The sequence below is a fragment of the Colius striatus genome, chromosome Z, assembly GCF_028858725.1.
Source record: "Colius striatus isolate bColStr4 chromosome Z, bColStr4.1.hap1, whole genome shotgun sequence".
Taxonomy (NCBI): Eukaryota; Metazoa; Chordata; class Aves; order Coliiformes; family Coliidae; genus Colius; species Colius striatus.
The window spans coordinates 53,084,736-53,145,683 of record NC_084790.1 but is presented as its reverse complement, the minus strand read 5'-3'; the positions used below and the strand labels follow the sequence as shown (position 1 = coordinate 53,145,683).

Genomic DNA, 60,948 nt, shown 5'->3' with positions numbered 1-60,948 from the left:
ATCAAAATCAAATTCATGCCTCTACTACACCAACTGCATTACAGGTAAACTAGAAAATGCCTTGTCATAGGATGTGTCTGCTAGCAAAATACCTTAATATCTATGAATAGTGTACCACAGTTAAGCTTTTATATACTTTTCCAATTAAAGAAATATTAATTTAAATTCCTGACAGTCTGGGTGGACTTTTATAAAAAAGTGGTCAGGTAGCTAATCCATTCTAGACAAAGTTCATTGTGATGTGAGAAAGAACTCTCCTTGTTTACCACTGCCAGATCCTGTATGTTGAAATTCACTAAGCAGGATTTTAACTAGAGTTGCTCTTTAAAAACCATGAGGCCCTGCAGATGCACCATTCCAACTCTGAAATTTGAACCTAGTTCTGTGTACAGCACATCACATTCTGAGGTGTTTTTTGTAATCAGCAATTCATGTAGCTGGCAAATGGAATATCTGCAGAAGGAATACTGGTTGATCTGTTGTGGCCTTGGATGCCAAAGAAGAAGATAAACAATAACATTTAAAGGAATACATTGTTGCACCACTAAAATTAAATTTGGCACAGACCTCTAAGTACAAAATACCTGCTTTTAGCAAGAGATACCGAAGACAATGTTTATGCTGTTAGTGAAGAGCTAGTTGGTAGCATTAATTTGATAATTAGAACTATTGCTGCCTTTTTGGATAGCCAAAGACAAAACTGGATTAAAAAAATGTTCTCCAGTTACTTCAACAGACCAATTTTGAAACAAAAATGGTGCGTTTTACACAATAAAGCATTCATAGTGAAGTAGCAGCTTCAGGTGAGTAATGTCTTTAATAGTGTTTCCAGTCAAATTTTGGTGGAATTCACCATATAAGGGGTATAGTAGCACATGGTTTGAGCAATAACTCATGAAGCTATTTCCCTAGGTTCTTGAGTAATAGCATAGTTTTAAGAGACCAATGGAAATCTAGATAGGAAAATGAGAAGAACGTACAAAAGCAGAACATAACTTATATAGATAGTTCATTGAAAGTGGTTTTTGTTTGCTGATCATAACCATTGAGGAAGTGCTAGAAGACTTAGTCAAAATTCCCTGCTTTCTGTAGTCCCAGCTCACACTTGTTATTCAAGTTTTAGGAATAGAGGGTTTTTTTCAGATACATTTTCCTATTGTTGGACTTGATAATTAAAATTACTTCATGCCTTTAGAAAATTTATTTGCCCTATATACGTTTGGCAAAGGGCTGTAGAACAGAAATTCTCTCAGACCTTCCCCCCTCCCCCCAAAAAGGGCACAAAAATTTCATTCAGGAAGCAACCTTGCTACATCACCCTCACTGTTTCAGCTATCAACTACTCCACTGGAGCTACAGACACTTAGCTGTTCAAAGGTTTTTTAGTGGTGATGCCTAAAGCTAAAAAGGATGGAAAGCTGCAAGTTGAAACAAAGGTCGTAAAAGCAACAGTCACTTTTGCCTGAAGTGGACAGGCCTCTTCTCCACCTTCAGCCATCCAGTGAGGATACTGGTATAAAAAAAAAATACTCTTCTGACTCCTTCTCATACATGTGAAGAACAAACGCAAACTACTCTTACCACCTTCTTTTTATCAGTGTTGTGAGCAACAGCAAACATCCTGCCTATTGCTCCATTTTGTTACTGGTATTTCATCAAGCTCTCTCATATAAGAAAGGCAGAATCTATCTGCATGACACTTTTCTGCTTATGCACTGGACTTCTACAACCGTTAGTCTGCCATTTGCCCTACTTTACAGCTACCTATACATATTTCCTTCTGAGCTCAAAAAAATGCAGTCTTGCTTTGCTTTGCTTGTATTTATTCATCCTTTGACTGCAATGATGAATTTGACAGCCCAGAAATTCCCATTCTTTGGCCTAGAGGTTATTTAAGTAGCTGTAGAGTTGACTTTGGGTATAAGCAATCCAGCTGAGTGCCGATACACTTACTGTGTGCAGTAAGCTATGCACAAAAGCTGATGGCATATGCAAACTGCCTTGTTCCTCTTTTATACAGGAGTAAATAAAATCACATCAAATTGAGGTGATACCTCATTTTCCTTCTCAGAAGAAGAAATTAAATCCAGGCAGAGAAACTGGGCTATTGCAGTGACGGAATTTTATTTATAAGACAAACCATCCCAGTCATTAGCACAAATACAGGTTTTTCAACATTTGTGCTACTTCAATACATTCCGTGGCTGAAGTGGATCACAGGAAGAAGTCTCTGTGTAGCTGGGAGATCCCCTCTTTGTATAAGTAGGCAGTCTTTTAAATGCAGTCGAGGTGAGTACATTCACTCCTTCTCCATCCAGACAGACAGGTGAACCCAAGTCACTGTTGCACTGTCACTTTTGCGACAGCAGCATCTGGAAACTCAATGAACAGAGGCTTGTTTACACTTTTATGCAGTACTTCTAAACTCTTCTGAGCACTTCTAGGGTGGACTTGATTTAGCAGGGTGGACTGGACTAGATGATCTTTAGAGGTCCCTTTCAACCATTACAATTCTGTGTGATTCTCAAATAGTCATTAATTAACCTTCACAGTGTCTCCAATACAGAGGTATACAAACAAAAGTAACCCACGGATGTGGTGGGTTTGGGGTTTTTTTTAGCAGACAGAATCCCCAAATGGTGGAGTTTGGGAGATAGGGCTTGGATGAAATCATCCAGTCGAGCCCTATGCTAAAGCAGGTCCACCTCAAGCAGGGGGTACAAGAATGCACCCAGGCAATTCTGAAAACCTCCAGAGAAGGAGACTCCACAGCCTCTGTGGGCGACCTGTGCCAGGGCTCCCCCACCCTCGCAGGAAGTTTATCCTCGTGCTCAAGTGGAGCCTCCTGTGCTCCAGCCAGTGCCCGTTACTTACCTCTTGTCCTGCGAGTGGGTGCTGTACAAAAAGCACTCGCCCCATCCTTACACCCACCCTTTAGGTATTTTTAAGTGTTGATAGGGCCCTCTCTCAGTGACTCACACACTCGAGCAAACCGAACCACCAGATGAAACTTTTATAGCAAAATAACGACACCTATTGTTTAATAGTACGGCTACACCCTTACGGTCTTTGGAAATTAGGCTTTATAAAACAAAGCTGAGGAGGAAAGACTGGAGAGAGAAAAGCCAAATTACCTCGGGTTTAGTGAACATTCTCCTTTTAATCCACTGTTACAAACGCCTAGTCCCGCAGCCCTCGGGAGCTGCACCCGAGCGGCCGGCGCGGCCTGAGCCTGCCTGCGTGCCGGGCAGCGGCAGCGGCCGGGACCAGGGGCCGGGACCAGGGGCCGGGACCAGGGGCCGGGACCAGGGGCCGGGACCAGGGGCCGGGACCAGGGGCCGGGACCAGGGGCCGGGACCAGGGGCCGGGACCAGGGGCCGGGACCAGGGGCCGGGACCAGGGGCAGGCCCGCGCGCGCGGCAGCGCCGCCCCGCCGCGGCCGGCAGGTGTCGCTGCCCGCCGGCGCCGCCGTCCCGCGCAGGGGGGCCGCGCGCGCTTCCAGCGGCTTGAGCAGCCGGGCGGAGGCAGGGCTGAGGTTGCTGGGTGGGTGTCCCGGGAGCCCGCTCAACTCCCACCCAGCAGTCTGTCGGCGAAGCCTTCTCAGTGCGTCTCCGTCCGCCGCCGGTGCAGTGTGAAGCTGCTCCTCGGAGCTGCCAGCGGTGCTGCAGCTCACCAGCCCCAGCCAAAAAGCCCTGCGGCTGGAGGTGCGGCTGGGAGAGGACGCGGACGTGACTGTGACAGACGGGTAAGTACCGAGCCTCGTGCGGCCGCTGGCCACCCCTCTCGGCTCCCTCCTCGGGAGGCGACACTGACCGTTCCCCCCACCAGGGCCTGGGGGGCGAGCGCTTGTCCTTGGCGGCTCGTGGGGTGGAGGAGGCCCCGTGGCCGGCCGGGCTGTCAGCGCCGAAAGCAGCCCCGGCCAGGTACCGGTAGGGGATGTGAAGGGGCCTGGTGTGTGTCAGGGGCAGGCGGCTGCTTTGGGTGCTTCCTTTGGGCTTGCAGACCTCAGAGGTGGAGGCTAGAATGCAACAGCAACAAACTGACGGTGAGGAGCCAGCGTGAGCTCCAGGCGAGACCCACGCACGCAGCTAGCGGGAGTGAGTGTCGTCGTCCCGGCACTGCAAAGCGCTGCCCCTTGTTCAGCTTTCTCTGCCGCTGATGGAAGGTTTGTCGGTGGTAAACTGCCTCTCGGCAGTAGGAAGTTACTTTATGGGGAAAAGTACAAACTGGCATGTCAGGGTCGTGTTTCTTCTCCGCTCTTGATTGCTGCCACGTTTGTAGTTTTAGACACGGATGTTCAGAAGAGATCTATTCACCCTCATCTGAAGGACGGGGTCTTGATTTCTGCCCCCGGAGCACAGCGAAAGAGACAAAATAACAGAACTAGAAAGGGAAGGAGAGAAAGAAGCCACTCTACGGTTGTATGACCTGAAATATCTTTCCTGCTGTCAGTCGGCTAGCTGTGCTGAAAGGGTAGTAGAGCACAGCAGAGTCCGGAATGCACTTTAGTTACCAAAGACTTGTTAAACTTTGGAATGAGGTTGCATCACTGGGCATCAGTGTGTTGTTTGCTAAGGGAAGGGAACTTGCAAACCTCTTCCAAGGTTCAAGCTGCTGTCTTTCACCTTTCCTTCCATATGAAGATGTTCAGACTGTGCTCTATCAGATCGTATGCATAACAGGAATCTTTTTAGTGGCTCTGAGAGTTCAGTAACTTGATGCTTGAATACTTTGTGTCTTAGGCGAGATAAAATCTCTGCAAATATCATGTAGTAGTGCTGGCAATGTAGTGTGTTTTTCTATCATTAATACTGGGTCATTAGAATGATCTTGGTATTATTTATGTTCTCTCACCTAGGATGTACTGCTTTCTTACAAATCTTAAATAGAATTAATCATAGTGTTGTGTCTTCTGTTCTTGGTGGTGAAAGTATGGGTTATTTAAGCAGTAAGAGAATCTGGCGTTATTTGAACTGTTGACTTTTTTTTAATCCGTACTCAACATTGAAGCGATGAAAATTACTTTCTTTTCAAACTTTCTATCTGAATACATCTCCTGAAGCTATGTGTTTGGCATATTTGGAAAATAAATGAAAGTTAGGTTGTACTTAGTGTGATTCTTTAGACAACTTGAAGGGGGTTGCTGTTTCTTTTCTCATTGTTAAAAAAAGAAAACAAAATAAAACACAAAAAACACCCACTAAACCAAAACAATAAAGCAGTTTCATCTGTGGGATAGGAGAAAGCAAGACTGTCCTCCACACAGTATTAGTGTATGTGGCATAGGAAGAAACACTGGACTTCAAGTACAGGTGCCAAAGGCAGCAGGTGAATATACTTCTGAGGGTTGTGCAGTGGGGCCAGTGCTGAGCTGGCACTACGGCCATTTGAGAGAAGTCTCCATCAGGGAGACAGTGATTTCTGGTGAACTGGGAACCCAAGGAAAGCTGAAGACTGATTCCTTTTGTGGAGCAAAAGTGTTGTCAAGAAACTAAACGATCCACCTAGTCCTATTGATTTTTTTTGTGACAGTTCTTCACCCCTGATTAAGAAATGAAGCTGTAGTTTGCAAAACTATTCTTGAAAGGTAGCCTGCTGCTGCTGAGAGAACTCTCAGCTTGGGTCAAAGTATGTTTGACGGTGCTGAACAGAAGAAGAAATCCTGTTGAGTAACACAGTACATTGGTTTGAGAGGATGGGAAATGTAGTTTATGGAATGATCATAACAGAATTGAAGAAGTGAAAACTTCTGGGAAGTAAGTATAAAACTTGTGTCCACGAAGTGTTCTGAGGAGCTGCAACCTACTGGGATCAAAGGAAGCTTGAGAGCAAATGACCAGGTGTCATGAGATGCAAATGTAGCAGTGTGGTGGCTTCTTCAGAGCTGAGAGACCTTTTAGATTCCCTTTCCTGGGATAATTGGTATGTAAACAGGTGGTGATCTTAAACTGAGGCCACTAAAATTCTAATTGAAGGCTTAAATATTTGGCAATGGCTGGAGGTTTCTAGCTACAGCAGCTCTACTTGAATTCCATTACATTCTTGTTTAGTTGCTCTGACACATTAGCCGCAATGCCTCTGAAGTATTTTTTCCCATTTAATCTAACAGCTCTTTAGACAAATAAAACAAGCTTCTTTGAGTACTTATTTTTTTTAAAATTGTTTTTGGTTCTGTTGATGTATTGCTGTACTTTTTTGTCCCTTTCAAGTATCAAGAATATAAACACATACAGGATTTAAGCTTCTAAAGAACAAAACACATCCAACTCTCATTTTACCGAACAGGAGTAAACAGCATTGTGCTCAGTCATGGTACTTTTAATGTGAAACAAGATTTAGAGTTATTGAAGCTGAGAACAGGAACCTGGCAGCTGCAGCATCTGTGTATTTAAGTGCAGATTTTATAGAAGTGCCTGTTATACCAGCTCACTGCTCATTAATTGGATTTGCCTGAGGTTACCAGGAACAACAAAATCCCCAATATCTTTGCTAAAAAAGTGCTATTGGCTGCACCTGATAGTTTGGAGTAAGTTTGGAGAGAGCAAATAGGGTGTTTTTGGTTGTTTTTTTATTCAACAGATACTTAGTCAAAATTCAACAGCAGCCTAACAAATACATAATTTTTCTTTCTAGTTATATAAAAATTAAACTCAGTGATATCTAAGTACGCTGCTCTGCAAAACTAACTTTTTATTCAGAGGACCTGATAGGAGTTAGACAATACTGAAAGAGAGGGCTTTTTTTTGTTGTATTAATCTTTTTTTAAATTCTAGGTGTGGGGGTTTTTTTTGTTTTTTTTCACTTACCTTCCGTGTTCCAGTGTCTGCAATAAGTTCGTTTGTTGTAAATGACGGGCATAAAAGCTGTGAGACAGCAAGTTATTTTCTTTTTATCCCTTTACAACTGAAAGAAGATTAGAAATCTGCAGTAAGTTTGTGTTGTGTTCTTTATATGTGTTAGGTGAAGTAAAAAAAAGAAAGAAGAAAAAGTTGGGAATTGCATATCTTCAGATATGCTTAGGAGTTTTTTTAATACTGTTTAATTATTGCTAATCAGAAAGTATGAGCGTCTATGGATGGCCATGAATTTTAGAGGAATTAGTACAAATAAGTAAAATCTCCAAGGAAAATCTATTCTATTTTAACACATTTTTACATCATTACTTAAATTTAAGATCCTTCACGTCTTCTTTAATAGTTGCTGTTCTGAGTTCCAACTTTTGAACTTTAGGAGCAATTATATCCAATTTTTAGCTGAGTTATTACTCTTTAAAAACTTTTGTTGTTGTTGTTTTTAAAAAAGATGTTACCTACTCTTTAGGAAGTAGTTCTGTGTCCCCAGAAGCAGATGGGAAATTCATATTGACTTAAATATGCTGATTGTTTCCCAGCTGTGGCAGAAGACAAACTGCAGACAAGCTGAATAGGAGTGTTCACTCTCACAGGATATGATAGCTGTAGAGAAGCCTGCTGCCTTTTGTCTTAAGTACTGATATTAAAGGTCATATATTGAGATTTTTAAAAACTAGGTGGATGCAAAACTAGACATGAGCTGGCAATGTGTGCTGGCAGCCCACAAAGCCAGCCATATCCTGGGACCCATCAAAAAACATGTGACCAACAGGTTGAGGGAGGTCATTCTCCTCTGTTCAGCTTTCATGAGAACCCACTTGGAGTGCTAGTCCAGCTCTGGGGTCCTCAGTGCCAGAGAGAGATGTTGCTGTTGGAGTCTGGAGTAGGACCACTAAAATGATCAGAGAGCTGGAGCACCTCCCACCTAAGGACAGGCTGAGATATTTGGGATTGCTCAGCCTGGAGAAGGGAAAGCTCCAGAGAGATCTTACTTAAAGAAATCAGTACAGAAGTTCTACTTGTGAGGAGTGCAACCGTTTGAGAAACTATTTACTAGGGGTGGAGAAAACTGTCCCTGGGGGAAGTGCTACAGAGGCCTGGGGCTTCTGCTTTGCTTTTTTGCAAAGGAGCAGTGTGAAAGACATATCTAAAGCAGGTGTCTTTGAAAGGATGTTGGTATTTTTGATCCCAGGAATCAGTTTTAGTTGGGCTTCATTCAGTTTCTAAACTACTCCATTTTTAGACTATCAGTGCAGTAACACTAAGATATCTCTGGCAAGTTATCAAACTGTAGAATTGATTACCATGAGTTTAATGTTTAGCAGTGAATGTTAGCACAGGTACTTAGCTAGTGAAAACTTTACAGACAAATGCCTCAGTTCTTCGACAAGATGGAGCCAAATGCCTCACTTCTTCAACATGATACATAACATAAAAGTTTTCAAATTAATTTCTGGTTTCAGATCTTAACTGGGAAAAAAAAGGGGAGGGAATGAGAAATAAAATCCTACCAAGCTTGTCTTGTTGTCATTAGACAAGTTTTGTATGCATTTGAACTAAAAATGACATCAGAAAAACAAGTAATTTTATATATATATATATATATATATATATATATATATATATAAAATCACTTTAAAATACAGGTCATTATGACAGTCCAAAAACTGTAATAGTTACTCCCCCCTTCAGTACCTTGCTGTTTCCTTACACTGAAAAGTAGAGCATTCAAAAGGAATTCTGAATATTATTGCCACCTTTTGTTTACTTCCATGTCAGTCTGGTCTACCTGTTGGATATTGTTTTTTCACTACACAGATAATGGTTTCTGGCTGCCATTTATGTGTCCAAGTCTTGCCTGATATCTTTTTTTTACCATTTAATAAACTTAAACTGAGGAGTGGGAAACAGTGAACTTTGCCATGACTGCATCAGTTTTTATTCTATTATGTGACTCCATGTTTTGTATGTACAACTGCTGGCTTAGTTATTGGTAGAGAAACAAATTTGAAACAGATCTTGCCTACCAAACTGGTTTGTAATTGGGAGGAAATTGACACGGGAATTTATTAAAGTCTCTGATGTGCACTAGGGTGGTCTTGCAAAGGTTCTGTCTCATGCAGCATAATGTTTGCCCTGTAATCTTTAGGTGATACTTGTGTGCAACTTAATGTCTTAAGTACACTAAAAAAAAAAAGATTGTAATTATGTGGTAAGTTGTCTGCTGTCTCATCTGTTGTCATATGCTGTGTAGTAGGGTTTACAGTATGGTGATAATGCACACTAAACACTAAAGGAGTGTATATTCAAACCAGATAAAGGAAGGCCCTTTTTATAATGAGTGTGATGAAGCACTGGAACAAGTTGCCCTGAGGAGTGGTGGATGTCCCATCTCTGGAAACATTCTAGGTCAGGTTGGACCAAGCTCTGAGCAACCTGATCTATTTGGAGATGTCCTTGCTCACTGCAGGGTGGTTGGACTAGATAACCTAACCGAAAACTTGTTACAGCCTTTCCATGCTTAAAAGGGGGCTTATAAAAAGATGGAAACTTTTTATCAGAGTTTGAAGTGACTGAAAAAAGAGCAATGGTTTTAAACTGAAACAACATAAGATTAGGTTGAACTTAAGGAAGAACTTTTTACTATTAGAATGGCGAGACACTGAAACAGGTGGCCCAGAGTTATGGATGCCCCATCCCTGGAACTGTTCAAGGTACAGTTGGATGGGACTTTGAGTACCGTGATCTAGTGGAAGATACTCATGCCCATGGTGGGGACTGTTGACTGGATGACCTTTAAAGGTCTCTTGCAACCCAAACCATTCTATTACTCCCTGTATTCTTTGGAACTAGTGTAGAATAAACATCTCATTAATACACTCTTAGTTTACCTCTACTTAAAAGTCTTGGCAGGTTAGATGTGGACTAAGCTTTATATTTTACATTCTTGTGTAATTACTCTTGAAAGTTCCTGTAAGGCAAGGTCAGATCAGGGATAAATGGAACTGCTGCTGAGATGCAAAATTTGAACAGGTGGAGTCATATAAATCTTCCTGATAGACTAACTATACTACTTTGACTTACTTTTGCAGCTGAGTAACTGTACTCTTATCTGTGACAGCTGACAATTACAGCCAATTAAAGACTGTCACATTTTTGTTCAGGAGCTTATGTGGGCCAACTGTTAGTCTTGCTGTTTACTTTTGAAAAATGCACAGAGAATGTGTATGTCAACTTAATTTTGTGTTTCTCTGTGGGTTTTTTGAAGTGTTGCATAAAAGCATGTTGTTTAGCCACATACATATATGGTTGCATATATGAGAGTCCCCTGAATGCGAGTCCCCTGAATCTTCTATGTAGTGTGAAGAAGTTATTCTGTTTTCTGTATCCCCTAGTGTTCAATATGTAAATAAGTTTAATTACAGGAGAATTCTGAAACACACAGTTCTTACGTATCTAGTTGTGTGGCTGCATACTTTTTAGACAGAAAACCATTGGACTATTTCTATTTCAGTATTAAGGATGCTGTCATGCTGTTTATTGTTTCAGCAGTGTTCATGTAGCAGTGCTTGCATAGATTACATTTTATGTGAAATAATTTGATCTGTTTGCCAACTTTTAGATGAGGAAAGATGTAAGTTTCTACTTAAATTGAATATTACAGAAATTAGTTTTGATCCTTTTTTTTTTTTTTTTTCCAAATGAACCTTTACTATTTTACCAACAACTTTTGTGTATTTAATATTCATGAATGCTTGGGGAGGGGAGGGATATGGAAATAAAGGAAAAGATAGCCAGAACACCAGCATGGCCACATTTGGTGCAAATAATTTGCAATTAATTTGAAGTGACTGTATATACGTGATACAAATTTACCTGTCTATATTTTCTTTTAAGGTATCAATTTTATTCCCCATTACTGTAATCTTTCCCTGCTTTCAAAGTCTTACTAAATCCAGGAGAATCACAAGAGAGCATGGTCTGTTGAAAGCAGCTTTCACACTCCTTTCAGTCATTGACAAAACGATAAAATACTGGATGTAATTTTTTTTTTTTTCCTGGATGTTTTTTTCCTTCACTAAACCTAGGAAATATTTCAACTGCTCACTGCTTTTGTTCAAACACATTGTGCTGAACATAACTTAGTGATTGCAGGAATTTAAGAAATACTGAGTGGGAGGTGAAAACATTGTTGACATTCCCACTTAGCTATACTTCCTTTCCTTTTTGCCACAGACTTACCACTGATTCCCAAAGGCACTGAGTCAGAAAGCTCTACTGCCATTACCATTATCTGCTTGTTTTTCATGTCCTAATATGACCTTTTTTTAAAAGACAAAAAATGCTAATATCTAAAAAAGAAACTTCAGTTGAGGTTAGTAAAACCAGCAAGCTGTCAAGATAAAGATATGGGTTAAATTATTTCTTCATCTCTTATTCTGAAACTCTTAAGGCGTATCTTTTAAATGACATGGCCAATATTCCTGCCTGATCAATAAAGTTGTATTAGTGATGGCAGAAATAACTTTCTGTGTTTAAAACCCTCAGTTCATGAATGTGCTGAAGAGGGTGAATTAACCCTGTCAAATAGTAGGTCAGTTCAAACAAGGTGGAGGTAGTTGGGACAAATAGTTGGCAGCTGTTAGCTTAAAGCAATGTATTTATTTGTTTTTACATCTCAGGTTTGGACTAATATTGCCTGGAAGTGGAAGTTAACAGTAATTTTGTGTCTATTTCTTATAATACACTGGTGTTCTGTATCTGTCATAAATTATTTATATTACTTCTGTAGAATCTTCCTTTTGTACAAAAGAGATGGATGGAATTTGTGGGCAACTGTAGCTTTCAAATATTTAATGTCAATTAACAGATTTTTTACTTCACGTGATGAGTGAGTAATAAGAATTTGTCAATGCATGGTAAATTTCAGTTTTATAAAGATTGTCTGTGTGCTTAATTTTTTTTTAAAAGTCGAATGTTTAAAACTTCCAAACTAGCTTTTCAAATCCAGCTAGATATGAACTCTTGATTTACTCTAAGTAAACATCTGGAGTAAAAAATGCCACAATAAGACAACTGATCTTTTCCCTGATATAAATCAACAGCTTAACCTACTTTCTCTCAGATACGCATGTAGAAGTACTGTCTTAAACTGGCATTCATTGACTTCCTGACAGTCTCAGTACATAGATTTTGGCAAATGCAGAATTGCCTTGGTTCTTCAGAACACTCTCAGCACATATTAGTGAGACACTGTTAAGAGAGGTTTCTGTTCCCAGTCTCTGTGTCCAAAACCTGACATCACCAAAATTTCTTTTAAAAAATAAAGTTTCTAATTGTGTTAAGCTCCAGAAGGCCAAAAGCACGGGGAACTTTAGCTTTCTCAAGTCACAGATACACTGAATTTTCTTTGTTTTCTCTGTATCTAAGGGCAAAAAAGCAAACAAACATTGATTTTTTTTTTTTTAAGTTATGTAATAGTAATAATATAGAATATCCGTGAAAAAACCTTTCTGTTTCTCTCTGTAAGAAACAAAACAAGTTTTCTTGTGAAAGACTCAGGTCAGACTGCAGTGGAGCACTTTAATTAAGTGTTCTTGCAAGAGCGGATGACCTAGCTAGTAGGCACACCTGATAGGTACCATATTCGGCTTTTTACTCCTTATGCCAGCTACAAGGTCCCTCCCTTGTTTCCCCCTTGATTAGGTACTCCAAGATTTACAACATCCTGAGGCGCCTACAATCCCCTCAGGGGTTGCCTGGTTCTTGTATTGTATCACCCATACCCCCACATGCAGCGCTCAAATATTTAATGTTAATTAAATGTCAATTAAGATTTAAGACTCCTCAGTCATCTGGTTAACACTAAAAGAAACAGATAACAGTAAAAATTCTTTTTCTTAATTTCTTTGTCTCCATTCCTGCAAAAACGACATCAACATTTCCTACATATCCATGCTACTGTTTCCAGTAAAAGTTAAAATATTTGTAATGCAAGCATCTCCACTGTGTGTGATAGAGATGTTACTGTATTCTACTGCCCTCTAGCCAACTATGTGAGTTATCTGTCACGGTCTGTGAGGGTCTGAAACAATTCAGGCTTCTTGTCTTTCATACATCTGTGCTGCTGCTGAGCTGTTATTTGACAGTCAATTTTAGATTCAGAATTCACCTATGAGCAAAATGGTAATTTGGTTTCCGAAACACAATCACATCATGTGTCTTCTCAGGTAGTCTCTGCTCTAAAGAACTTTTAAAACAGAATCTCTCACCTTGTTCTTAAAAATGGATACAAATACTTATCAGTAAAAAACAGCCCCATTGCTTTCTTGATTGATGGTGTGCTGAGTAGACAGTGAGTTTTGCTTTGTTTAGTAGTTTTATTGTCACATTAGCATGTAGATTATATTGCCAGGTAATGGCTGAAAAATAGTTAATTCTATCACTCATTCAAGCTTTAGTACAAATCCTTCACACAGATAATATATTTATCAGTTTAGCTGTAAGCAAAGACAATGCCATAATTCCACTGGAGTGTTGAAAACATATTGAACAGCTTGTTCTGGGTTGATTTTTTTTATCAATTGCTTTAACATATTAATATTTCAGTGATTTATCTAATAACATCAGTCTTTGGAAAAAGGTTGCTGAAGTAATTATCCATTTCTAGTTATGTTATAGCTATACCAGTGCAAGTACATCTGTGACAGTGTTTTGTATTACTTATTGGATTGTGTATATTTGTTTTTCCTGGTATCTATGGACACCAATACAAATCTCCTACAGTTCTGTGGCAAAGGATGCTTTATTTTATAGAACCTCCCAGCAGACACCTCAGATTAGTGTGCCAGAACCCACATTCTACTCATTATTTAATCATAAAAGGTTTGGATACTTCCCCATATGTGTGGTTACTGTACAGCTAAATATCATATGCATCTATGTGTAAATATATTAGAAGCCTTGAAAATGTTGTTCTTTTCCTTAATAACTTGCCATATTGAACATAATATTTTAGGTGCATTTCTTCTGTTCATCTAATGTTTTACTCCGTGGTTGACTATGACACATAGAAGTGGATAAATCTCCAGTATCCTGGTTTTTGAGTACTGGCCCATTTGAATGCGTGTCTGTAAGTGTAGTGCTATGCTCAGTTTATGCTTCAAAATAACTCACTGCAAACTCTTCAGCTTTTGAGTTGCTTTATCCTGTATCATGATTACATAAATAATCAAGAACAGTATTTTTACTTGGAGACTTGTGAAGACCTGTACTGAATTAAAATATCCACCTTTTCTAGCTAGCTACTTTTTCTCATAGATATGAATTACAAGACAGAAGTATTTTACTGTCCTTTGTTGATTCCACACAATGCATTTCATTGAGTTTGCTCCAGTGAACACCCGTCTTTAGAAATGTTAATGTAGCAAGGAAAGATGTTACCTTTCTATTTTACTCTCACGAACAGACTGTGGCAGTTGATTTACACTATAGGAAGTTTAATGCTAACCAAAGATCTCTGATATAAATTCTGTTGATGAAAGGAATCAACACTTTCTGTGTGCTTTTTCTTTTCTTCCAGCTGTTGGTGAGAAGCAACAACCTTTCTGACAAGATCACAGTTCTGTCTGGAAAAATTGAGATCTCTCTGCCTGAAAGTGTTGATGTGATAATTTCTGAACCAATGGGTTATATGCTGTTCAGTGAAAGGATGTTGGAAAGTTACCTCCACTCCAAAAATGGTTAAAATGAAACAGTAAGTGTGTTACCACAGTGACCTTCTGCATAGAGAAAGGAAGATAAGAAGCTTCTGAAATAAAAAGAACTTGAGTTGGTAGTCCAGGATTATCTGGTTTTACACCCTTGTCATATCTCTACCACCACCATCTAGAGGGGTCCAGAGGACTTAATATAATGATGCAGCCACCACTGCTATTGTACTATGCTATAACTTGTTGCGGTTTCACGGTGTAAACTGTGTTTCAGTGTGCTGCTGTTGCACTGATGGGTTCTGCTTGTGTTTTTATCTCAGCCTGCTGATACATACACTATGATTGCATCACTGTTGCAACATGCCATAATGGATGATGGCACAGTAGCCTCAAATGCCAGACAGCGGAGTGTAGATGAGAGCAGAATGGTCAAATATGATGAAGGTATTTTTGTGGAAAAACTTAATATATTGTTTTGGGGAAAAAAAGTGAAGTTCTAATTATTTTAACGTCTTTTCATTGGGCTTCTCCCTAATACATTATTCTAATACTTGTATGTTGCCTTCCGAATAACACGTGAGAGATTCACAGCATTTAGTGTTCATCCCTCCTGTCTTTAGGGAAGTTTTGAAGGGAATCTGTAAGTTCCATGGCCTTATGGGAATCTTCTTTGAGAGGCAAAGTCGAGCATTCAGTTACTGAATCATCTTGCAACATGAACTGCTAAAAAATGAGCTGTGAAGTCTCTTTAAAAAAACTTTTTCAAAAAGACCCTTCTCAAGTAAAATTACTGCAGTGTAGAAGTTTTTGAAACATGGGCTTAATCTGTGCATCAATGCAAGAATATAATGACTTGGCTTTTGAGTTGTTCCAAACTTGTAAATCACATTTGGGTAGTACCTTTCAAGTCAGTAACTGATCTTAAGTCTCTTGTTTAGATTCTGAAGGTCCAGTTTCACAGGAGGGCTTCTGAAAACTGGTAAGTAGGCAGCTCATTATCAGTTTTAAGTAAGTGAATACTTTTTTTTAAAGATACATGCCTAACTTTCTGATTGCTTACTGGTAGCGTGGGGATGAATCACCTTACATGGTGATTATTGAACTTTAGTACTGTCTAAGAAGTGAGTTGAAATTGTGACATTTTGAGAAAGTTGCTAATATTTAGTACCAGTTAGGTTTGGAAAGTTTCTCTTCCAAATTCTCTGCAAAATTGTGAATATTCTCCCCAGTTTTAAAAAGCATATCCATTTTCTGAGTGGATGTTGTGCTTCATTTAAATTTCTGTGGATTCTTCCTATGTGATGTACTTGCAAAAGAAAGGCTGTCTCCTTTTCCCTCCCTTCATTTACCTCTGCTGCCTTTCAACTATGAATTGTGCTTCATACCAGATTAGAAAAGGGTGAAGAACTATGCTCAGGTGTAGTTCATGAAGACAAGGCTTTTTTATCCTCTCTCCCTTGACACATACACAATAGAGTGCAGGAGCTTTTATTTAAGCTGATAGGCAGTCTGGTGCACTGTCCACTAAAAACAATTAAAAGTTATTCCTCTGGTTTCCGGAGCTGCTAAGAGTGCAAAATCCTAATGAAAATGCTTTCTTGCAAACTCATAGATCAGGATTTCATTCTCTGTTCTGTCACTGATTTGCCACTTTCAGCATCTGTAAAGAAGAAAAAAAAAGATCTCTTGTAACTCTATGGAGCATCCATTGCAAGAAAGACTCAGTTGTGAATCGGGTGCTAATGTTTCCGTTGCTATACTGAGGCGTAGTATGCTGCAGATGGTGATCGTTTTCTTGCACACAGTCCCAGATATGTGAGCATAGGAAAGATTCTTTGGCAGTCTTCACAGAAAATTAGTATTAATTCCCCTGTCCTGAACAATTTCCAATTTGGTAGTTACCAAAAAACCCCCAACCAACAACCAAACCTTCAGCTGTATCTATCTGAGATGACTCAATTCCAGATATTCTACATGCAGACATTTAAGCTGAATAATCTGTCATCCACTGCAAGGCTTTCCAAGAATTGTTTAAAGGGGAAAACCAGATTTTTTTAAATTCTGTTTTAGTAACTAATTTCTCTTTGCGCTAACAATGATTTTGTCATTGACATTATTATCACAGACTGTAGTAATATTATGTAAGTATGATAGTGATCAGGTTGATGTCTAAATCACAACAGACTGCAGTCTTTCCTCCACTCATCTTTGCAAAACAATGTCCCCCATTTTTAACAGATCTTCTTTATTACCTACTTTTATTTTTTTTTTTGTGAGAAAGTTTCAACCAAACTAACCACAGGTATGTCACACAATTACCCTTGATGATGCTCCTTGTATATCAGGTTCTATTTGACACATTCCTGAACAAAGTATTTTATGAGTCTACAATCCAATTTATTGCTGTCTTGAGATGTCCCCTGAGCAGAGTGCCATGGTATCTGCAACACCACAAAAATATGTACAATTTTGCCAGATGTCAGCCTAATTTACAGGAGGCTTTAGATCTCCCTTAGCTAACTCGTCAGTCAGTAGTCAGATACACAGTGGACAGTGATTCAAAACTACTGTGAACAAAACATTGCTGAATAGCACTAGAACTTAAGATAATAAATCTTATGTTTAATGACCTCTGAAAACAGACAGTTTTTAAGTTTTCACTTCAAATCACTGTAATTCCTTTGGTGTGAAATGAACATTTCAGAGGATGTGTAAAGAGATCCCAAGCAATTTTTAGTGTAATACTTCTTTGCTAATACATCTTCAGAGGTGGAAGGGGAAGCAGAAACTTGGTTTTACTTTTACGAGTATTTTTCTATGCTGAGGTTCCCCAGTTAACATGACAGAGATCCTCAAGTGTATATTAATCCAGTAACACTGGAGAAGCAGTAATAAAAGAAGATGATATGACAGAATATGAAACAGGGTTGAATTCAGGAAACACCACAACTCAGGAAATTGCACAGAACTGACCATGGTACTTTTTAAAAAAGTAAATCACCAGCACCCAAAATCCCACCAGAACAAGTCTTTCTTTGCTAGTATCTGATTAAGGACATACTGAGAGCCGAAAGGTGGATACAGTTTTGCTAAACTTCAGGTGGAACTTCCAAATGATTTGAAGCGAATAGTGCTTTCTCAAGATCTGTTAGGAATGCAGGGCTCGGTCTGGAAAACCTGCAGGTCAAAGAGCATACACAGTCTTTGTATGGAAATCAGTATGGAAGAGAAAAAGCCAGCCTTCACTCACAACATTCAACTAAATGCTGGATTTCTGAGGATCTCAGAGACTCTCCCAAGAACACTGATGCCAGGACATGCACGTTAAGAATCTTCTTTGTTCATCCACTCTCAAAATAGCGAGGTAACAATAAGAACAAATGGCTCTGCAGATGGGTGTTTTGAGCCAACTTTGAAAAAAGAGAAGTATAATTCACTGAAGTTGTCAGGTGGATGAAGCTCTTAGCAGGTATATTTAACAAGAAAGAAACAGCAAGTGAGCAATATCGAGATGCACAGGAACTCTTGTCATCTATTTTCCTGAATAGGTGGCAAAATTACTTCAGCTCCATCACTTCTATTAGGTCCTTATACTTTGGAAAATAACATTAAATTGAGTTGTCTCTCACACAGTCTAAGTGAGCAAATGAAACATCATAACTGCAGATTATTTTGTGTTTCTCAATGTAACCAGATATCCTGGGGTAACGTTGCTACTAACAATTCACTATTTATTTACAATTGCATCTCATCATCTTTTCCCACTCAGTTGACTTTTAACAAGCATTGTACTGAATTCTAAGTCAGTCAGAAAATTAGCAATCATGATGACAGAAGCATGCAGGCAGCTATAGGCAAAAGCACAATAGGGAGTTGGGGGGGGGGGGGGGGGGCATGAAATACCTGTGCCTCTGTTGTCTCCTTGGCTATGGTGTAGTCCAGGAAGTCATCCATAAAAGCATTACATGTTGTCACCACCCTTTCCAGCTTCCACCACGGCAGCAGGAGTCACTGTCCTCTCTGCTGCTCATCACTCAGGATCAACCAGTTACAAGCTTCCTTTAGATTTGGATCTTCAGGGATCCATTTGGACGGCCAAATTCAGTTATTCCTACACATCAGTGGATGGTTTTAAAAAAAAGAGGATTTTTTTTTTTTGCATTATGAAAGGGTTGGGTACACTTAGTCAAAGCAGAGTATACCCAGCTTTGCTGGCTAACTGAAAGACCATCTTTCCTGCAGTGCCTTAAGAATGAAAAAGGGCAGAGGTCTTTGGCACACTGCAGCTGGAGCAGGAGAATCACAAAAGGCTTTGGCTGTAGCTGTAGTTCAGAAGTCTGCATTCTTTTGACAAAGAAGATTAAGAAAAATAAGTCTTCAGTTTTAAAGGAAGTTTATACCCTTGTGGCCAAGAAGGCCAATGGCATCCTGGGATGCATCAAGAAGAGTGTGGCCAGCAGGTCAAGGGACGTTCTTCTCCCCCTCTACTGTGCCCTGGTGAGGCCTCATCTGGAGTCCTGTGTCCAGTTCTGGGCTCCTCAGCTCAAGAGGGGCAGAGAACTTCTGGAGAGAGTCCAGCGCAGGGCCACCAAAGTCATCAGGGGACTGGAGCATCTTCCTTATGAGGAAAGGCTGTGGGAACTGGGGCTGTTTAGTCTGAGGAAGAGGAGATTGAGGGGAGATCTTATTAACATTTATAAATATCTAAAGGGTGGCTGTCAGGAGGTTGGGACATCCCTCTTTTCTATAGTAGGTAGCAGCAGGACAAGGAGTAATAGAATGAAGCTGGAACACAAAAAGTTCCAGTTAAATACAAGAAAAAACTATTTCACTGTGAGGGTGAGGGAGCCCTGGCACAGGCTGCCCAGAGAGGATGTGGAGGCTCCTTCCTTGGAGGTCTTCAAAACCTGCCTGGCCATGTTCCTATGTGACCTGATCTAGGTGAACCTGCTTCTGCAGGGGGGTTGATCTCTAAAGGTCCCTTCCAACCCCTATCATTCTATGATTTTATAATCATGAATTAAAAGGCCATGCAGGAGTGGTGCTCTCTCCAGAGATGATCACCAGCTGAAAAGCATGGTGATCAATCCATTTGCAAGGACTGCAGAACTACCTGCTATAAATTAATAGTCTTAGACAAGGTGCCTGCAGCTGTCTTCAGAAAACTGCAAAAGTACTTTCAGTACCATTCACAAATGGAAAATAAACGATGCAGTTTTACCTGACTTCTGTGGTATGTATTTTCCTGCTGCCTTGGTAGTAGAAACAGACAGGTTATAGGCTGTGGTTACATTCTGGTTTTCTTACAGCTTTACCCTTCACATGTCTTCTTGGGAGAGGCTCACTAAACTGAGTCAAGCAGTCCTGACCAGGCAGTAGACAGTATTCCATTGTTGTAGTCTTCCCTACAACTTCCTTAATACAAAGTCTAGATCTAGTGTGTTGCAGAACCAATGTACTGTTTTTAGATACGAAAATTCGCAGAAAAATATGCTATCAGCAAATTGTAATGATTTAGCAATGAGCAGCTTTTGCTTGGTAACAGGGGGAGTGGGCTGCAGTGCAGAGTTCTCACACTCTCCCCTGGCTCTTGGTTCAGATCCACCTCCAGCCTGGCTGGGCCAATCTGGTTTCTCTGCCAGCACTATTTAAGGACAGGAATTTGAAGTGCTTGGGAGGAGGTGTAAGAGTGGTACAAGATGGAGGTGACCATGCAGACCCCACAGTCAGAGAAGGAGGAAGGAAGGAGGAGCACGAGACCAGAGACCCCTCTGCAACCTGTGGCAAGAACACAGGCTGTGGCCCCTGCAACCTATGGAGGGCCATGGCAGGACTGAGAGCCACCAGCAGCTCCGTGTGAGTGCGCACAGATGGGCGAGAGACTGTGTAAGGAGGCGGCCATGGCACAGGCCGTGCTGGAGAACCTGCGTGCCGCAGAGCAGCCCCACACGAGAAGCAGAGAGAAGCTGCAGCCTTTGGGATGAGCGCACGTCAGAACAGCCCATGCAAGGCTGCTGGGTGAAGGACCCTGCAAAGGAGCAGGGAGGATTGGCAAGGAGCCCACTTGCCCTGAGGAGAGGCAAATGGCAGAAGCCATCAGGAATAGACTGACTGAAACCCCCATTCCCTGCCCCCCTGGGCTGTTCATGGCAGAAGGAGAAAGACACTGGGATCAGGGCTCTGAGCCTGGGAAGAGGAGAGGGGTGGGGAGAAGGTGGTCTTACAGGGCTGGCTGTGCTCTTCATCATTGCGCCACTCTGTGTTGTTCTGTGTTTATTATGTTTTGGGGTTTTATGGTTATGTTTTAGTTGGTGGTATAGATTAAATTATTTTCTTCTTCCCCAAGCTGAGTATCCTGAGCTGTTTTGTTCAGGACTATAAGCAGCAATTAAGCCCTCCCTGCCCTTTAGGAATTCTCAAGTTTGTGTTACTTGAGTCTAATTGTGGTCTTTTGTCCCTTGATGGGCCTAAACCACGACACAAATGCATTTTTAAAAATGGATTTTTTTTTTAAAAAAATAAAATCATTGACTTATTTACTACAGATACTGGATAAAGGATTCTTGTTTGGCTATGGCAGATAAGCAGACATATTGTCACACTTCTGTGAATCTCTATGTAAATGTGAGATGTGCCATTTTAAAACTTCCTGTTACAGTTGTCATAGCTCTTACTTCTTTAAAGTCTGTTAACAAGTAAAAGAAGTACGTCATTCAGCACTACTGAATTCGTCATAGCTCTCCTTGAGCTGCAAGCCAGTGCCAGCAAAATGCCATATCAGGGACTGGTCCTAAGCGGAAACATGCTAGTGCTGCTTCTGGTACTGTAACAGGTTCATCCCACAGATGCACCAGAAGGGGTGGGAATGCACTGCATGAAAGAAGAAAAGTCTATAGACACTTGCTGGTGATCTTATCCAGTCTGTGACTATTTAGTGGAACAGGCTTCTTGCTCTTGGAATGCTCACTGCTCATTTTTGCTGTCCGAAGAGCACGATCCTTCTTTTCGTTTAGAAAAGCCATTGCCATAACCACATTTTCAAAAACATGCTTGGGATATCAAGTTGAAAGCCTCATGCTGAAGAAGTAATACACAATTACGGAAGATGCAATTTTGGAAGAATCTGAATGCAAATCTGAATCTTGAGGCTTTCACTAGAGAGACAGAATAGCAATACTGAATTTCAGCATTGCATTATCTTGTTCACACATTACAAATTCGATTTCTGAATTTTCATCTTCTGGTTTCTTTAATTATTCCCTATGGAATCAAGAATTCCATAACAATTCTTTAATAATTATCTATAGAATCAAAATAGCATCCAAAAGATAAATAAGACATAAAAAATATACATTAAAACATCTGTGCTGATACATGTCTCAGAACCCTCTTAGGAGGATTATGGAGACTTGATTAGGCCAAGAACTATCTTCTACAATTACAGCCTAGTTTAAGGTACAATAAGAAATCCTTATTTTCTTACACGAGAGATTTTTGAACCTGTAACCTGGTTGACTTGAAATCTCTCACTGACATTGGAAAATTTCATTGGTTTATTCTCTGGTCCATGTTTGTATGAGCAGCAATGAAGCTGAACGTAGCAATCTATTTTTTAATTGATCGTCGTCCTAATTCTTGAAAAAGTACCAAAAAATAAAAGGAAAATGTAACTAGTGTAGAGAATAGCCTTATCTCAAATATCTACAGAGGTTCTTCCAGACACTGAAGCAAAGCATTCAGGCTGTGGGAGCTTGCAGACCTGCAATGTAACGCCTCTTAAGCATGCAGAACACAAAACATTGCCCACCACTCCCTTTAAAGCACATACATTTCATATAGTTTTGACAAGTATGATGTTAACATTTCAAAGAGTGGAAAAACTAAACACTGTAATACTACCTACGCCTGTTTTATTTTGGAAGTCACTGCCAAGTGCTTTCCAGGAGACAAATAACAATTACTACCCCCAGCTGTACTGAAGAAAAAGCTTTCCTCTGTTACTGCAGAAGCTGGTAATTTAAAGAACCTTCTTAAGTTTTGGAAGGCAGGCATTCTTTGTTGCAGCACTGGATGCAATAGTTCCTGCTGCTGTGCACACCAAGTGACAAACGCACACTCACTGTGTACGTGAAGAAAAGGAGTATCCACATAAATCTAATGCATATGCTAGTACATTGTGGAACTGCCTCCACGCAAGGGTAAAAGTCTCTCTGGTGGTTGCTTTGAGGTAGACTTTTAACTCAGTTTGCCCATATATGGTCACAACTCACAACTTGGCAATGTCTGCTTTTGTAACTCCATCAGCAGAACCTCAGGATGCTCAGTCCTGACTGGCATACCAATTGCTCTTTAGCACAAAGAGTTGCTTACCTGCAGACCTGCCTGTCTTGTCTGTAGAAGTTTACACACAGGATGTCTGCTCTTCCATCCTTTCTATCTTTGGTATCACCTCTATCAAATAATTTTTGTCATTTCAGTCAAATGTCCTATGGGTAGTATTACAGAACTACTACATGTACTACGGTGTGACTTCATGTCATAGCTACTGCAATCGCAGTAACCAGTTGAAAGATCACAGGAGATGGATTCAAATAGTACCTACTAGGTCCAGAGGGATATGTGCTTTGTAGTTAGAAGTAATGTACTGATCAAAACAAACATAGATGAATTCTGGACAGACTCATCCTCACAGAGGATGTCCTTCCTGTAAGTTTCTCTGCCTGGGATGAGAGGAGCATTATCAACAGGGACATGGGGTGGGCCCAGGCACTTTGACTGAAAAGGACATAATCCCCTGGCCTGCCAGGTGCCAGAGAATGGACACAATCTACGTGCCACGCAGAGGACTATGTTACACGTGTATATGTGTGTGTGTGTGTTTGTGTGTGTGTATCTGTGGCGCCGCCCTCCAGCGGCCGCCTCCGCACCGCGGATCCGCGGACGGGCATGGGGCCTTTCCTCGTAGGCTGCGGCGTGAGTCTACACCAAGAGCAAGCGCTCCCCAGCACTCCGATGCAAGTAGCGGCGGCTCGGCCGCACAGCGCCGTGCACCGCGGGGTGAGGGAGGAGCGCAGCCACCCCTCCTGCTGGCGCGCCGTACTTTACGGCGCGCTGCTTCGTCACTGTCGCGCGGCGGAGGCCGGGCGGGCCAATGGAGAGCCGCGTCCGCCGGGGAGCCGCAAAGCGCGGTCGGCGCGGCACGTGTGAGGCGAGCGGAGGGGCCGGTGAGGCGGCGGCCGGGGTCGGGGCGGCGGGAGCGTGGGGTTTCTCCGAAGCAGCCTCTCTGCGCCCATCCCCGGGCGCGTCACTGGGCTTGGCCTCGGGATCCCTGGGGAGGGAGGCCGGGCCGTGCCAGCCCAGGCCCAAAGAACCGCGGCCTTGTCTAGTTGAGCCTCCGTGCGGCCGGCCCGCGGGTGACCTCACCCGGTCCCGCTCTGCCCGCCCAGGGCCGGGCAGCCGCCGCTGGCGGACTGGAACTCGGCGGTATTAGGAGAGGCGTGGGCAGTCTCGTCGCACCGCTGGCGAGGCAGCCACGGGGGACCAGTAACGCTGTGGTGTTCGCTTTGCAGTGTTGCCGCCATGGAAACGAAGGGTAAAAAGAAGTTCTTGGGGAGGAGTGGGAAAGCACGTCGTGGGAAAGTACAGCATGGGAAAAGGAAATTTAAAAAAGATAATGGTAAGAAGGAAACCCCCCCCCCCCCCCCCCCCCCCCCCAATTAGCTTTCCTGGCTGTGAGTAATCCTTACTCTGCACAGGCATGCTTAAGCTTTGTGTCTTATCTTGGTAAATTTACTCGTTACGCAATTACTAGCTTGATATATGACTGAAGAGAATGTTATCTACCTGAATTTCGTTAAGATTTTCATTGAAATGTCCCACAAGGTCCTTGTAGAGATGCTGCTGAATTACAGACTTTGTGAGTAGATGGTGAGGTGGATTGAATGACTGAGCCCAGAGAGTCATAATCAGTGGCACAGTCTAGTTAGAGGCAGACAACTAGCAGTATAGCCTGTCATCCAGAACAGAATTGGACCCAGTATTGAGTCCTGAGGTTGCTTTCCAGTGGTGCCCAGTGGCAGGACCAGAGGCAGTGGGCACAGGCTGAAACACCGGAGGTTCCTTGTGAACATGAGGAACGACTTCTTTACTGCAGGTGTGACTGAGCACTGGCGCTGGTGCACATGTTGATGGTGGATTCTTCCACCTTGGAGATAGTAAAAAACTGCCCAAATGTAGTCTTGGGCAATGAGCTTTGGGTGGCTTTGCATAAGCAGAGGAGTTGGACCAGATGACTTGCAGACCTCTCTTCCAGCTTCTGTCATTTTGAGATTATTCTGTCTTGCATTTGAAGCCTTGCTGACTGCATGACAACCTGGAAAAACTAAAGTTGAAATGCTTTAAATAGACTGCTGTGCAAGCCCTTCCACTCTTATTTGGTTGACATAAGGTTGTTTTAGTTAAAAAGACTGAAGATGATAACTTTTTCATTCCTGACTTTGCTCTCCCACATTAAAAAAAGGTTTATTTGAAAGTTGATGTGTGAAGTGCTCTGGGTTAGGACTGAGAAGATACCTTCCAGTGTTTACTCTCTTCTGCGTGAAACAGATGATGTCAAAACAGCTCTGGCTATGAACTGTGATGATGAGTTGGGGATTAATGGCTTTCATGTCAGGAGTGGTGAAATTCTTGATTGAGAATAAACCTTTTTATGCCTGCTGCCTGAAAATAAATGCTTGGGCAAAACTGAGGGACCCAGGGACTGCAATGAAAATGCTGGCTTTGAGAAGCATCTGAGAATTATGTAATTTTTTTTTTACTATAACAATTAGCACTTTTGAAGCAACATTACCTCTAAGATAACATCTTTCTGTTTTGCTGGTTAATAGATTTGAGTCCACCAAAGAAACTGCTTAACAAAAGAGATGAGGAGGGAAAGCCTAAATCCCTTACCAAGAAATTTGCAAAAGGACAGTTAACACCTGGAAGGGCTACTGTCAAACAATTCAAGAATAAACAGCATTCAGAAAAGTTTGCGGAGAAGAGGAAGCTCCAGGGTGGTGAAGAGGGAGGTGAGAAGAATTTTAAGCCCTGAGTATCAGTGGAAACCCTGTTTTGGGAAAGACACTGTTCATCTAGGTGTTGCTCTTTCCCTCTGCCTTGTTGTCACCTTTCTGAATTGGCTGCATGGCTCCAAATTTACTTCATGTTTAATCTTTCCTGTGGAAGAATTCATTTCACCCAATGTAAGCTTGAGGCCAAAGTCATGAGAATCAACAGTTACAAATTTACTTGGAAGTCAAAAGTAACGATGCAGTAGCAAATCCAAATATGTGGTGTGCCATCATAAAGCTATGACTGTTTTAAGGACAATATTAAGTGTCTAGCTTAAAGCTGGCTGTTTTCACACAGGTTTGGAATATATAGTTTTTTGTAGACCATTTTAGAAATGTAATCCTCTGATCTAAAAGTATAAAATTCAGAACACAAAAAAACCCATTAAACAAAGCTGATTATACTTTATATGATTTTTTTACCCGTTGTTCAAACTATTTAGTCACTTCTTCCAAAAAAACCCCAAACAACCCAACAACCGAAAGCTAAACTGAACCAAACAAGCAACAGAACCCCCCAAAAATCAAACTGATGTTACCACTGCTTCTTACACGTTACTGCTTGTTTTTGCGCTTATACCAGAGAGGCTGTCTGGTTGAAGTTGATTTATCTTAATTTTGTTTCTGGCACACAATAGCTCAATGTGGTTCCTCTGCTTTGGAGCAGAGCTCTACAGGGATAGTTAAACAGCTCTGTAAAATGAGAAGTTGAATCTTACGTGAGGGGTTCTGCAGAAAAATGTTAGTTGTGTGAAGGACAGTGGAAGGTATATTGAGTGTTTTGTTCTCACATGTTTGCAGAACACCTTGACATGGAACACACACTAGATATCTGGAAGTTTCGTAGCAGCAGAATGTTTGTATTGAGCTGCTTTATTGAACTGTTTGTTTTAACCCACAAAATACAGCCACAGTTTGACAGAGCTTTGAGGAAAAGTCAAGACCTTTTTTTTCTCATTTTTAATGTGTACCAGAAGTGGAAATTACTAGCTTAGCATACGTACTGTTTAGACTTTGTTTAGGCTTTCATGTTGGCTAACTGAGTGATTGTTAGTAATTGAAATCGTGGAGCTGCCACAGTTTATACTGACAAAGGGACCACTTTGCTTCTCTTTTATTGACTATAGAAAATGTATTTATTTTTTGTCTTAAGGGCCAGATTCAAAGAAGCCAAAGTGGAATGACTTCAAAAAGAAAAAAAAGGAGTTAAAGCAAACCAGACAACTTAATGATAAAAGTAATTATGACATAATTTTAAAATCAAAGCAAATATGGGAAAGTGTGAGAAGGTAATTATGTTTTTTTTTCACTTGGTTGACTTTCAGTCATATGTTGCACAAAGACTTTCTCCCTTTATAATTATTTGAAATTGTATTTCCACAGTGAAACTCCATGGGTGAATCACAAAGTCATAGAATCAATGAAGTTAGAATAGACCTTAAAGTGTCCAGCTGTTAATCTAACACTGAAGTCTCCACCACTAAACCTAAGCACAACATCTACACCTCTTTCAAATAAGTCCAGGGATGGTGACTCAGCTGCTTCCCTGGGCAGCCTGTTCCAGTGCTTGACAACTCTTTTGGGGAAGAATTTTTTCCTAATATCCAATGGATAAATGGCAACTTGAGGCCATTACCTCTTGGCCTATCACTTCTTACTTATGAGAAGAGGCGAACATTTGCCTCACTACAACCTCTTTGCAGGTAGTTGTAGAGAGTGTTCACATGTCCCCTGAGCCTCCTCCAGACTAAACACCCCCAGCTCCCTCAGCTGCTTCTTACAGGACTTGTTCTCCAGACCTTTCACCAGCTTCATTGCCCATCTCTGGACACACTCCAGCACCTCAGTGTCCCTCTTGTAGTGAGGGACCCAGAACTGAACACAGTATTTGAGGTGCAGCCTCACAAGTGCCAAGTACAACGAGACAATTGCCTCCCTGGTGCTACTGGTCACACTATTTTTGATAAAAGCCAGGATGCCACTGGCCTTCTTGGGCGCCTGGGCACACTGATGGCTCATGCTCAGCCATCTGTCAATTAGCACTCCCAAGTAATTTTACACAAGAGGACTGTCAGGCCACTCTGCCCCAAGCCTGTAGTGTTTCTTGGGGTTGTTGTGGCACAAGTGTGGGACCCAGCACTTGGCCTTGTTGAACTTCTTACAATTGACCTTGGACCATCATTCCAGCCTGTCCAGATCCCTTTGAAGAACCTTCTTGCCCTCAAGCAGATGTACACTTGCGCCTGGCTTGATAACATTACGTGCGGTTCTGTAGGTGATTGTAGTGTGGTGAGCTGTGATGCTAGAAATGTCTGGATTGAGCTCACTTGTATTTTAGGCTAAAATTTGTGAGTCATCTTTATTTTGTGAACCCCGAGTATGTACTTGATTCAGCTTGATTTTGCAGTGAGATCACTGCATGAGTTTTTTGTGGAGATTTACTTACTGCCTGGGAGGAGGTGCAGTTCTAGAACTGACCCTCCATCAGAGGAAGGAGTTAATTCTACTTGCTCCGATTGTCTGCTTTGCAGACTTGAATTTACTGTCTTTAATAAAATTGTACTTAAAATAGTTTTGAAGTGTGTAAATCTAGTTTGGTTTCTAGGAACTGAGACTGCTAAGTTTTATCTATCTGCAAGTTTAATGAATGACTGTAAATTTGGAGTAGCAGGAGCTAATTTAATTTTATTTTTTACTGTCCCTTTTCGTAATATACAGATACAAGTGAATCATAAAAAGCTGCTTTCTCAGCTAAGATTGTTCTACTTTTTTTTCTTGTAGGAAGAAATGTGATAAGGAGAAGCGGGAAAAACTAATGAGTGAACTGGAGAAGCTTCTTCATGGGAAAATTAAAAGTGTAAGAGAAACTAATACCATAATGCATGACTTTAAACAATGGTGAAATGTGAACACACTTTTAATGATAGAATACTAATCAGTTCTTCTAGAAACTGCAGGGGACCTTTGAAAACTGAGTAAAAAAGAACACGAACAAGCTTGAAAGGCTGCATTTTGTACCTAGTTTTCAGGACGGTATTCCTGCCATGTTGTGACTAACAGCTGGCTATTACAAGGCTCACCATTTTGCCAGGGAGCTTTAGTCCAGTGAAATTTGGCCTTAGCCAAAGTTCAAAACCAGCCACTTAGAGTTTTGATTAATTACAATTGCTGCTCTGTGACGTTCTTTTACGGAAATTAGTGTCCTGTTACTTAACTATACTGAACAGTCTTTCTGCTTAGTTCTTGAAATGTATGAATTTGCAGTGAAATGCATGCTGGGTTTTAAAGTAATTCATGATATTGTGTGCTGAAGGGTAACTGTGTCCTTGCACTCAGAGCATATGAGAGACAAGAAGATACAACTTCATGGTTCACTTTGAGTATTAAAACCTTGATGTATATCCTTGTCAGCATTTGCAAGTATTGTCTATATTTTTTTCAATGGAATACTTAAAAAGCAGTAAAAACATTAGAACAATACATTATAAACAGGAAACTACTTCTGTAATGGACATTACCAGCTACCTGTGGTGTTAAAATACTTTAGAGTAAGTGCACTGAAATAAATTTGGGGCATAGTGCCATTTGAGCGGACTGGGGTAATGAAACATCTCTGTCCTGCAGCTGGCGTTTGCACATGATTCAACTCGAGTGATCCAGTGCTTTATTCAGTATGGTAATGAGAAGCAAAGACAAGAGACATTTGAAGAGTTGAAAGGTACTTTCTTCTCATTTACATTGTACCTTTATGCTACTGTTAGGATGCATTGAAAGAGTCTGTGTTATTTTATATAGAGTAGTCTTAACTTTCAGATGTACTGATAGATCCTTCCTAGTGACCTCTTAAAACTCATTTTAAGTAATGGCATCTTGTTTTGTAGTTAATTTAGTGAAAAAAAAAACAACTGAATGTTTTTTCATTTCTAGATAACCTATTAGAGTTAAGCAAGTCAAAATATTCCAGAAATATAGTGAAGAAGTTTCTTTCGTATGGGTGAGTATGAAGTGAATTTGCTTAGCTGTGTTACATTGCTTAATTTCCAGTGAGAATGTTGCCCTTAATCTGTAGTGCATCGATCGTGGATAAAAAAACATGTCTTTGGAAGCATCTTTATAGTAGTGACAAGATGGGAGAGTGTCTGGTACTACTAACAGCAGTTTTCCTTTTGCAAAAACTAAAGCTAAAGCTGTACACATCAAGGAAAACATATGGCAAAGTAGTGTCAGGTGTATACTCAAAGTTGATCTGTACCTTACACAAAAAAAAATGGCTTTTCATTTTCTCTGCTTAATGTTTATTGAAGGCATCTTTTGTTCTGTAGAATTTGTCCACTGGTTTCTCTACTTTCTCTCAAAATGCCTTAACGATTTTTCCAGGTTCCTGACTTTCTCACCATATATCCCTAAATGACATGAGGCTGATCCAAATGCATGTATTTCCCAGTTTCTGCACTAAAACTTATAATCTAAATGTGCTTCCGAAGATAAAACCATTGATAGGCCAGCTTATCCTTAAAGGTTTTAACTGTTGCTCTCCATTTTTCCTTGTGAAACAGGACAAAACAACAAGTTGCGGAAATAATAAAAAGTTTTAAAGGGCATGTGAGAAAAATGCTGCGTCACGCCGAAGCATCAGCTGTGGTGGAATATGCATATAATGACAAAGCCATTCTGGAGCAGAGGAATATGCTGACAGAAGAACTATATGGGAACACTTTCCAGGTTTACAAGGTGATGTTTCACTACTTTCTAAGTCCAAGGTGTATTAGTACCTACATCATTGTGTTAGGAATACCTTACTGATCTTGCCTACTGTTTCCTTTCTGACGCAATTTCTTTCTGTCAGCTGTCGAAATATAGTCTAGTTTCGCATGTTTAAATATTAAAGGTTACGTGCACATTTCTATTCTAGACTAAAATGTTGTGATGCTCTTCTTTTTTTTCAGTTTGAGCAATGTGAATTATTGCCTTAATGTATGATTGTTCTCTGCTCACCAGACAGTCTGGTATCATGTAGTTGGAGTTGTCATAGCTTTACAGCATTTAGCTTGAAGGAGTCATCCTTGCTGAGATAAGATTTAGGCTTAATTCCCTATTAATGCTATAGATGGTTTTTGTGATGGAACACCCTTATGTCTTATGAGGACTGTGGCAGAATGTGCCTTTGTCTGTATTCAGTTTGCCATTTGGGCCTAATTTTTACCTTTGTTTTCTTTTCTTTTCTCATGGAGACTAGAGGACTTGAGTACAGACTCTCTTGAAACCATTTAGATCCTCACAAGACACTGGGAACCTTTTTAAAAATTACAGCCTTCTTTCTTGCTGAAATTCAAGATTGGCTTCCATTAGAGGCACAGGTGGTTTTATTTCCTACAACGTACAAAACTGTTATGCAGTTTTTGACTGCATGTATTGGTCTGGGATGGTGGATGGTGTGGATTTTCCACAGCAGCTCTTGCAGTGCTGTGCTTACTGTTGATATCAATATTATGACTACTGCTCGCACAGCATCAGGGCTGACCCTCCAGCATTCCTTCCCCCACCTTCACCAATAGCTGTGGCTGGGCACAATCTTGGGAGAGACCACGGCCAGAACAGCTGACCAAGGAGATATTCCATACCATATGACGTCAGCTCAGTAATATAAACTGGGGGAGAGGAGCAGGAAGGGGAGCGAAGGTTCATTTTTGGCCTTCCAAAGCAACCGCTACACGTACTGAAGCCCAGCTTCTCAGGAGGTGGCCGGACATCACTGCTGATGGGAAGTAGAGAGTAACAGCTTTATCTGCTTTTTGCTTCACTTCCCACATGCACACCTTTGCTGCTTCTTTGTTAACTGCTTTTATCTCAACCCACAAGACTATCATCTTATTTTCTCCCCTTCCCTGGGTTGCTGAGGAGCTGGGGGGATAGAGCAGTGTGGTGGGCACCTGGCATCCAGCCAGGGTCAAACTACCACACTGCATTAGAGTGACGTTTGCACCCTGGTGTACAACACAATACACTTTTACCCAAGGTTTTTGTTAACATTATATAGGAAATTAACATCTCATTTCTGAACTGTACTGCTGGTTTTTATTTGCAGTTTTTTTGTGAGTTTAGCATAATAGATGATTTTGATGAGTTTGTGGGCTGTAATTTGTAGGTAGCAAAACCACCTCTGAAATCAAGTGCACTCTTAGTTTCTATCATTCAGAACACAGAAGTAACTTTTATTTACTAATGGTGAATATTCAATTTGGAGTTTGCTAATGGTGAGTATTTAGTTTGTAGAAACACAAGTATACAGCTTCTGATGTACTCAAAATAGGTAGGTTTTTGATTTTTAAAATGGTAAAAACTGATAATTTTGCAGAAAATTAATCTTGTTTGTGATATCATATCTGAATGTTGATTGAAAAAGACTGAAGATTGTAGTTTTCTATGATCTCTTGATACTTAGATCTTTTACTGTGCATTTATTTCAGACTGCAGTTGTCCCAACACTGGATAAAGTGTTGGAAGCTCAGCCTGAAAAGAGGGAGGCCATCTTGGATGAAATGAAACAGATTCTTACACCAATGGCACAAAAGTAAGAACAAAACTTGATTCACGTTGTGACAATCTGTCATAAACTGTTTTGTTTCAGACATACAGCCAACCAACTGATGATACTGATACTTTTTTAAGCTCATAGGACAGTGACATTGATACTCCTTTAAGCTGTGACATTACTATCTGTTATAGTAAGTAACTACAGTTTTGTCTGGTGTCATCATGAGTGTCTTACCTCAGTTTTGAACTCCACATCTGTAAACTTAGAGTGTTACCTGCTCCAGTCAGACAACTGGTAGAAATCCCAGAGTGTAATGTGCTTCTGTAATGCACTACTGGATAAACTTCTCTAGTTCTCTTTAGAAGAAAATACTTTTTAAGTTTTAGAACTTGTAAGTTTTGGTAGAAACTTCCACATATTGTAAATGCTAAGTTTGTATTTCAGAATGACTGTGTGTTTCCTGCACATTGCTCTGCCTAACTTCTTACTTTGTGAGTACAAATGGAATATTACCAGCTTATTTTAAAACTATTACTTGTGGGGACTTCTTGCTTGTTTTCCTCTTCCCAAATACAGGGAGGCTGTGATAAAGCACTCACTGGTACATAAAGTGTTTTTGGACTTTTTCACTTATGCTCTTCCAAAACAAAGATCTGTAAGTATGTTTTGCCTGTTTTTTGTTGTCCTGTATCACTGTGTAAATCTGTCTGTGTGGTGTGATGTTCTATGAGCTGGTATCCTGCACGACTTTGCCAGTATCAAGCTGTGTCTATCAGCCAGCCTCTGGTTCTGCAGTTCGGCACCGTCTCGCTCCAGGCCAGACTTGCTGTCTCTTACCTGCTTCTGCTTGACTGGACTCCTGAACTCTGTTACTGCTGACAAACTCAAAGCTATGGGTGGTGAAGTGGGCTGTTTATGGGCTGTTCTGAGTCCAGGTCTTACCTAACTAAATATTCCTGTGCATGGTTTCATGTGATGCTTTTTCAGAGAGTGCTCCTGGAGTCACGATCTCTTGTGAATCAGGGCAGTAAGGAGAGGAAGGCCGTATCTCTTCTGCCTTGTTTGGTGCTTTGTGCAGATGTGGTAGCATATGGATATTCTCTTTGGGATTTGGAAACCTTTTTTGTAGATATGTTCCTGCTTGTGCATATAGCTGGTGACACCAATCATGTTGTGACTGAGCAGTTTGTAAGTAAATGGTAAAATGTTTGGAAGCTTTGACTAGGGAGCGAAAAGAAGCTGGGGATAGAAAGGGAGATAGGTGAGAGCTTCATGTCAAATACATCTGTCAGAGAATAACAGAAGTAATGTCTAGTAACCCAGGAGGGTGTCTTTTGGCTTGGTTTGATTTTTCTTTTTTTTGACTGATGGTGTTATTTGTCAGATGGCTTTAGAACCTCATTCCTCTGATAGAAGATTAACCTCTCACTGAATCTTGCCATATCTTTTATAACATCAGCTAGAGCTTAAGTGACCTCTTAGTTCTTTTTGCTTCCTGCCTAATACCCTACATGTATAAATACGAATTCCATCACTTTCAAGGGTTTTCTTGCTAAATGAGTGGTTGTCTTTGTCTCCTCTAATTCCTGTCTTGTGTCTGAGCACCCTTCCATTAATTTTCTGTAGTAGGACAACTGACAAGCTTTGATGTAGTTCTAGTTCCATAGGATGGATATGATGAACAGCATAGTTTTGAAGAGAGAAAGCTTATGTCATTTACAGTCTTTTGGACTCCTTTTGAGGCTGTTTTTTGTAGGTCCAAGGCAGTGAGAATGGTTCTGAAAAGCCAGTGATGCTCTCTAGTGTTGCAGACAGACAAATGTCCTTTCATACCCTCTCTCACCCACCTTGAGATTTCTCAGGCCTTTTCTTTCACCTTTTTGCTTTATCACCTTTTCTTCCCCAGGAAATGATAGAAGCTATCAGAGAGGCTGTCATATACCTGGCACACACTCATGATGGAGCCCGAGTAGCAATGCACTGCTTATGGCATGGTACTCCCAAGGTATGCTCTGTTTTCTGTCTACCTGGTGCTCTTTAATAATAGTCTAGTCTGAGACTTTGAGTATGTATGATTGTTTACATGGGTCCTTCTGCCGGGGCACATCTTGCTGCAGTTCAACATTTGACAGCAAAGTTAAAAAGTGTGCCTACTTTACCTATTGGCAAATAAAAGCATTAGTTTTCATGAGTCAAATGCTTTCATTAGAACTTCAACAGTGGAAGCATCTCCTTTTATTTTGTAGCAGCATTCTTGGAGATGACATTTGTATCTCTTCCCCTTTAAGATTATTGACCATTCATTCATTCATCCTGTAGATTTCTTGACAATTCTCTTTTTGAAGGTGTAAATAACATTGTAGGTATTCAGAATCAGTGGAAGTATAAACTCATTCAAGTTTCTTGTTTCCTTTTGAATAGGACAGGAAAGTCATTGTAAAAACTATGAAGACATATATTGAAAAAATAGCAACGGTAAGTGTTCCTTAACCATTTCTTTCATAGTCTGTGAAACACAAGTGATTTGATAGAGGCTAGTTTGGATGTGCTTTGGTACTGGAAACATCTATAAGATATTAACAAAACTAGGTTTAAAATAGTGGTGATGTATTAGATAATATGAAACATATTGAACTTTATGGAATATTTAGAGATACACTGAGAAGCATCAATCGTAGGCGCTACATGTCGTACTGTCCTTTAAAATAGCTTGAGTTAATAGTAAGTCTTACATTTATAAACCTTTGTTTTACCCCAACTTTTTATTGCATCTTCATATGTCTCATTAATTCTTCTTGGTTGGGAGTAAAATAACATGTATACAGAAGAGGAACAAAAATTAAGATATGTTGGGAATGTCATTTGAAAAGGTGTTTGAATGTCCATATTTCTTGTAAGGTGATGAGTAATTTTTTTAAGTCAGGAAGCTTCATGAAGAATTAATGCTGAAGTGACATACTTTTTAGGTTACACAACCCTGAGCACGCATCCCCACTATGTGTCTGTTTATGTATAAATTAGATACTTGTACAACTGTACTAGTATACCATCTAAAACATGAACAGAAATAGAAATTTATGAAAGGATGAGTAAAGATAACCAGTGAGGTTTTTTAAGTGTATATGTTACTGGTACCATAACACCCTTTTCTTTCCTGCACCACAATGGATTGTTTTGTGTATGCCACTTTGGAGGCCACTGGTCTTAAGTAATGCTTTTCTTCATAATTTTCTAGTGCCAGAATAGTGACATAGAAGTGAATTGGGTTGTATCCTTTTGGGTATTCTAGAGACTTGCTCTCCCACAAAGCAGCAGAGACCTCATGGGTCATTGCAGAGGCAGGATCTCCAGAATTACTATACGTTATCTATCTCAGTTTTAAGCAAATCCACCACAGAAATAATATCTGTATATAATGTTCCTGTAACTTAATCCACATTTGTTTTAACAACATATTTCTCTTAACAAGCCTGGCTTGCAGAGCGTGCCTAAATGCTGTGCTGCTCTTACCCTATGTCTGTAGGCAGAATTCACTTGTGGTTCATACTGTGTCGTGTTTGAGACTAGCTCAGAAACATTGATCCTAAGATAATATGTTCACAGAATGTGACCGCATGTAGTATCTGATGTCTCATCTTTCCAGGGTGAATTTTCTCATCTGGTCTTGCTGGCGGCGTTTGATTGCATTGATGACACAAAACTTATGAAACAATTAGTTATAGCAGTAAGTAATTGATTTTTTCCTAAAATAGTGTACTAATAGGATCAATGTGTTTGTCAACATATGGAAAGATGAGAGTAGGAATCTGTCTGCTTTTATCAAACAGTTGAATTCCTTTCCACTTCTTCTGTTTCATTCTGTTTGTGTATCATGATTATTTTTTTTCTTCTCATAGAAGACATTAGCACTTTCATATGTTCTCTTCAGTTATTTATTTTAATTAGTTTTTAATCTAGATCCAGTGCTTGGTGAAAATTAACCTTTTTGTGCATATTCTGTCTAATGGATAAATGTAATCTCTTTAAAGTCAACGTCTTGTCAGAAGTTTGAGCTCTGCTAGTATTTCAACAGACTGAAGTGGTGAAAATGCAGAATGAGAATGTCACCTTATCCATTTTACAGACAAACCTAAAATATCAAAAATATTTGTGCCTAGGATAACCATATGGTGCAAACATTATTGTGAAGAAGGTTGCTTAGCAAATTTATCTCTCTTTCTTTTGCAGAAGTAGCATCTAAGAAAGTGGTACTTTTGAAGTAAACTATAGTAAACACTTAAGAACATGGCAGCAGGCCTGAATATAGTATACAACGACTTCAAACAAGAAGAAGTACTTAGGGACTTTTAGTTGCATGTTGAAGCCATGAGCTCACATTCATTCTCAAAACTTGATGTTTTTACAAGTTGATAATGAAAAAGCTAATGTCTGGATAAAATCATGTAAGACTTTTATCTTGCTTCCAGAATGGGTACAGGTAGATGTCTGAAACACAAGAGCACTCTAGCTATTTTGTTTTACTTACTTGGAATTGCAGAATGAACTGTAAGGATAGTATGATCCCGTACACATCTGCTTCCCTTTGGAATGCCACATTTCCTCTCCTTCCTTCCAGAAGCTGCTTAATAGGTTTCAGAACATGTTTATACATGATAAAATATACATGTAAACATAATCTCACTTCTAAGGTGTTCTAATCTGTAAATTAGCATAAAGTTAAGTTTTCACACTGATAAAGAGACTTCATAGTGTGCAACATTTTCCCACAAGTAGGATAATAAGTGTTGAGGTAGAGATTGTGAAGTGCTTGTAGTTGTACTCACAGCGTAGCTTTTAGGACTGACAGGTTGAGAGGCAGTGGCAGAGGGAGAAAATTGAAGCAAATACTCTGCATGTGGGTGAAGAATACAAAGAGAAAGTGATTATGAGGTTTCGTTCAAAAAATAAGAGCAGTTCTTCCATCGAGCAACTTTGTATAGAGGAAATTGTGGTTTTGTGTACTAGCATGAAGGTTTTGCCTAAGTTTGTGCCTCTGTGATGGGTGTAGAGAGATGAAGGCACGCCTATGGGAATATGACTTTTGTTTCTGAGGTGTATTGTCTAATCACAGATGGAGTCCAGTCTGCAATGTTCCTTGACAGATCAGAGCTGTCATGGTATGAGATCACTGAGGCGTTCTTGTACTAGGTTACAAGCCATTCTCCTTTCTAGAGGATTTATTAGTTGAGATACTGTGTTTAGCTTTAGCTGAGCTTCCAAGATGTCGTTTAATTCCTGATAGGAAAGAGTATGGGACCATAAGGAACAGCCTTCATGTGTACAGAATAGGCTCATCTGGGTTTATCTGAAGACAGGAACAGGGAAACAATGTCAGGGAAAAAGAAAAAAAGTAAGCGCTTCAGATGGTGAATGGAAGCAGAGGATGAGGTGGAAGCATCTAGAAATAAAGCACTGAAGCATGTTCTAGAAAAATATGACCCTTAAAATTATCTTAAAGAGCAGTCAGACTTCTAGAACACCTTACACCTATTATCATCCTGTGTGTACTAAAATGTAGCTTAAGGAATGTAAGGGAAATAATAGAGAATTGAAGGAGAGAAAAAACATTGATTTTATTTTTTTAAGAAACTAACCACTTACGAGGTTTGGCAGAATGGCTGGGGACTTGTAGGTAGGGGAAGGTTTTAAGCTCCTTAAATCCTTTGAGAAAAGTCGTTCTTTCTCCTTATCCCTGAGCTCTGTGGAGTTTTAATCCAAGACCAAGGAATACGTGTGGTGCTTTAAACATTTGTATGTGATTGGAACTGTACTTTGAGTTTGGCATGTGTCTGGATTCAGGCAGATTTTATCAGGAAATCTGTCTCCTTCATGAGGCACTCCAAGCAGGCAGTGCTACAGAGACATTAGTGAAAAGAGATGGTATGGCTGTGTTATTTTGGATGTGTCCTGATACCTTCTCACCGTTCTGGCACTGAAAGTGATCAAATTGTGGAATTCATCAGAATTACAAAATCAGTAGGGGAAAAAAACTTCTGGAGGATTCAGGAGAAAATACATATTATCTTTATGCAAAACAACTGTGTTATAGGTAGATGAGTGTCATGTGCATCTGAATCTGAATGCTTGTGCTGAGAACATGGTTTATGAGACAGAATATAATATGGTTTTGCTTTTAGTGGTTTTTTTTTTTTCCTTCAGAAAAGTTGTTTGGTTCCCTGCCCCCCCATGCCTGGAGTGTGACGTTTACAGTAATGTGTTTTTCTTCATAGTTACAGTGCTGCATCAAACTCAGGTTCATCTTGGTTTACCAAAACCATTTTCACCTAGGTTTTAGCAATGGTTTTTAAATAAGAAGATTTTCTTAGCATTTCCTTCCAGCTTCCAACCACCTCTCTCTGTTTCTTTTCTCTTCAAAGATAACCATCCAAGCCTCATATTAATGAAGGGTAGGGTGACATTGGTTTAAATGGTTGAATTTATCCTTTTCTTACTGTTGCTGGAAGGATTTTCTTGGTGGAAAAAAAGATTTTTTTAAGGGCTATGACCTGAAAAATATGCTCAAAGTGCCAAGAGCCCTGTACAGCCTTTGCTTTTGATAATTGTAAATATTATATGTATATTAAAAGTGCCAGGAATGGGTTATCATAATGGTTAAGAGTTTCTGGATGGTGTTCAGAATTCTCCAGTGGTACTTGAAACTTGCCTAAAATGCATGTTACTGTATGAAAGAGCGTCTGCTGAGAAGCTGATGAAAATTTGAGTACAAACATATGAGGTGATATTCTAGGTGCTTTTGTCTGAATATAGCAGCATGCTTCTGTAAGCAGAAAACTCCCCTGTATTTTTATGAATTTCTCCTTGGCTGTGTAAGTGCACAAGTGGTTACTCCTAGTTGGTGACTAACTACTGGGGAATGGCCGGTGTTTTCTGTTAATGCCCAAATAAACTGCAAATAATAATCCCAGTAGAAGTCAGCTTTTATCCTGAAAACTTCTTTTTTCCTGGTCAATGTTCTGCCATTAGTTTTAAGATGGATTTTTCCTTCCCCGTGGACTGTTGGCTGCTGACGAGGTACCTACATAAATTCCTTTGCAAGCCGGCATGGTATCAGTGGTTACTCTCAGGTGATGTAGGTGATCCTTTGTTTGTCGTCTGCTGAGGTTACAACTCCTTACCAAGGCTGTGTTCGTACAGCGTGTGACATACTGGAATACATGTTATTACTTGCACTTGCATCTATCAGTGAAAGTTAATCCTGTCCTTTTGTAGTATTTTCTAATCAGTGATATTGATGGATCTGATGAGCATGTTTTAAACCTTCATTTTTAATTTTTTTTCTTTTAGATTTCTCTCTCTGGTCCAAACTCATTCTGATGATAAATTAATTTAATTTAACAGGCAAATATGAGTTGTAGTCATAGTATGAGTACATAAACGAAATAACAGTTTTGAGCCACCAGTAACTATATGTAGCCATCAGTAGTTACTGGTGGCTCAAAACTTTTGCTTCATTCCTGTTTTATTGCTCTCTCTTTGCTTTTACAGGAAATAAATGCTTCTTTGCCCAATGTAATAAACAACAAGTATGGAAAGAAGGTCTTGTTGTACTTGCTAAGTCCCAGAGACCCTGCACATTTTGTTCCAGAAATCATTACGCTTCTGCAACAGGGAGATGGAAATGCCTATAGGTAACTCAAATATGAATGTTAAGGTTTTTTTCCCTAGAGGCCATACAAATTCACACAACTTTCTATCACGATCAATTTAATTTAATCTTTTCTTCATAATTAATATATATAAAATAGATGTAAATAAAACATAACTTATTAGATACGTTGATCTATAGTCCTTATTTTTGCATTTTTGTTTTAAAATTCTTATGTGATGGCCGGTGACCAGCAGCATATTGCTGATCAGCAGTTTACCTGCTTTGTGAAGGACAGAAATTGTGATGCCATTTTTTGTAGCAGCAGTTTTTTAATATACATTATTGGTGGTTTGAATTGCATAAAAGTATCTCTCAAAATTCAGCAATGAAAATGGAACTTGCTGATTTGAATTGAGTCTCTGGTATTAACATTGATGCTTACCAGCTGTGGCAGAATGAGCAGTTTTAGATTTTAGCGTTAAATTATCGGCAAGAAAAGGCTGAGTTTTACTGGCACTGAGCTTTCAGCACTCTACACTTTCTTACTCTGTATGTTTTTAAAATGTGTGGGCAACATGGGTTTAACTATGTGAAACTGATGGAAGAATAATGCTTTATTTTGATCTTCCAGTAATTTGTAGCTGTCCCAAGTCATATGTGTGTTCTGAATTTCCTGTTGCATGATGTGTGTACAGAGCAAGTCTCCTACAGTAACGTGCTGTCTCTTTCATCAGTAAGAAGAATACTGAGCTCCGCCGCCATGAGCTCCTGGAAGCCATTTCCTCACCTTTGCTAGAGTATCTGCAACAACATACCCAAGAAGTGGTGACAGACAAAGCTGTTTTTGTCTTGGTTGCTGACATCTTAAGGACTGCTGTTGGTGACATCCAGCCTGCACTAGATGCAATTGCTAATTTGGCAGCAGAAGAGCTGGTCCCAGGTGGCCGTGATGGGGAGGTGTGTAACAGAGCACAAGGTGCTGGGATGTTGCAGAGTGTGCACTTACTTTATATCATTAAATTAAGCCTCCTTACTTCTTCCTTTCTATAAGACATAAACGTATACTGCCCTGATTGCACTCACGCATTATACATTGTGGTTTGTGCCCAGCTGGCAACAACCAGCCACACAGCTTCTCACCCACTCTCTCCCAGCTTCTGATGTTTTCCTTTCATAGTTTATTATGAATGTGTCTGGACTGAAGAAGGCTTGAGCCAGTGTTTCATATACTTCATGATCTTTAATCTTTGGAACTCATCTAAATGCTTTGTGAGTAGGTAGTTGACAACCATGTTACACAGTCTCTCTTTTAATGTTACTACTATGCAATCACTCAGTAGATTTTGATGGTTCATTTGATGTTTTACACAGAGAGTGATAGAGTCTCTTAGCTTTCAGGTATGCATTATCACTATACAGGGAAAGGTCTTTGATAATAGCCATTTGTCTTTACAGTAATAGCTGTTTGTCTTTACAGTGTGATCTTCTCTACAAAGTATGCCCCTCTTTTCTGTTTTGTTAAGCTCAGTTAGACATGTGCCTGTAGACCAGAAAACCAAAAAAATATGTGTAGACTATATTTAAGGTAGATGCCCTCCGTGTCTCTGTGACTATGCTGAATTTGCTATCTTTTCTTTATAAGATAGGCAATTTACATATTTTTACCTGAACTTCTCAAGTTTTCTATGATCTGTGAACTGTACCATAGAGAATTTTTAAGTCTCTGAAGATGTTTAAAGTCTGAAAGTTCTTGTAGAGGCAGCTAGACCAAAAGTTTCGGCTTAGTACGTGAAGTCCTTGGAGGCATGGATGAACACTGGTTCATGTGGTTTACGTTACTGAAAGTCAGGTGTTTATGGGGAAGGTGTTAAAAAAAAATAAACTGGTCAATTTAAATAAGTATTCAGATACTTATATAGCATTTGCATAGGTGATGACTAAGTGGATCAGTGTGATGTGGTGTCCAAGGGCAAATATTTATGGTCAGACATGTAATTACATTTTGAAACATCATCATTAAGTTAATTTTGGTTTTTTTTGTTTTCCCTCTTACAGCTTCACATTGCAGAGCATCCAGCAGGCCATCTAGTTTTGAAATGGTTAATAGAGCAAGATGAAAAGATGAGAGAGAATGGAAAAGAAGGTATGTTGGAAGTTAATCTTCATTTGATCAAGTTATGACTTCAGAGTAATAGATTATCTGACCTAAAATAAGATTATTGCATTTATTTATTTGAATATATAGCAATACATGAAAAACTTAAGATGTTCTCTAAGATTATTGCTTCTGTCTTTCTGCTGTTGTGAGCTGTCTGTGAACAGAATGCCAAGGATGTGTTTGCTTTTTCTGCAAAGCAAGTACTGGTTTTTTTCTTCTCAAGAGTTTACTGTGGACTTGGGACAGGGTACATTTCTATGCTTAAATTGTCACAATAGCTTTGCTAAAGTACATCAGTTTTAAAGATAGTAATAGGAAAAGGTGAAGTCTTTGTGACAGGAGGACTTACTAAATTAGTGCTTATGAGCCAAACTGTAGTATTTACTGTATTTGTTAGTGCTGCTGGGCTAATGGTTTATAACTATTGTTAAAATAATTCACACACAGAAATAGGACGTCTTTGCTGTTTTATATCCCAGAAGGCAGAGATTGGACACAGATGTTCTCAGCTTAATTTAGCTTTAAAACTTATTTTATTATATAACTTTAAAAGCTTGTTGTGTAGATCACCATATCCTAATAGAGATTACTTTTTCTCATATAAAAACCTCAGAAAATGAAGAGATGGGGGTGGCATAGTATAATCTGGAAGGAACTTCTCTCTGTGTAAGGTTTTTTTTTCTGTGTAGACTTACTAGACCTTGTTAAACTTTTTTTTTTCCTTCTTCTCCCTACATTCACGTATTCCTTTGAACTATTTCCTTAGAAATAAGAGTTAGTTGTGCTTTATTAAATGTTTCTGAAAGGAGGCTGTTTTGCTACTTCTAAAAAATGTGCAAAGGGAAAGTTTTATGTGAGTGTTTGTCAGAGACTGAGGTGATAGCTGAATTTATGTTTCTGCTAACATTGTACAGTTCTCATTTGAAACACAACCTATTCCCTTTGGTTTGTTTGTTTCCCTCCAAGGAGTGCACCGTTAGGAATTGTGGCTCTGAGGTTGTGGAATTGGCATTAAACCATATCGTTATCATGTAGGGAACAAGATGAATAAGAACTGACTTGTTCTTCAGATAAAATTCTGATGTAAAGTGATAGTGAAAAATAGCTTCAGTGTTTGTTGGGAGTTTGGAGTTTGTTGGGGTTGGGTGGGATTTTTTGAGTTAGTTGGTGGTAAATTTGCTCAGCATACAAGTTCCTGAAGTTCAGTTCCTCAAAGTCATCTAGGGACTAGGTCAGCCTGTGTTCTTTGTTTAGCATGCACCTTGGTGTAATGAATCTGCAACTCGACTTGGGCTTTAGAAGCTGCCAAGGAAATAGAGCCTAGTAGCATCAGTACAACTGAAAGAAAAAAGGTCCCTGTTGTTTTTCATTCAGTAGTAAAGTGTGAGCTCTGAAGTTTTAAGTAACTTAACCTGTGCAGATTCTGTTTCTTCAGTTGCAGAGTTGGATGCTTTAAAATGTAGCATTTTTCAGCAGAGAGGGGGGTGTATGTATTATTATGTTTCATGTATTTGTCTCTTGTGATGTTGTCATTCTCACCAAGTCCTTTGTTTGGAGTGGACGCCTTCTTAAAGACGTGAATAGACTTGTTTTCCTGCTTTATACTGGTAAACTGTCATATGGTGCTGCTGTTGTCTAACTGATTTCAAGCAATACTTGGAAAGAGTCAGACATCTATCAAGATATTAATTGCACTGAATAGTCAATTATTTTGAGAGCAAATCTTCACGAATATTTGGTGGCTGAAAGCTATTTGATGGAATTACAATTCCAAAGAACTTTTAACAGGTTTCTTTGTATAAAAATACTGTCTAATTTTTTTTCTTCTCCCTACCCCTTTCCCACATGCTACAGTTTGCTTTGGAAGAACATTGGTGGAACGTGTTGGTATTGAGAATATGAAGACCTGGGCAGAAGTAAATCGAGGTGCTATTATCCTTTGTTGGTATGTAAGCCACATGGCTATGACTAATTTGGTTCCAGTGTTAATTTTTTTGAACAGCTAAGAGAACATCAGTTGAAATTTCTGTCAGCAGAATGCCATTGTTTACTCAATGTGTACTGTCTGTCTTGCCACTGGTAAGCTTGCGGTGGAACAGGGCACTGGAAGGATTCAAACCAGAATTTCCTTGATTTGTTCCTTCAGCTCAGGCTGTTGAAATACTAGGAAGTAGCTCAATGTTGGAAAATCTTAAGATTAAAAATCAAATTTATTTTGAAAATTGTGTCTACTATGTCTTTTTCACAAGCACAAAGTTCTCAAACGAGCAATCCCCAAATAGCTGCATTATAATAATTAATTCTGAAATACCTGTGGCTGGTGGCAGTGAATAAGAATCCAGATATTTTAATATTTTTTTTCTTTTTAGGAACTCACTGCTTTGGGTTGATGCCTTAGTTATGTCCAAGCATGTTTCATACTGTAGTAGGAAAATGTTTGGAATATACTATACCAGAGAGTACTCTGTGCAAAGGCTGTGGTGCACTAACTGGCTCACAGCTTCGTGGTGATGAACTGTGCAACCAGTGAAATCAAAAAGACCCCAGAGGAGCTGGGCTAACATTAATGTTTTGGTTTATGATGCGTGAACAACTGTGCTAATAATCACTTGTTTCACTTTGTAACCATCTGTCAGCATCAGGTTGTGGAAACTCATGTCTTTAGTCCGAAGTGTGTGGTCTGTGTTCTGGAACTGCTGGGTCAGCATTGCACAGCTGCCTTCTCAGAAAGACTTGCACTGAGCCAAAATCAGCAAACAACTCAAACTGACAATGTGAATCTGGAAAACAAAAATCCTTTTTTCACTTTTTCCACCCCACTTCTCACTCTCCTGAAGTTACTCTAGGCTCCTTGCTGTTTGCTTTCCATCTCTGCTCTTTATGACATTAGAGAGAGAGACTTCTTTGACATTCACACTCTTTTGCAAGGTGAATCAAACGTCATTTTCACTAGTAGGACATCTGTTAGTCACAGGTTATGAGTTTAATTCTAACTGTGTTATCATTTGGAGCACTAGTATGAAGAACTGATGGTAGAAGAGTGGTTACGAGCAAGACACAAAACTGGTTTGCATGGCATCGTGATAGTCATGGAATCATAGAATCATTTCAGCTGGAAGAGACCTGTAAGATAATAAAGTCCAGCCTTTGTCCCAGCCCTATCAACCACTAGACCACTTCCCTAAGTGCAACATCCACCCATCTCTTAAACTCCTCCAGGGACAGTGACTCCACCATCTCCCTGGGCAGCTTGTTCCAATGCCTGACAACTTTTGCAGGAAAGAAATTCCTTCTTCATATCCAGCCTGAACCTCCCCTGGTGCAACTTGAGGCCATTTCGTTTTATTCTATTGCTTGCTACTAGGGAGAACAGACTGACCCTCACCTGCAACTTTCTTTCAGGTAGTTGTAGAGGGCTATAAGGTCTCCCCTGAGCCTTTCTCTCCCTACTCCTGCTGACAACACTGTTCCTGATCCATGCCAGGATGCCATTGGCCTTATTGGCCACCTGGGCACACTGCTGGCTCATATTCTGTGGGATGCCAACCAACACTGCCAGGTCCCTCTCTGCCTGGCAGCTTTCCAGCCACTCCTCCCCAAGCCTGTAGTGCTGCTGGGGTTTGTTGTGGCCCAGGCTGCTAAAATGATAAGACTTCTTTGCCTTTCATAACAGGCCTTTAGAATTCAATAAATGCATCTAATGCCTTTTAAGTTTTCTGATCCTGTGCACAGATGTTCAGTAGAGATTTGTTATGAAGGCACATTCATTGACAGCATATTAATGCTTGGACTTTTTCCTCCTGACACAGGCTAAGGAGATTCGATTAATGTGTGGTGTTGCTGGTTTACATACCAAGCTAGTTTTTTCCACACTTTAATAACTGTTCGGCTGTCACTGTGACAACACTCTCTTAATAAGTTTTGAAGACTTTTAAAAAAAAACCCATTAAGCTAGTAATTGTTTGTTAGCAAAAACCAGCATGGGAGCAATGTATTTAATGGAAAAGTCTGGGAAGAATGTCTGTCTTTCCCTCTTGTGGCACTGGAGGGTGGGCTTTTGACAAATGAGCTTTGTTACCAAGCAGTGGGGTTTATCTCCCAGATTGGCAATCAAATGTTTTTTACCAATACTGAAACTCACCTAACAGGAAAGAGGTAAAAGTATGGAAGATGAGTGTGTGTCTGGAATTTTGTTTTTACTTAAAAAAAACCCAAAAAGGTAATTGAATCTAAATCTTCTGTAGTTTGAACTTCTCTCTGCTCTTTAGGCATGACACCCTTTTGTTTAGAGAGAACACAAACATAACCAGCTGCCCTTGTTCCATTTCATGTGACACTTGCTAACCTTGCTAACATGTAGCGATTAATCTTGTCTCTATTCAACTGCGGGCATTGAAGTTGAGAGACTACCTAAATTGTACAGTAGTGATCAATTTAATTTAGTCTGTTATAGGTAACATTAGTATTTTTTACATAAAATTATGTTTGAGTTTTAAAAAAGCTTCTTAGTTAAAATAAATGTCCGGGTTCTCCTTTTGTCATAAAGAAGCTCAACTCCCTCAGACAGAGGTAATTTTCAGATACTTCCAGTTCTCCCTGAAGTTCTGATTTCTTTTTGCTTTGTTGTTGGCTTTCAGAAGCCATCTGTCACTTTCATGGAGATCTGGAACTCAGAATTACACAGTTAGTCCATTTGAAGATTTTTGGCTCTCTAGTCATATAAGCATATTCACCAGTTATGAGCAGTTAATCGCAGGCGCATGATTGCCTGGTTACTTGGTATCCTCTGGGCACTCATTGCTTTTGTTTTTGTTTTTATTAAAGAAATCTGGGCCTAGTTCTGGCCTGGCACAAGCATGAAGTGTCCTAAGGTAATAAGAAATCTCTTTGCAGACATTCCAGTCCAGCTTAGTGTAAATAAAAGCATTGTAAGTGCTTGAATGTCAGGCATGCTGTTCTGTTTACATTTCTACCTCTGATCTCTCCTCTGTATATTTTTAACTTGTCAGTGGTGCCTTACGTCAGGGTAGAAAATGTGTAAAAAAAACATGCTTGACCATATGGCTCACTGATTCCCATGTGCTGTTTCTGTAACTTGTAGAAGTTATATCCATAAAACACATAGATGCCTGCTTACCAGATCATCGAAGAACTTTCAGAATAATAATTTAAAACCCCAAAACTCAGTTGTCTTTGGGATGCATTATCAGACATGTAGCTGTTTTATGTTAAAAATACAGCATCTTGAAATATCTGTTGATACGAAGAGTTTGAGAGCAGCTTTACAAGTATAGCTGTTGGCAGATGAAATTCACTGTGGGAAATATATAAAATGTAGTCCAGAGGGGCTTGCTGCTTTGTACACTCTTTGTCCCTGGTGGTGCACCGTGTGAATCTCTCCACGCTAAGTACCTCTGTGTTCAGCACATCCTTTGTCATTACTCTTGACTTTCTTAATGTTAGGGGGCTCATGACTCGCAGAAAAGCTGAGAAAGTTATTACTCTCGCATATGCTGAATTCTGTTTTCAAGAAGGCCCCTTGATTAAGCAGTAATATCATAGCTGAAAGCATGACAACAGTTGCTGCTTGAAGTTATTGTAGTCACATGAGTAAACATAGGAATAAAGTAGCTGATGTTAATGACGTGGTCACTTGGCCACGTCAGTACCATGTGCTACTGCCCATAGTGTGGTTCATCCTGCACAGGATTCAGAGTCCTAAGGAGACAGTTTTAAGTCCCATCTTAAGCTGCATTAATTTCTTTATGCCCTACTCAGTTCAGCTTGCTATGTATAATCCTTGTTTAAAAACAAGACTAGAAACAATCTTTAGGTTGCTGCATATTTGGGAGCCATTGGGAAGAATTCTAGGGATCGTAAAGGCTTGTAGTGTCATAGAGCCTGCTTGGTACCAGCACCTGGGAGCTAAAATTTGGTTCTAGTTCTAGTTTCCAGTGCAGCCTGTAATCCTGTTCTGAATTGCACTGTAGGAGACGTTGCTTTTCAGGTAATGTTCACTCATTATTTTGAAGTAGCAAATCAGAAGTGCCATTACCTCTGCTCAAGGGACAGTCACTGCCCAGGTTGATCTGGAAAGCGCAGAAGCTTTTTGTTTTCTGATGTTATTTTACAGCTTATGATGGATTTCATTGTTTCTAAGGAATAAAAGTTGTCTGAAGAAGTGGGCTTGTTTTCCAAAAGTAATACCAAAAAAAGAACAGAACTGGTAAGGCTCTGTTAGTCCTGTGCTAAACAGAAGTACAGTAGTGAAAGTACTTTGATGTGCATTAGATGGACTTTGCTGCCACCGGTTTCAGGACCCTCATTACAAGAAAGGTATCAGCAGCTGGATGCCTGGAACTGGAGCAAGTTTAATGGTGGATGACAAATGTAATCCTGGACAGGATCCCTTGACTTGGGAAGAGAGGCTGCAGGACTTGGGGCTGTTTCAGCTGGGAGAAGGGATAGCTTTGGGGGTTGAGCTCTTCATAGAAGTGCTTGTGGCTGTGGGCAAGAGGCAGCAACAACACAAGCCGAAACTTGTGTTTCAGCTGAGTTGGGAAGTTAGATGCCTTTTCCCCAGGAGAACAATGCAGTAGTGGTTCTGGGGGCCAGGGAGGTTGGGCTGTCTCCTACATTGCAGGGTTTCAGTCCTGGACTGGGTGAAGCCCTGAGCACCTGGTCTGACCCAATGTTTGAACCTACTTTGACTAGAGATCTGCGTTTCCTTCCAGTCTGATCTATCCTGTGCTAGTAGTGTTCTTACTTTGTGTTTCATGCTTTCTGGGAGAGCCTTCCATTTTTCTAATAGGAGATAATATAATCTGCTTTGAACTATATTCTTCTGAATATTTATTGTTTCCATAGATGGACAGCCTGTTTTCCTTTGACCTATGTGCTGACCTTTGATATCCATGGGTTTTTTCTCCTGTTTCTTGTAGCCTTCTCCGCAGTGCTGATCAAAAAGTGGCAAATACAGTCAAAAAAGGATTGAAAAAGCTTGTCCCAAAGTTGAAGGTGAATAAAAATGGAAAAGGAATAGAAGCATTACTGGAAAAATTGACATCCTAGTGTAAATGAAGCTAAAGAGACAGTTCACATCAGTGCAACCAACTGAGAGTTGGTAAGGTTTTGCACCATGAATGTTTTAAGCAGCAATGTATGCTTTTGTAAAATAAATAATTTTTAAACCAACTTGTCTGTTGCAGTCTTTTGTATGCAGTAAATGGTTGTTCTCAGGGATCAAAGTCTCAAAGCTATAAGAGCTAGTGCAAAACTTCTGAATTTGTCATCAAGAAGTTAAGTCTTTCCTGAGAGCTTGCACAAATTTTGAGTCTTGTTAAAATTTGCATGTGTGTTGTCATAGTTACCATAGAAAAGAAGCATCTGTTCTGGAGATACTGGGCAAATACACTTGTTCTTAATCCCCCCTTCCCTCCTGTTTTCCTTGAAAAGCAAAGCAGAAAAATAACTCAAGTCCCATTCTTACTCCCTGAAGAGGTAGTAGAAGCTCTCGTCTTTCAGAAACTAACAAGAACTGGATGAAAATAGCGTCTCTGACATTCTTCAGAAAAGGTCCTGAAGGAGGGGCTATTTCAATGGACAACATTGTGGGTTTTATTTTCTTAAGTCTTCTGGAAAGTACGGACTTTTAAGCCCTAATAAACCAGACCAATTTGGAGTTGTTCTGTGTGTGTCTTCTGTGTAATAGAGCAGGAACAAGTTTACTTCTGCATGCTGTCAAGTAAGGGTCCTAGTGATCTAGAAAAATTCAGACAATATTTTATTTTTGTATTTTAGGCAAAAAAAACACCCCAAAACTACTGCCCACAAAGCCCTGCTGACAGACTGATCTAAACTGGACCAAACTAAATCTCCCGCTGTGGAAATTCTGCTTTACTGTTGCTTAGCCTGATGCAGAGAGTTAGCTATTATTTCTCCTAAGTTATATCTTCCTTCTCAGAAAGTACTATGCAACTGTTTGGAAGTTGCCAGTGGTTAAGTGGTTAAACTGGCTCGAGTTTCCATATTTCACGTACTTTAACCAGTCTCCTAAATTAACTGAGTTTGTTGTCATAGGTCGTGATGATCCACAAACTACTCCTGCAGTCCATCAGAACTGCAGTGCTCAGCACCCATGAAGATCAGGTTACTGTCTCAGACTTGTATGCTCAGCACCAGGTAAAAACTGGCTCTGTGGGGTGCACTTGTATGTGCCTGAATACAGCTGCTCGAAGTTTGGAGTGTGTTTTCTAAAGGCATATGTTTAAGTATAAATCAGAAGCAATAAAATAGATAGTGATAATCTTAGTCCTCGCTGCCCCCATCTAAGGGAAAACGTTTTTCTAGACTGCAAAAGTTAAAAGATGCCTAAATAAGTGAATTTTAAATCATAAGCCCAATTGTAACTCATAGTTTACTTAAGTAAACTTAAGCAGTGCATGGACATTAACAGTGATGAGAAGTGTTCCTGAAGTTGTTTGTTTCTCTTTACAGCTGTTGATTGATTGATACTTTGCTGACTCTGCGTCTCTGTAATTGCACCTAAGCCTGTGAGTAGTAATAAATACTTAAAGGTTAATCCCAATTAGACCTGATTGGCACTAGCACTAAGTGTGCTTGTAAACACATCCTCTCAGTTACTGAAGGTTGCAGGTCATTAGTTTCTGTAACAGGATTTTCTTTTGTGACAATAAACCAGATTATTTTAATTAGCAACAGATAATGAATTTAAACTGTAGTGAACTGTTCCTAAAGAAGTCTCAGTTACTGCCAAAAACCCCAACCTGAGTGGAACAGACAATGGATTTGTAGCTGAATAATTAGTGGCAAACAGTGTGGAAAAAGAAAATTCTGATACAGCCCTTCCCAATTTTCAGGTTGTTAAGGGGAATAAACTAAAGCTTGTGTTCTACCACAGACAAATTTCCAGTCAAGATAATTAAAGGAGGCAGTGAAAGAAAGTTGTAGCTGAAGATATATGTTAATAAATTGAATGTCTGCTTACGTGAATCTGATTAGGTGCCTTGATTTGTGCTTTAATTCTCATTGCTTTTTAACTGAATGTCTACTAGGCAGTTTATTTGAGTTTTTGAGAATGTGTGTATGATTGAAGTTATGTATTGTGATTTGGAGAAACTGACTACTTCTTGCTAGATCTTGAGAAATGCCACTCTTGGTTAAGTAGACATCTGCTGAGGTTGTGCTAAAGATGCCACTATTTTCCTGCCAAGGATAGAACATAAATTTTACTGTCAAGGTAGGTCTTTAATGTCACACAAAACCAAATCCTGAAATAGACTAATGGAAGTAGAGGAAAAAAAAAAGAAAGGTTCTTGGGAGTACTAAAGACTGTTTCAGTGGTTTAAGGAACTTTACAGAGTGGACTCTTCCCGAAAAAGCTGATTGTGTGCAGTGCGAGTTCGGTCCCAGTGTGCTGCAGGTCTCTGCGACTGTGTGAAGACTGAGAGATAAATTGTTTGAAAGATTCAGAAGCAAAAGTGTTTTTTTCCACTGTGTCCCTTTGCTTTAACTGTACTTGGCAAAGACTGCTGCCTACTTTAGATTATCCAAACTGCTCAAATTATTGCCAGCACCTTGATGTAGCTAGCAGTACTTTTTTTAATGCGAAGAAGACAACGGAGGTGCATGTGCAGCAGCTGTGTCCGTGCCACTACTTGGATGAGACACTATTCCAGGAATTATGAGGCTCTTTTTTAAAGCTGTTGTCCAGAGATGAAGTGACTGTCCCCTTGGCCATCTAGAGCCAACACCTCTCATTTTACATAGCAGAAATTGGGAGAGTGTCAACCCCTAGTGTTTAATCAATGCGGGTGCTAGGACAGTCTAGGACACAAAAAGTGGTGATGATTATTATATTTTTGGTTCTCAGAAGGCAGAGGACTCTTTTACCTTGGTAACTGTTTATTAGTGTGTAATACTGTGTTTCTCATTAACCTTGGAAATAGAGGTATACAGATAAGTACTATTGCAACTTAGTACTCCTTGGCTTAAAGTACTAAAGGACCAGCTTTCCCCTTTGCTGCTGACAAGAGGATCTACCAAGAACAAAAAGTGCTTTGCTCTTCCACTGACTCCACCAATTCAGTTTTTTAAATTCTTCACAGTGACTGGAGTTCTGTTTCTGATTGCAGAGCAAAGTGGGGTCAGGGGAAAGTAGAAAATAATTGAAGTAGCTGGGGAAAAAAAAGGGGAGGTGGAATATTTTTGGACAATATATATGTTGCAGGCAAACTGTGGCCCATAAGCTGTGAGACTTTCTTACTCCTGTCCTCTTGTCCATTTGGGCTGTAGACTTGTGAGAATGGACACGAGGCCATATCTGTGTATGCAAACCACTTGGTACTTCAGGGTTTCTATGTAGGTATTCTCACTGTTCCTGGGGTATGATTGCAAAATGTAAAATGGCTTTAATCAAATATTAAAAGTAGGGGGTTTTGTTTCTTACATCTTTACAACAGATTCATCCAAGTGTTCATTGCATTAATAAACATTTCCTTCTGACTTCGTAGGAGAAACCTGTAGTGTTCATTAGTGTGCATTATCAAGTTCAAGATCATTGTCAAAGTACCCTTTTTCCTCAGTAGTGTGCACCAGTGTTGGGAAAACAGAGCATTTACCACAGGGCCACCAAGATGATCAGGGGACTGGAGCATCGGCTGCGGGAGCTGGGGCTGTTAAGCCTAGAGGAGATGGAGGGAGGACATCATCAATACTTACAAGTATTTCAAAGGTGTATGTCAAAGGGATTGGGCAACACTTTTTTCTGTAGTGTCCAGTGACAGGGCAAGGGGTAATGGACAAAAGCTGGAACACAAAATGTTCCACTTAAGTTTAAGGTAAATCTTTTCTGTGAGAGTGAGGGAACCCTGGCCCAGGTTGCCCAGGGAGGGTTTGGAGTCTCCTCTGGAGTTTTTGAAGACTTGGTTGTGTTCCTGTGTGACCTGATCTAGATGGACCTGCTTTAGCAGGGAGGTTGGACTGGATGATCTTTAGAGGTCCTTTTCAACCCCTACCATTCTGTGATTCTGTGAATTACTCTAACTGCATTACTCTTCCAACACTTTCTCCTAATTTTCTGTTTGGGGTTTAAAAGTGTCCTATTGATTTGCTCCTTTACATGCTCCTTGCTGTAAGAGGTCCTCTCTTTCACTGTTAACAGGTTTTATTGTTTAAAGCCCCTTGTTTTGTTTTCTGTGTCTTGCTTTCAAACCCTGAACACAGCTTTGAGGCTGTGTAAGCTTTTTTGAGATCTGCTGATGCTTGATACCATTGTACTAACTATCTAATGAAGAGGAACAAGCATTACTGAGAAGGACTGCTGTTTTAAGAAATATGGATCTATTTCACTTTCCTTTTAAGTGTATACAAGGGTGCTAACCCACTTTCCTATACCATTTGAAGTAGCATGTAGAGTTTCATTTACAAGCTATACCAGGGGAAGGGACTGAGGGAGGGAAAAGCTGCTGATGGCTGGAAAACTGGAAAATATACAAAGTAAACTTACTTATCAGAAGTAATTCTTTATGTATGCCCAGTTTCACATTAGATATCTTGGAATAGTCATGGACATAGTCCATGCTAATTAGAGTGTGTCTACATGGATGACATCTTTTAGTAGAATAGTAGGACAGTCATAAAATCACATGAGAGGGAGTCAACAGGAGCTCTGGGTATACAAGTGTGCTTGAACAGACACTAAAAGCATTTAGCTGTGAAGTCATCAGAAGTTTTTCTCTGTAAAAAACATGCAAACAAGACACTTGGGGGCCAAAAAGACACAAAACCAAAGCTTTTTAACTTAAAAGTATACTGATTTATGAGATTCATGATAAAACATTGGGTTTGTTTTGTTTTGTTTTGTTTTTATGGAAAAGAGCATAAGAGAATATGATAATTGGTTCAATATGTTGCAGTGGTTAAACTTTGTGCTCCCAGGTAAATGGGTGACACAACACCTGCTATTAAGTTGTCTTCATGACATAGTGATAGCACCAGTTTCTGTGGCAGATAGAATCATTCTTAGGATTGAAACACTTTCCAAAGCTGTTTTACAGATTGCTGTCAACAGTTTTTCTACTTAAAAATTAGATTTTTTTCTGTTTATCTGGAAAGGTTGAATATTTAGAGTCTATTTTAAACTCTTGTGTCTATGGATAGTGGCCAGTGAAAAGAATAGACAGTACAAATTTAAGGACGTGTTTGAGAAATGTCTGAAGTTTCTCTCCAAAAGAATTAAAAATACTTGAAGTTGTAACTCTACATGTCAGATTTTGTGGGAATATTTATTTGTTTTTAGATGAAAATTAAAGAAGATAAGCAGTCTCACAGTTTCATCAAACCAAGATAACTTTTTAGCTTATTTTAGTAGTAATAATGGAAATATAATAATATAGTAGAAGTTAAATGGTATAAATGAAGCCCAAAGCATTATGTCTTTGTGAAGAGAAGTGTTGTGCTAGCACTAGACTGACCACTGTTTTACTCAGGACAAGGAAGAAAGGAAAATAAGAAGGGGTTTTTCAGGTACATCAGCAGCAAAAGGAAGATTAGGGGGAATGTGGGCCCACTGCTGAACACAGAGGGTGCCCTGATGACAGAGGATGCACAGAAGGCTGAACTACTGAATGCTTTCTTTGATTTGATCTTTACAGCCAAGGCCAGCCCTCGGGAAGTCCAGTCCAGCAAGGGTAACAGGATGACCAGGACAGCAGAGGACTTGCCCTGGGTGGAAGAGGAAGAGGTTAAAGACTTGTTGGCCAAGCTTAAGGCCCATAAGTCAATGAGTCCTGATGGGATGCATCCTAGAGTGCTGAGGGAATAGGTTGATGTAGTTGCTAAGCCTGTCTCCATCATTTTTGAACAATCATGGAGGACAGGTGAGGTGCCTGAGGACTGGAGAAAGGCCAATGTCACACCAGTCTTCAAAAAGGGCAGGACGGACGACCCAGGGAACTACAGGCTGTCAACCTCACCTCCATCCCTGGAAAGGTGATGGAACAACTCATCCTGAATGTTATCACTGAACATACGAAGGATAAAATGGTTATCAGGGGGAGTCAACATGGCTTCACCAAGGGGAAATCCTGTTTGACCAACCTGAGAGCCTTCTAAGAGGGAATAACTGTCTGGCTAGATGAGGGGAGAGAAGCAGATGTCATCTACCTTCACTTCAGCAAGGCTTCTGACACTGCCTCCCATAACATCCTCATCAGAAAGCTCGATCAATGTGGCTTGGATGAGTGGATGGTGAGGTGGATCGAGAGCTGGCTGAATGACAGAGCCCAGAGGGTGGTGATCCATAGCACAGAATGGAGTTGGAGGCCTGTGGCCAGTGGAGTTCCACAGGGATCGGTTCTGGGGCCAGTCTTGTTCAACATCTTCATCAATGACCTGGATGAGGGGACAGAGCAAGTTGGCTGATGACCCCAAACTGGGAGGACTGGCTGATTCCCCAGAAGGCTGTGCTGCCATTCAGTGGGATCTTGACTGCCTTGAGAGTTGGGCAGAGAGGAACCTCATGAGGTTCAACAAGGACAAGTGCAGAGTCCTGCACCTGGGAAGGAACAACCCCACGCACCAGTACAGGTTGGGAGTGACCTGCTGGAGAGCAGCTCTGCAGAGAGAGACCTGGGAATCCTGGTTGATAATAAACTGAACATGAGCCAGCAATGTGCCCTCATGGCCAAGAAGGCCAATGACACCTTGGATTGCATCAAGAAGAGTGTGGCCAGCAGGTCAAGGAGAGTTCTCTTCCCCCTCTACTCTGCCCTGGTGAGGCCTCATCTGGAGTCCTGTGTCCAGTTCTGGGCTCCTCAGCTCAAGAGCGACAGAGAACTGCTGGAGAGAGTCCAGCGCAGGGCCACCAAGATGATCAGGGGACTGGAACATTTTTCCTGTGAGAAAAGGCTGTGGGAACTGGGGCCGTTTAGTCTAGAAAAGAGGAGACTGGGGGGGAAGATCTCATTAATATTTATAAGTATATAAATGGTGGATGTCAGGAGATTGGAGCATCCCTGTTTTCTGGTGTATCTAGTGACAGGACAAGGGGTAAAGGAAAGAAGCTAGAACACAAAAAGTTCCACTTAAACATAAGGAAAGACTATTTCACTGTGAGGGTGACGGAGCAGTGGCACAGGCTGCCCAGGGAGGATGTGGAGTCTCCTTGAAGGTTTTCAAGACCCGCCTGGCCATGTTCCTGTGCGACCTGATGTAGGTGACCCTGCTTCTGCAGGGGGGTTGGACTAGATGATGTCTAAAGGTCCCTTCCAACTCCTGCTGTTCTATGATTCTGTGATTCTGTGTGATTGGCCATGAACTGAAACCATATTTGTACATGAAAATTTGTTTTCTGATAGATATGGAAGGTGCCTTAGGATATGGCACTTACACATCTGTGATGGCAAGCTTCACCAGAGAGAGTGCATCTGTGTTGTTCAGAAGGTGAATTTTGTGGTGAATTTTGTAGAGATGACTGCCTGTCCAGAGAGAAACACTGGGAGAAGACAGGCATGTAAGGAAGAGATCTATGCCATACCAATAAATTACAGTTGTAAGCAGGGAGGTATTTGGAGGTTTCTGAAAGGGGATGGATTGGAGCAGAAGAACTCATTTTAGATGGAAAGATGCCTTTGAAAAGCAATGCTGAAGTGAATTGCAGCAGGATGATGCAAGTGTAACAGCAGTAATACAGCTGTGTGAGAGTAGGAGAGGCCTGTGGAAAGAGGTAAAGCAGGAACAGTGTACTTAAAACCTTCTGTATCTTTCTCCCACGTGCTCAAGCCCCTCAGTCTATCTAATAAGTATTCTTAGTAATCCAACAGCTTACGTGCTGCAGCGTGAGTCAGTAGTGTTTTTCCTTTTGTCTCTGAACAGAAGATGCTGCATCCCTCTCCATCAGTGGCTCTGACATTTGTCAGACTAATTTATTAAGCTGATGCAATTCACAAACCAGTTAGATTTGTGTGTGGTGGTGTTGAATTAATTTCTATTAGAGAGCTGAGAAGATTCAGTAATCAAAGGGGAAACCGCTTGAAGAGCGGAGCAGAAGCGAAGCAGCAGAATTGCATGGTGAGGCAATGAGACATTTGACATTGGCCAGCAGCAGACCTTCTCTTTGTAGGAGGTAAGATTGATCTTTTAGGTTGACTGAACTGCATGATCATTCACAAATTTCAAATACAGGTTTGAAATGGCATTGTTCTCTATTTAGTCCATGGAGATTGTACTGGACAAAAAAGTACACCCAAAAAATCAGCTCTATGACAGGCCTCAAAGCAGAGTGGCAGCTGGTTGAGACCTGTTTTTGACTGCTTATGTTAAATCCCGACAAGAAAAATCTGGACAATACTCCCTATTGATCTAAAAAAAATCTATTTGACCTACAGTTAAGGAAGCTTATAAACTTTTGTGTTCTCTGGCTAATTTTCTGATGTTAGGTAATTATGCTTTTGTTTGCTTAAACTTTTCTCGAAATATGCAGACCAAATATTAAACATACCCTGACATCATCCAGATTTTCCTAGAATCAGATCTTTTTTTTTTAATTATTTTTTTTACCTAGTGTAATTTGAAGAATGTTTAAAGCATTGAAGCTGTCTTTTAGAAACCGAAGGGATGGCAAAATTTATCTCCACCGCAATTAATGCAGCATTAGATTAAAAATCTGTTTAGTCCATCTGATGGTTGTTCAGATGTTGCAATGCAGCTTAAGCTTTACCTTATTGCAAGCACTCTTGCTGACAAGTGTACAGTGGACCTAAAGAGGATGCAGCAGAGCTAGCTAACACTGCAGGTAGTAGGCACTTAAATATCTTCAAGGAAAAGGGTGTATCTGGTATCCTGAGACCTCTGGGCGGCAGCAGTGAACAATTTTCCAAGGAAAGGGCTGTACTTTCCCCTAGGAGACCCAGCTGCTTTGTCTACTCTGACAGGTCATGCGGCAGGACATGTTCCTGTGTGATTTCCTGAATTGTCTAGAATTTCTGGAACTTACTGTTTCTTTCCCCCAGTCTTCCCTGTTTGTTTACCCAAAAGAAATATTTGGAAGTTAAGACATTTGTAAGTCAGACCAGCCTGACCTTCAAGCATTGGTTGGCCAGGCTGGAGGAGCATGTAGTTCCTTTGATGTCAGCATGGATCTGGCTTATGCCAGGGCTTGATCACAAAAACATCACCTCAGATGTCAAATGTCAAAAACATCACACAGCCTTTCTGTTACAGATGGACTATTGCATTCATCTGCAGGCCATGCCGTTACCTCCAGGTGTAGATTTTGGTACAAGAAAAAAAAAGTGTCCTCCTGAGCAAGGCTTGTTCTTATATGGGTGTTGAAAAGCTGCTTTGCAGATGGACATTTTCAATGACAGTTCTAGCTGGTTTTAGCCATGTAGAGCTATGTCAGTTCTGCAGGCAAAGCAAGTTTTGCCTTCTCTTTGCCAGCTGATAGCAGAAGTGCTTTTCAGGTGGTCTCCTCTGCCTGAAATGGTGAAGGAAATAGTGTTTGCATGGGTACATGGTGATCTGAAGATTAGTGGTAGTGAAAGACTTTAATGTCTGTATGTATGATACAAGACAAGTATGGTACTTGTTTCTCTGGTGATTAGTAAAAGGGAAATGCATTTCCTTATAAATGGAGAAAATCTACCTCCAAAGTTAGAGTGGCACAGGGCAGAATAATTTCATAGAGTAGAATTAGACTCTGAAAGTTTTATTCAAAAACCTGGATAATCTTTATCTCTGCTGCTAGCTGTAGAATGCTTTAGTTTTTCTCAGCATATTTCCATTGAACTACAAAGTACATAAAAATTAGTACCTCTGACCTTTCCATTTTTCAATCCAAGATAAAGAGCTGGGTTACAGACAAATGCCATGTAATTTCTCTACTACTGAATAAAGAAGTTAATAAAGGTTTTGTAAATAGCAGATAAGCATGCATAAAATATTTTTTCATAACATAAAAAGACAATATTCTAAACAGTTGAAGCTCTGTTCTAAGCGTAGAACATATTGACAGTCATTGTTTTTCTCCAAAAACTCTGAAGTATACCTGATCTATAATCTTTAAAATCATACACACGTAGGAACTGAATATTAATCTTTGCCTTAGGAGCCTGAGAATAGCACCAGATGCCTATTAATCGGTGGCTTACTATAGCTACCCCTTTAAGTCCTATCTTTCTGAATAAGAAAAGCAAACAGCTGCTGAATTACACTGAAAAAGTGATTTTCTTCTAAGACAAGGATTTGTGCAAAAGTGTGTTCTAATTGTAATTCTTTCCAGACAGACTCTTTAGATTCCTACCACCCCCATCCTTATTTTTTTTCTTTTTATTTTTTTTTTTCAATAATTCCTAGGCCTAAAATGAGTGGAAGAAACAACATTTAGTTGTTTCTAAAATGAAGTCAGGCCACCCAGATAAACTGACTGTTTCTTTGTCTACCAGACAACACTTTTTCTAAGTCTGTAGTGAAACATAACGATAGAACATATTTTCCATCTCCCTCTTGAGCTCATTAATATCTGCAATTATTTAAAATAGAAGACTTTAGCATGGCTACATTCAGAGAGGTTTCAGATTTCTCAGTGGTTTGAGAATTCTCCACCCTGTTTCCCCAAAATATCTCACAAAAAAAAGCCATATCTACATTAGCTTTAAAAGTATTGCCCATCTCTGTTGTATTTAAGCACATTTTGCCTTGACATGATTATTTTGAAATACATTGCCAACACCCTGTGGCATTCAAGTAGGCAAGATAATCACAGCTCTCTAATGTTATTTTTGGGTGTCATGTGTACTAGCTGACTGTTTCATTTGAGTAATCCAGGGATAGTGGTAATCTCACCGAAATTTTAGTGGATGTGGCAGAATAAAATGAGAATCCTTTTCAGGAGGAACCATTGTGGTAACAAAAAAAAGACAAAAAAACTACACCTTTTTTCAACACCAGCTGATAGAGATTTGCACAACCTCTGCATGTGGTCTGAAATTAGTTTTCTGGAAATATGAGCATCTTTCTTCCTCTGAACTAGCTGGAGGGGTCCTGATTGTATAGTATGAGCCTCAGACAGACTCTTCTAGGGTGAGACAAAGTTGTGAGATTGTACCTTCCAAGTAGCCATCATGGAAAATACTGATACTCACACAGCTTTGGTCATTCAGGGTAGTATATGCCTGGCATAGTCATATCTTAACTTTAGATGCACTCTTTCCTGTTGAAATTGGCTTGAGGTTGTCACCCCGAAAGTAAGATTAGTTAAGCCACAAGGCAGAAAGCTGAATAAGGTAACCCAGAGAAGAAAATTATGAGTCTTTGGTGTAAAATGACCCCTGAAACACTAACTTCTAGTTTGCTGCAAAATGCCTTACTCTCCTGAGGACCTATTCACCTGCTGAATCCAGCAGGGCAGGTGAGCCAAGTATTACAAGACACGTAGCAAATTTGTGTAGCCTTCTGCTTAGTATTTCATGTGGCAGCTGGCAGAAGTCTGTCTCCTGGACTGCATACTTCTGCCATGTATCTTCTGTCAGCTCTAGCATCAGAGCTCCCTAAATTGATATAGGTCACAAACTGATCAAGAATCTAACCTGTTCCCAAAATTATTATCTTTGTATGTCCAATCAGTGCATAGAGAAATCAAAAAGGTACCAAAGCTACCATCAGTGAGAGGAGGGAGCTGCTGTGTAAGCTAAGCTTCCAGAGGTGCAATGGCTTGGTGTTCAGAGCATCCAGATGGTGCCTGGTGATGCTGGTTACACTGTTGTCTTCTGCTGAGGGACAGAAATTGATCTTAGCTATGTCAGGAAGTGTTTTGGCCCATGGCCATTAGCCTATAGGGTACTCAGAGTGAAAGTTTTGCCTTTCTGACTGCAGTGTGACGGGACAGTCCTCCTGGACCAAATCCCTCAACCA

At 40.2% G+C, this 60,948-nt stretch overlaps 1 protein-coding gene across 3 annotated transcripts; it reads left to right on the top strand.

The window, feature by feature from the left end:
* Positions 1-3,531: 3,531 nt before the first annotated feature.
* On the top strand, positions 3,532-50,166 carry PUM3 (pumilio RNA binding family member 3). Of its 3 annotated transcripts, XR_009820914.1 has the most exons (22): positions 3,532-3,745; positions 14,434-14,607; positions 14,884-15,007; positions 15,502-15,542; positions 24,133-24,239; positions 25,450-25,632; positions 26,828-26,963; positions 28,456-28,531; positions 29,299-29,392; positions 29,602-29,668; positions 30,231-30,405; positions 32,142-32,245; positions 32,786-32,864; positions 34,116-34,214; positions 34,631-34,684; positions 35,853-35,933; positions 39,755-39,897; positions 40,592-40,814; positions 41,913-42,000; positions 43,870-43,960; positions 48,957-49,138; positions 50,095-50,166. XR_009820914.1 is itself a non-coding variant. In XM_062019079.1 (21 exons), the coding sequence occupies exons 3-21, from the start codon at positions 14,978-14,980 to the stop codon at positions 49,084-49,086; spliced, it is 2,001 nt and encodes a 666-aa protein (XP_061875063.1). In that variant the 5' UTR covers positions 3,532-3,745; positions 14,434-14,607; positions 14,884-14,977; the 3' UTR covers positions 49,087-49,209. The 3 variants fall into 3 exon arrangements, 2 of the variants coding, with proteins under 2 accessions (XP_061875063.1, XP_061875064.1); XM_062019079.1 differs by lacking the exon at positions 50,095-50,166 and having other exon boundaries at positions 48,957-49,209; XM_062019080.1 differs by lacking the exons at positions 3,532-3,745; positions 14,434-14,607; positions 14,884-15,007; positions 15,502-15,542; positions 50,095-50,166 and adding an exon at positions 23,716-23,787 and having other exon boundaries at positions 48,957-49,209.
* Positions 50,167-60,948: the final 10,782 nt, after the last annotated feature.

What these genes read in the sequence shown, in the direction of transcription:
- PUM3 (XM_062019079.1), top strand. Translation starts at nt 14,978, where the DNA reads ATGAGAGCAGAATGGTCAAATATGATGAAG. An exon ending in TATGGCATGGTACTCCCAAG is followed by an intron (nt 34,215 to 34,630) that starts GTATGCTCTGTT and finishes CCTTTTGAATAG; the next exon opens with GACAGGAAAGTCATTGTAAA. An exon ending in ATATTGAAAAAATAGCAACG is followed by an intron (nt 34,685 to 35,852) that starts GTAAGTGTTCCT and finishes TCATCTTTCCAG; the next exon opens with GGTGAATTTTCTCATCTGGT.